This window comes from Quercus lobata, chromosome 11, assembly GCF_001633185.2.
Source record: "Quercus lobata isolate SW786 chromosome 11, ValleyOak3.0 Primary Assembly, whole genome shotgun sequence".
Classification (NCBI taxonomy): Eukaryota; Viridiplantae; Streptophyta; class Magnoliopsida; order Fagales; family Fagaceae; genus Quercus; species Quercus lobata.
In genome coordinates this window covers 51,123,237-51,195,325 of record NC_044914.1, presented here as the reverse complement: position 1 = coordinate 51,195,325, position 72,089 = coordinate 51,123,237, and the positions used below count along the sequence as shown (strand labels likewise).

General features: G+C 35.2%; 4 protein-coding genes and 1 pseudogene across 6 annotated transcripts; 3 read left to right on the top strand and 2 right to left on the bottom strand.

Annotated features, from left to right (window-relative positions):
• Nucleotides 1–3,159: 3,159 nt before the first annotated feature.
• Nucleotides 3,160–7,275, top strand: LOC115967692 (annotated as a pseudogene).
• An 18,011-nt stretch (nucleotides 7,276–25,286) lies between these two features.
• LOC115967091 lies at nucleotides 25,287–27,614 on the bottom strand. The gene is made up of 2 exons (XM_031086174.1): nucleotides 25,991–27,614; nucleotides 25,287–25,887 (listed from the first exon to the last, which is right to left on the bottom strand). The coding sequence occupies exons 1-2, from the start codon at nucleotides 27,562–27,564 to the stop codon at nucleotides 25,287–25,289; spliced, it is 2,175 nt and encodes a 724-aa protein (XP_030942034.1). The 5' UTR covers nucleotides 27,565–27,614.
• A 2,271-nt stretch (nucleotides 27,615–29,885) lies between these two features.
• LOC115968077 (monooxygenase 2-like) lies at nucleotides 29,886–35,305 on the top strand. The gene is made up of 6 exons (XM_031087279.1): nucleotides 29,886–30,029; nucleotides 30,216–30,362; nucleotides 30,890–30,958; nucleotides 32,415–32,580; nucleotides 33,619–33,841; nucleotides 34,683–35,305. The coding sequence occupies exons 1-6, from the start codon at nucleotides 29,956–29,958 to the stop codon at nucleotides 35,243–35,245; spliced, it is 1,242 nt and encodes a 413-aa protein (XP_030943139.1). The 5' UTR covers nucleotides 29,886–29,955; the 3' UTR covers nucleotides 35,246–35,305.
• Nucleotides 35,306–58,164: 22,859 nt separating this feature from the next.
• Nucleotides 58,165–62,644, top strand: LOC115968076 (monooxygenase 2-like). Of its 3 annotated transcripts, none has more exons than XM_031087277.1 (6): nucleotides 58,165–58,323; nucleotides 58,562–58,708; nucleotides 59,308–59,376; nucleotides 60,300–60,465; nucleotides 61,164–61,380; nucleotides 61,985–62,644. In XM_031087277.1, exons 1-6 carry the CDS (start codon nucleotides 58,250–58,252, stop codon nucleotides 62,542–62,544), a joined length of 1,233 nt encoding a protein of 410 aa, XP_030943137.1. In that variant the 5' UTR covers nucleotides 58,165–58,249; the 3' UTR covers nucleotides 62,545–62,644. The 3 variants fall into 3 exon arrangements, with proteins under 3 accessions (XP_030943137.1, XP_030943136.1, XP_030943138.1); XM_031087276.1 differs by having other exon boundaries at nucleotides 61,982–62,644; XM_031087278.1 differs by having other exon boundaries at nucleotides 58,278–58,354; nucleotides 61,982–62,644.
• Nucleotides 62,645–64,859: 2,215 nt separating this feature from the next.
• LOC115968075 lies at nucleotides 64,860–65,647 on the bottom strand. The gene has a single exon (XM_031087275.1). The coding sequence runs from the start codon at nucleotides 65,610–65,612 to the stop codon at nucleotides 65,001–65,003; it is 612 nt and encodes a 203-aa protein (XP_030943135.1). The 5' UTR covers nucleotides 65,613–65,647; the 3' UTR covers nucleotides 64,860–65,000.
• Nucleotides 65,648–72,089: the final 6,442 nt, after the last annotated feature.

Here is a 72,089-nt window from a genome sequence, read left to right as displayed (position 1 = left end):
GCATATTGGTATATGTGGGACACCTGTCTACGACCCATTTAAAGAAAACTCTGTTAAGTTCTTAACGTTTCTCTCTCTCTCTCTCTCTCTCTCTCCATCACACGCACGGGAAAAAATAAAATAAATCCTTCTCTCTCTTCAAAACACGCACGGGAAAAATAAAATAAATCCTTCTCTCTCTTCAAAACCCCACCAACTCTCTCTCTCCCCTTCCTCTGTTCTTCTCTCTTCTCAGATACCCAGCCACATCCTTTGTGCACAGCCCCGCCACATCCAACTCATCCCTCTCCACCGGTCCCACTCCGCCGCCAAAAACCACCGCTCCACCATGGCTGAAGCTCGTAGTTGTGGGTTGGTTTCTGGGCTTTTTCATTGAATGGGGATTTTATGGGTTTTTGGGGTTTGATTTTGGTTTATGGGTTTCTCATTGAATGGGTTTTTGAGATTTGATTTTGATGAGTGTTTGGGGTTTGATTTTGGTTTATGGGTTTCTCATTGAATAGGGCTTACTGGGTTTTTGAGATTTGATTTTGATGAGGGTTTGATCACTTTGATGGATTTTTGGGGTTTGATTCTAGTTTATGGGTTCCTCATTTTTTTTTTTTTTGGTAATGAATTTATGGGTTTCTCATTGAATGGGTTTTAATGGGTTTTTGGAATTTGACTTTGATGAGGGTTGAATTCGTGTGAAGAATTTGAGTGTGTTGGAGAAATTGATGGTTATGGGTTTGGACAATTTGTGCAATCTGTGGAGTTTGGCGGAAGTTTTGGCGGTGGTTTGGCAGAGATTTTGTGGCAGTGGCGGTGGTTTTTGTGGTGTCTCAATGTCTTGGCAAAAATGGGTTTGAGATGCGGTGATTTGGGATTTTGAGTTGCAGTGAGAAGTGAGAAGAACAGCCATCATTCTAGGTTGACATATCTCAACCTCTCTAACTAATTTTTTTTCTGGCCAGATTTCGTCAAAATTTTCAGAGCTTTCCAATTTAACATCCCTTGATCTGTCATATGATTCTATGCTACATGTCAAAAGTCTAAATGGTTTAGTTCAAAACTTAACCAGCCTGAGAGATTTACGTCTTAGTTACATTCAAATATCATTTCCAGAAATCACTAACTTTACAACTTTACAGGTAAAATAAAATAACTAACTTTACAAGTACAGGTTAATTTCACACTATATTTCATTGCATCTTCCCTGTAACAAAATAAGATGATTCCATTTTGATTCAACCTCACAAACATTAAAATTTGTCATGGGTCCACAGACCTAACTGTTTCAAGGCTCATGCAGGATTACATTTATTTTGGGCTAGAATGCGATTTCCACATGTTATTAAAAGCTTTTAAAGGAAATCATTAAAAGGGGTATATACTGATGTTTTCAAATACTACCAGAAAATTGGAACTGATGAAGAGCTATGGGTAAGAAGGAAAAAAATTATCGTAGGAAGGAAGAGAGCGTTGGTGGGGTTTTGAAGAAAGAGAGAAGGATTTGCATTTTTTTTTTCCGTGCGTGTGAGAGAGAGAAAAGTTAAGAACTTAACAGAAGTTTTCTTTAAATTGGTTATGGACAGGTGTCCTAATATCTTGACACATATATCAATATAAAGAAAGTGCTGCAAATTTGTTTGCGGTAAATCTTTGTCCTAATTAAATTTTATCATGAGGTGACAATATGTATACTATTCAATATAAAAAAAATAAAATTTGAATCTTGAAATAGAGACTCTATTTCAAGTGAACTAATCCTAGAACCTATTCTATATTAGAGGTTTTAGTCAAAAGAATGAAATGACCATTTTAAAACACACAATAAGAACATAGAGGATTTTATGGCATTTATTCGTTGATTGCAATTTCCATAAGAGCACCCACACTAGACGTGGGATATGTGCCAAATGCTAAATATTTGGCACATATCCCACATCAAACCCAATTTTAGCCCATTTAGTAGATGTGGGATATTGTTTTTTTTTTTTTGCAACATTGAACAGTACCGTGGCAAATTTGCCACGGTACGGAAGAGATTTGGTATATTGTTTGTTGTTTATTTATTGTATTGATGAATAGTAAATATTATTTTAATATATAGAATTGAATTATAAAACATCTAATAAATGGGATGTTGTAAAATGATGTGGTAAAATAATAAAATAGGTATTTGATGTGGTAAAATGTCATAATTTTTGAAATATCTGCTACGGATGCTCTTAGATGAACTGAGCAACAGAGTAGGCAACTTTGGGATCTCAATTGTTCATTTCCAACATATTTCTAGTGGTTTTGTTAAGGGGACATAAAGGAACTAATATATACACCACTTGTTACATGATTTGCGGCTACATTAAAAGGAATAAAGATATATTAACATGATAATCATTGTTAGTTCGTGGGGTCGAGACAAATTAATACTTAAAGAAATCAATATACACCACTACATAGCTACATGATTTACATCCGAGGTTGATTAATAATAGTAATAATACATACTTATTTCATTATTAGTTAGTGGGGACAAGACCAATGGATCCTTAAAGGAATCAATCTTATTATACCAAAGACTAAGACTTCTCTTTGTGTTTCTAGACTTAGTGACCTCTATTGAACCCTCCATGTCGGTAGTTAGGGATGAAAGTATGGTGATGGTTTTGAACTTTGAGCAGTCTAATATGTGGGCTAAGTCGAGATAATATAGATTATTAAATAATAATAAAAAATTTGTCTATTTCTATTATTTTATCATAATGTTACGAACAATTTGGTTTACTCATTGATGTCTTTCTCTAATTTGGAGAGAGAAAAAGATTTGTAGGCCAAATGAGATAAACTCCCTTGACCCATTTTTCTTCCCCCGTAATTTCTTCCATACCAAATAAAAAGCAAAATAACACTATCTATACTATTTTCCATCCCCTATAGTATTTTCCACCCTCCTCCACCAAACACACTTAAATTTCATTATTTTATTTGTACTGCATGGCTGCTATTTTCAAACTTTCGTATGTGCATTCATCATCAACTTCTCCTTATTGCATCATCATTTTAATCAACCAACTTGATATTGCTGCCATTATATATAGGTCCACTACTACTATCTTTAGAACCATTCTATCTTGGGGAAAAAAAAATCTCATTACCAAATCTCCTTCTCCTCAGAAAAAAAAAAAAAAAAAAAAAAATTCATGGAAGAACTGCAAGACATTGTGATTGTGGGAGCTGGAATTGCTGGTCTTACAACATCCTTAGGACTTCATAAGTACCCTTCCTCTCTCTATTTTTATTTAACTTACTTATTTATAGTTTCATGTTTGTTAGAACTTCACTTTCTAAAAATGGAGAGATCCTAATGCTTTAAGTGAATAAACAAATCCAAACCTTGACATATCTTAATACTTCCAAGTAAATAAGCAAATCCAACACTAACAACGAAAATATTGTGTAGGTTGGGTATTCGAAGCTTAGTATTGGAATCCTCAAGTAGTTTGAGGGTCACAGGATTTGCTTTAGCAATATTGACAAATGGTTGGAAGGCCTTAGATGCCGTTGGCATTGGTGACTCCCTTCGTCAACAACATAAACAGATTTATTTGTAAGTACTAATTAGTAGACTTCTTCTCTCTTAATTAGTGTCACTTTTTTTGGTAACTTAGCAATTCATTAAGAAGAAGCAAAAGCAGTCTGGGTGCAAATACTACAAAAAAAAAAAAAAAAAAAAAAACTGTAATAGTGTAATAATACAATCGGGGAAATATCTAAAACTAGAACTGTTGGGTGCTTTCCAATTTTGTTAGAGCTTCAGCATATGAGTTAGCTTAATGATCAGTCTCTGACAATAGCTATTGCCAGAGACTGATCATTTCAAGGCTAATATCATTATATGAGTTAGCTTAATGATCATTTTTTTCCTCTGACAATAGCCTTGAATGATATATACCTATGTCTAATATCATTTCAAGGCTACTCAGAGGAAAAAAAATCGTTTGAAGGCAAAACCATTTTCGAAGACTACATAAACTTCTACATGTATTTGGTTAATTTTAACTAGCCAGCTCCCATCACAAATACAGGAACATGCATACCATGTATACTGACCAGCAGCTAATTGTATGCAGGAATTTGAGTACCTCTACAATTTCAGGAGTTCAAACAGCAGCGATGTCATTTGATGCCGAAGGAAAACAGTAAGTTATAGTGCCCCTATATCGTACAAGTTATAACTCTCTCTCTCACTCTCTCTCTCTCTCTTTGGGCACATTGACAAGAGAAAATATCTTGTACATGATCTATATGCATCTTCATTCCTCACTCTATTAATACGTGGATCCCATAGGACCCACATAGTGTAGGAAATATGAACTATATATGAAATGTATTACAATACGAGTTTGAGATAATTATTGCATTGACAAAGATAGCTAAATTTCCTATCCCAAACTCTAGCCCAACCAGTCTCATCCTATTTACACACATCTTATTACTAACCTCCAAAACAATCTCTCATAATACTCTTACTGCCATGATTAACATTGTGTAATGGCCCTTGCAACCCTCTCTCAGACTCCTGGTTGTAATGAAACAATTTACTAAGCTTAGGTAACCAAAATTTATGTACAATTGTAACAATTCTAATAATTTTATTTTAATGTTTTAATTCATAATTAAGATACTTTAAGCAAGCTTGGTAATTGCTATTTGTGCAGTGGAGACTGTGAATTTCGTTGTGTGAATAGGATGCTGTTGTTGGAAGCCCTTTCAAAGGAGCTCCCAAGCGGCACCATTAGGTTCTCTTCCAAGGTAGTTTCTATAGAGATATCAGGCTTTTATAAGCTTGTGCATCTTGCTGATGGAATCATTCTCAAGACCAAGGTAAATTCACCCAAGTGTTAGTATCACTATCACCTATAGTTTATTTTTTCTTCTTGCTTTTGGGTCATTTTCTGGGGCAATATTCAAGTTGTGAATGTTGAGAGCATTTATTTGATGTAAAAAATAAAAAATAAAAGACCCATTAGATACTGTAATTATATCATATATTGGATATATGCATTTTTACTCATAATATAGGCCCAGAAAATACACATGATATTTAAAGATTTTATAGATGAGTGGACCATTTATCTTCTAGGCCCTCAATTGTCTTTAATTGGGCCCATATATGTTCAATTCATATATTATCATAAATTGTCAAAAGTGGATATTGATTTCTTCTTGGATTAGGTAAGGACAATGGAGTAGTTGAAAGATTTAAGGAAAAACTTTCCAATTCATTATGCGGGGATTGATAAAATTGCCCACATGTATTTTAAATACATTATATGATAAGTGATTATGAATTGTTTAAGTAATACTTGTGAATTGTTTTATCATCACAATAAACTCATAATTGTGTCTTCTTTTCCACAAGCTAAACTCACCAGGCCCTTTTTTTTTTGTGGGGGGGGGGGGGGGGACTCAAAAGCATCTGTGCAATTATTAATGTAATTAAATAATGTAGTACTTAAACTATCTGTTTTTTATTGTATAATTACTTGGGTCTTATTGGAGTATCAACTTTGTAAATGGAAGGTGTTGATTGGGTGTGATGGAGTGAACTCAGTGGTGGCTAAGTGGCTCGGCTTCAAGGCACCGACTTTCATAGGGTGAGCTTCCATCAGAGGTTGTGTAAATTTTAAATCCAATCATGGGTTTGAGTCTAAGTTCTTTCAATTTTTTGGGAAAGGATTCCGATCTGGTTTTCTTCCTTATAATGACACTAGTGTCTTTTGGTTTTTGGCAACAAGCGAAGGTGAGCCCCAGACCAATTCAGTACATGCTTAATTCTTTGATTTTTGGAGCATGTTAATTGGAACAAGAAATCTAGGATACACAATTTTTTCATAACTTATTTCATTTCATCGTCTCTAATTTAAATGGATTCATTTTATGATTCATAATAAATATTACAAATCCTTTTTTTAGAAGAATAAATATCAAAAAGTGTATATAGTACCATGTCATTTAAATTATTAATTGACCTAGCATTCTATACACAGTTAGATCCAAAAACTAAAATATTAAATGCGAAATAAAATTTCTACATTTTAAATAAAATGGGGAGAAAATTATTTTCCTTTCATAATTGTAATGTGAATTGAAATGATTTGAGCATAATAAAAGTAGTTTAACTGGTGAATCAATATAAAAAATGATGTTTTCGAATCACAACTTCTCATTTAAGCAAATTATGAAAATAGTTGTGGTTAGTAATAAGTGCTTAAAGCCAATTTGGTTTTTTTCTACATTATTTTATGTGCATGGATGCATAGTGTAAGACCCAATTCAAGATGATTGGTTACTTGAGTCCAATTTCCATATTAATAATTTCCAAATATAATCATAGTGCACATTTTTTTTTCAATAAAGTCTAGGAACACAATTATCAAGAAAAATAAATAAAAACTCTTGCAACACAATTTTTTTCTTAACTTTTTTGACAATTAAATTGGTTTGTAATTAAGTTGTTGTCAGTGGTAGATCCAAGTAAAAATGATGTTGCTCCCATCAGAGCAGATCGTTTCAAAAATCATAAAATTGTCACGTCTCTAACAATTTGTTCTTATTCATATCTTGCAGATAAAGAGAGAGAAGATGACCCAATTAAAATGAAGCAATTTGTGTTAAGCAAGTTAGGAAATGAATATGTACCTGATGAAATAAAGGCCATTGTTGAAAATACTGAATTGGATTCCATTATATCATCCCCATTAAGGTATAGACATCCCTGGGAGCTTCTTTGGGGAAACATCAACAAAGACAATGTATGTGTAGTTGGTGATGCACTCCACCCCATGACCCCACACCTTGGCCAAGGTGGTTGTGCTGCCTTAGAAGATAGTGTTGTTTTGGCCAGGTGTCTTGCTGGGGCTTTACTAAAAGAACAAAGTGAGGAAACAAAAGGGAAAGGTGATAGAGAAAGAGAGGAATATAAGAGGATTGAGATGGGGTTGAAGAAGTATGCCAAAGAGAGGAGATGGAGAAGCATTGATCTCATAAGTACAGCTTATTTTATTGGTTTTATAAATCAGGGTAATGGACAAGTGACAACCTTCTTAAGAGACAATATATTGCCTGCATTCCTAGCTGGGTTACTATTGAAGAGAGCCAATTTTGATTGTGGGAAGCTTAGAATTTCTTGAATGCAGTCATGCGTATGCATATGTTTAGCATATGCGTAAAGTGAGAGGATGTGCTAAATGAGATATATGTTATCGTTATTCAAAAACTTTTAGTGGTTTTTCTTACTAGTGATTGTCTACCATGAAATAAAACTTTAAATCTTAATTAAAATTGATTCATTTTATAATTCAAAATAAATATTACAAATATTTAGTATCACATCATTTAAATTATTAAATGACCTATAGCATTTTATACACAGTTACTCAGTTAGATCCAAAACTAAAATATTAAATGAGATATGAAAATTGTCCATTTAAGTAAAATGGGGAGAATTTTCTATTCCTTTCATAACTGTCAATATGAATTGAAATGATTTGGCATAATACAAGTATTTAAGTGGTGAAACAATATAAAAAATTATGTTTTCAAATCACAACTTATCATCTAAGCAAATTATGAAAATATTTGTGTTTGGTAATTAGTGCATGAGCCAAATTTGGTTTTTTGTCTACCTTTTTTTGTGCATGGTTGCATGGCGGACTAATTTGTACTCAATTTAATTCAATTTTGGCTATTATTCTTTTTATTTTCTAAATAATAATATTTATTGGAATGCATAAGTTTGGTTAGTATATTGAATATTAATGCATATTGTTTACTGGAATAAGCATGTGGCCATATCAAAAATTTTGTTCATTTTCTTTTCTTTGTAGAGAGAGAGAGAGAGCATAGCCCAACTAAACTGAAGCATTTTGTGTTAAACAAGCTTGGAGAAGTATTTGATAAAATAAAGGTTGTCATAGAAAACACAGAATTAGATAGTTTTATACCATACCCATTAAGGTACTGATATCCTTGGGAGCTTCTTTGGAGAAATGTAAGCAAAGGCAATGTTTGTGTAGCTGGTTATGCACTATACCCCATGATCCCAGACATTGGCCAAGGTGGTTGTGCTGCTCTAGAAGATAGTGTTGTTTTAGCAAGGTGTCTTGCTAAGGCATTATCTAAAAAAACAAGTTAGGAATCAAAAGAAAACGATAAAAGAGAAATGGATGAAAATAAGAGGATTGAAATTGGGTTGAAGAAGTATGCCAAAGAGAGGAAGTGGGAAAGCATTGAACTCATTAGTACAGCTTACATTGCTGGTTTTATCCAGCAAAGTAATGACAAAATTATGGCCTTCTTAAGGGATAAAATTTTGCTACATTCCTGGCTGGCTTACAGCTGAACAAGGCTGATTTTGATTGTGGGAAGCATAGGATTTCTTGAATTCAATCATATGTACAAATGCTTTGTAGTATTGTAGCTGTTATGGTACATATATAGCCAGATGTTTTTTCTTTGGATAAATTAATAAGTTATATTTGTTTTAAATCAAAATGATAAACAAGCACTTCTATTGTAGTAAAAGGTGTAGTGGCTTCTTGCCCAAATGTTATAAGGCACTGTAATGGATGTTTCAAAGACGTGCATTAATGGATCTGTTTCATGTTTCCAATTAAATATTATAAATTTAAAAATGTATTTAATGAGTAGTGTCATGTCATTTAAATTTTATTATGAGGTGACAATATGTATACTATTTAATATAAAAAAAAAAAAAAAAAATTGAATCATGAAATAGACTCTCCATTTCAAGTGAACTAACCCTAGAACCTATTCTATATTAGAGGTTTTAGTCAAAAGAATGAAATGAGCATTTGAAAACACACAATAAGAACATAGAGGATTTTATGGCATTTATTCGTTGATTGCAATTTCCATAAGAGCATTTACAGAAAAGTTGCTAAAAATTGTAATTTTTAGTAACTCAAAATACTATTTTATTTATTTTAACACCACACTTTATTATACACCCCACAATAAAGGCTCTATGTTTTTTACCATTGCATTAAAATATTACTAGCCTCTGAGCATGCGCTCATGCATGTGCTCAAAGGCTCTTCAATTTTTTAGATAAAGATTAATAATTTACATTTATTATAATTTGAGATTTCTACTTTTTCCAATCACCAAAAAAAAAAAAAACTAAGGGTGCAATGAAATTTTTTTTAAAACAAAATTGAAACAAAAGGAGTACAGAAGAAACAAATACATCGTGATGAAGTAAAAAATAATAATAATAATAATACGTGGGGTAAGTTTTGTAGATTGGAAGAGTTTTAAAGCTAACAAAAAAGTAATCTTATTTTGTAGGGAGTTAGTGAGTAGAAGTAGGAATTTAAATCAACATAAAAGTAAGAGTTTATTAGAAGTAGGAAGGTATTTCAACGTCGAAATAGGAATTTATTATTTTTATCAATTTACTATTTTAACCCCATTTTTAAGTTTTAAGTAGGACTATTTTTTACAGTTAAAAAAAAGCAATAACTAACTTTCTTTTTCCAATTTACTATTTTAACCCCATTTTTAAATTGTTGATTAATTAATTTAGGGGTATTTTTAACAGGAAAAAAAAAAAAAACAAGAACTAACTTTCTTAATCCTCTTAATATATTATGATTTCTTTATTATTTTTTAATTATTTTTTATTCTTTTGCGTCTTCCTCTCTCTTTCTTTGTTCTGTCTTCTCCCGAACAAAAACATCCTACTGCAATAACACCAGCCACCACCACCCCATTAGAAAACCCAACCACCAACCAAGCCGCCACCACCACCATCAGAAAATCAAATCCACCACCCACCATCAAAAAACCCAATCCACCACCACCACCATCAGAAAACCCAATCCACCACCCACTATTAGAAAACCTAAGCCACTACGCACCATCCACCACCATAAACCAAAATCCAGCCACCCACCAGCCACCATTGCAAACCCCAGCTCAAAATCAAACCGATAACCACCACAAAATCCCATCCTTCAAACCCAACCCAAACCTAAACCCAAATCAACCAATAACGAAGCACACAATAAGGAAGAGAGAGATTTTCGGCCATAGCAAAAGAAAATTAAAAAAAGAAAAGAAGAAGCCAAAAACCACTACTGCCCATCACTGATCTAGACCATCGGACCCCCACTGTTGCTGATTTCAACCCCCACCACCATTGTTGCTAAGTTTTTGAGTTAGATGAGGTAGGGAGAGAGCTTAGAGAGGTAAAAAAAAAAATAAATAAATAAATAAATAAATAAGAGGAACAGCTGTAGAGAGAAGAAAAAGGGTGAAGAAAGAGAGAGAAGAAAAGTTTTTTTAAAAGTAAATAGGAGAGAGAAAGAATAATATATATATATATATATATATATTTTAAGTTTATTGCTACAGTAAGCTGTTAAAGATAACAGCTTAGAGCATTCTCATCGACTCTTCTATAAAAAATGTCATTTTAACAAACTAAAAGCCTACTTTATTATTTTACCACACCATTTTACAATATCACATTCATCAGATATTTTATTCTTCAATTCTATACATTAAAATAAAATTTCCAACACATTTAAATAATATATTAAACTCTCCCATCTTCATCATCATCAACAACAACAAACAACAACACAACTAGCACTGCCACCAACAACAATTGCCGCAACAACACCGACAACCACCACCAGCACAAACCCACATCCTCGAACACCACCTTATAAAAAATATATATATATATATAAATAAATAAAACAAAAAAAAAAACCACCAAAATCAACCCATAACAGCCACCACCCACCAACATCAGCCCATCACAACCCATGAAAATCAACCCACAACCACTTGAGTCACAACCACCAAAACAGAAAAACAAAAACAAAAACAAAACCAACCACTGAACCACCGCATCCCACACACTCGCACACTGCCGCCACCAACCCATCCTTCGGAATCCATCCATAGGCCGGTCCTCTCACCCCCGAATTCGTACATTAGAACCCACCACCACCGATTCGCCGATCACTAGCCGACCCACCCACCACTGAATCTACCCATCGCAACCCACCACCACTAATCCGCCCATCACCATCTCAACCCACCCCCTGCCGAACCGGGTATCAAATCACTACCAAAAAAAACAGCAACAGAGATCGGCATCAGGTCGAGGAGGTGGCACGATGATAGCATTTTTGTCCATACGCTCTCATATTTGAGAGCATATTGTTCACTCATGCCAAATATTTTGGCATCTACAACACTTGATGAGAGTGGTTTTTTGATGTTTGGTGTGTCAAATGCCAAATATTTGGCATTTGACACTCCTGATGAGAATGCTCTTGTTGTACCTTAGTTGTTATTTTGTTTAAGTATGGTAGCTTTACTGTGGACCATATTTTAGAGTTTTAGGCTCGTTTGGTACACCCACTCAAACACATATTTTCAGTTTTTAAACAATATTATACGTATTTCTACACAGTTTTTTACCCACACGTATTTTCACACATATTTTCAATCATGTGTTTTCAATTTTAAGTGCATGTACCAAACACTCCCTTAGATGTTAAAATGACATTATAGCAATTATACCTCTATTGTTGTGAATGCTCTAAGCATGAACTGAGCAACAGAAAGGCAACTTTGGGGTATCAATGGTTCATTTCCAACATATTTCTAGTGGTTTTTCTAAGGGGACATAAAGCAACAAATTTATACACCACTTGTTACATGATTTGTGGCTACATTAAATGGAATAGTAATTTATTAACATGATAATCATTGTTAGTTCGTGGGGTCGAGACAAATTAACACTTAAAGAAATCAATATACACCACTACATAGCTACATGATTTACATCCGAGGTTGATTAATAATAATAATAATACATACTTAAGTTCATTATTAGTTAGTGGGGAAAAGACCAATGGATCCTTAAAGGAATCAACCTTATTATACCAAAGACTCAAACACTTCTCTTTGTGTTTCTTGACTTAGTGACCTCTATTGAACCCTCCATGTCGGTAGTTAGGGATGTAAGTATGGTGATGGTTTTGAACTTTGAGCAAGTCTAATATGTGGGCTAAGTCGAGATAATATAGATTATTAAATAAACAAAAATATTTGTCTATTTCTATTATTTTATCAATAATGTTATGAACATAACAAATTCCTCAATATTTAAAATGGCTGATTGTGATTAGTGTAATATTATTTTTATATGTATACTTTTATTATGTAATGCATGATACATGCATGAAACTTTCATATTGCCTGTCATCATCTTGTCCTTGTTGTTAGCATCATTGTCATAGAAAAATAAACTTCTTGTTGCTCCCATTATTTATAGGTCCACTACTAGTATCTTTAGATCCATACTACCTCTTTGTATTCTTGTACTATTTTTTCCCATCTTGGGGTAAAAAACTTTATGAGTAGGGTTTCAAAAAAAAAAAAAAAAAAAACCTTTATGAGTAGGAGCCCTCATGAATAATGATATAACGTGGCCTCTTGTACTTGATTACAAGTATAGATTGAAATAATGTTTCTACATTTTATCCAAAATAATAATAATAAAAACTTTTCCGTTTCTCTCCAATTATAATTTGTTTGGTTTTCTTATTTTTAGGTGAATTTCTTTAATGTATTTTTTTTTTTTTTTTATTGATGTATTAATTTTTCTATGATGAAGATAAGGTTTAAACAAAATGGGAAAAAAGAATTGTTAGGTTCTAAAAGAATAATTGGCAAACTATGAGCACAAACTTGGCTATATATAGATCTTAGAGTCTATAGAGTTTATTAATTAGACAATGCTCAAGATGTTATAAGTCAGAACACAAGATAATACAAGCTACAAAAAAAAAAAAAAAAAAGAATTCAAATTCAGTGAAATTCGACTGATTGAAAATCGCAGACATGAAATTTCTACAAAATTTTATTTCAGCCTAAACTCTGCTTAAATGTTTTGGGTTTCAAGTGAAACACTTCTAGTATATAAAGGAAAACCTAACTATGTTTTCAAAGCTTTTGAGAGACTTTGGAGGTGTTTTTGTGATATGTAAAAGGTTTTTATAGAGAAAAGAGTGCATCTTGTGCCTCCAATTGTAGATCTAGAGTTTTTGTACCCAAAACACTCTAAAGTCTTTTATCGGCAATATTCATTGAAGAATCTCAAGATCCGATGTTGTAGAAGTTGCTACTACAAGATCAACAAGTGAAGGTGATCTGAAACCTTTGAGTGAGATCTCAAAGTCACAAGCAAGGGTGCTTGTGTTGGTATAAATCCAAGAAGAAAAGGAGTCCGTGAATTTGGAGCTTGCATTTTGTCGTGTGAGTAAGTTACTGCATGAGGTAGCAAATGATTTAGGGTTAAATTTGATTGTAAAAACTTCAATTCTCTTATAATGGATTTACTTTACCTTAAGGATAGTTAGGTCAAATTCTTTCCAGGTTTTTACCTTGAAATAGTTAGTTTCATTGGTTTTTCTAGGTCATCATATCGTGGTGTTATTTATTTTCCGCTGCTTTGCATGATATGATTTATTATTTTTTAACCTAGATTTGAATAATTAATTTAAGTAATCACATGGTTAATATATTAGGTTAAACAATCTGGTTTAAGGGGTCTAAACGAACAAATAAGAACATTATTATTACTATTATCTTTCAAAACTAATATAAAAAAATTTAATAAACCTTAAAATTTTTGAATTCATAAAATTTGTGCATGGGGTCTATCTAACTATAAAAGATCTTCTTGTTCACAAGTGAAATTTTGTCATTAAAAAAAAAAAAAAAATCAATTACACACTTATTCATACAAAAAAAAAAAAAAAAAAAAAAAAATCCTTGAAAGGTAAACAAAATATAATGAATCTAAGATTATATTGTTGATTTTCTTACATTAAATATCACTTAATATATACTTGGATTGCTTCTTGTATTAAGAATGTTACAAACTCATGGGTAGAACTTGCCCTTAAAAATTGGTTTGCTAGGGGATGGTGCCAAGAGCTTATAAACACTTGGTTAAATTTATTCTTAATCCATGTGGAACATTAGGATCATAACATACCACCATACTCTTTAGCCAACATCCACGATGGCTCACTCTAGCGACACTGACACGATGGTAACCCTTTCTCTTTTTGGCAGTTCCACTCATCCATCAGTTATTTTAATCTATTCTCTAGGTTGCCCCCTTCAAGGTCCTACCACAAAACCACAACTCATTTGATCCCAAACTCAATGAGTTACATACAATTACTCGAGGTGGTGGTTGGCTCTGATGCCAAAATTACAAACTCATGTGTAGAACTCACCCTTGAAAACCAACTTGCAAGGGAAAGAGTGACCAAGAGCTTATAAACACATGGTCAAGCTTATACTTAATCCATGTGGGACATTAGGATTATAACAAAGTACTATGTGTGTGTGCGTGTGCTTGTGTGTTTATAAAAAATTTGCCCCATCTGGAGTCAAATATGGATGCACTTACAATATACCAATAAAATTAATTTATTTTGAATGGAGTAAAAAGTATATAACAACTATCCAGATGTTTTTCATTCCAATTGCTAGATGGAGTGAATTCAGTGGTGGCAAGGTGGCTAGGCTTCACGAAACCAGCTTCCATAGAGAGATTGTCCATAAGGGTCTATGTGGATTTCAATTAGAGTCATGGGTTTAAGCCCAAGTCCATGTAGTTCTTTGGGAAAGGTGTTCGATTTGGTTTTGTTCTTTGTGATGATAACTCTATTTATTGCTTTTTCACTTGATTCCATCCAGCCAGGGTGAGCTCTTCACCCAAACTTCAGAGTTGTTTGTTACTTTGTTTCATCACTAAAATAAAATGAAGTTCAGAGGCACATTGATGCGAGATGCAGAAGCGACAAGTAGCGGAACACGTCAACTACAAGAAAATAGAAACAAAACATGTTTGCTTTTGAAAAATAACCTTGAATCCACAAGCAGAAAGGGTTGCTTGGAGGCTTATTTAAGCCTCCATAAAACTTGACAAACAAGAAAATATATTTTAAAATAAATCTTAATTAATACCGAACCATAATAGGAACCATGTTTGACCTAAAAAGCAATAAAAGCACCCAAAAATAAGGAAATAATAACCCTAAACCTAAAAACAAAACAAAATTATAGATTAAATACCAAAATTAATAAATTACAAGAATTAAATAGTAACTTCTATCTTACATCACACATAGCAACCATGCAAAAAACAAACAATGCAAAAAGTTACATGGAACATGGGTTTTGGACAGATGGACCTAAGCTTGAACTTTGGGGGCAACCCCCCCCCCCCCCCTAAAAGTATATATATTTTAAAAATAGTATAAATTATAAAATCGGCCCCTATCTTTTACTCATTATTTTAATTTGATCCATAATTTTTTAATTGTATCAATTTAGTCCTTAATCTATTCAGTATCGTGTCAATTTAACCCCTGCTGTTATGCTTAGATGGAAAAAGCTGATGTGTCAAAAAAATGATAAAAAATTATTTTTCATGCCACATCAACAACCAATTATACTCAAATTAAATAAATAAATAAATAAATAAAAAACACCCAAATTAAGATGGTCGATGGTCACAGGTAAGATCAAGTTTGGGAAAATTATAAAATCTTTAACTTCCTTCTCCCTTACCCTCGCTCTCAACCACACGCTAGTCAAGATCAAGTTGCAGACGGCGCTGAGGATTCTGACAGCAAGGACAATGGGGAGGATTCCGTGCCTCCAATTGAAATGACATCGTCGACCTTCAACATCGTTATAGCTGTCTTTACTAGGTATGGAATCATGCGAGGTATCGAACATGATTTCATAATTTATGAATACTTTAAAGTTGAGGCCGGAGAAGGAGAAAGGGAATGGGAAAGAGGGTCGGAGTATAGAATTGGTGCCATTGAGTGTAGAGCTTATGGTGGTGATGCAAGAGATGATTAAGAAGGAGGTGAGAAGCTATAAGATCAGGTTATGAAAGCAAAATGGAGCTGGGTCTGGGATTTGTATGGGTATGGATATAAGTATGGATATGGGTAGGAGAGGTGAGGATGGTTTTAGGAACGTGGCTGTGAAGAGAATCATAATTAGTAGGATTGATTAGTTGTGACTTTTGAAGGGGATGAAAAAAACTGGGGCTTTGGTTTTTCTTGTGGTAGTTAGTGGATAAGTAAATGCATAGAGATAGAGAGAAGTTGAGGATGAATCCAAACAAAGAGGATTTAGAACTTAGAGGGACTTTGATGGAGCTGAGTTTGAAAAGACCGAACTTTTTATTTTTGTTTGGCTTCTGGCCTTGTTCAGAGCTAGTATAGGAAATAAAACATGTTGCAGCAAAGGAGAGTAAACAAAATTCAATATATATAATTTTTTTTTTTTTTTAAAATTTGATGCGGCAATACAATTGATGGTTGATGTGGCATAAAAATTTTTTTTTTATTATTCGGCTCGACATATTAACTTTTTCCATCCAATTAATAATATCTGGGACTAAATTGACACGATACTGAAAAGGTTAGGAACCAAATTGACATAATTAAAATATTAGAGACTAAATTGAAATATAGTGTAAAAGATAAGGACCAACCATATAATTTACCCTAAAAAATATTAGTGTATATATATATATATATATATAAATTTTATTATATAAAATTACACTTTGCCCCCTAAATAATATTATTGATTCTCTTAAGAGTTATACTATAGATACAAACTTTTTTGTAATATTTTTATAAATTGTTGAGATAGCAAATTTTTATTGGTTTGTATCTAGAACCAACACTTATATAATTTTTTACTTATCAATAACCACTCACTACATCATTAATTTATTATAAAAAAAATTTCTTTAACATTTTTTTCTTTTTAAAGGCCATAATTTTTTTTTTTTTATAGGTCTAAAATCTATAACAAAATATACAAACCCAAAATAATTAGCGCAATAACAAAAATTTCCAATAGCAAAATTAAAACAAATTAAGCCCAATCAACCAATTTTACCTAAAACAAACAACCCGACACTTTAAAACATTCTAAACAAAATAATTTTGTGCTTACCTAAGAGCAAACAACAACAACAACAACAACAACAACAAAAAAAAAAAAAGGTAAAAATCCAAAACTGGCCCTCTAATTTTCAGCATTTTTTTTTTTTCATTTTAGTTTTCTAACTTTCAATTTTGTCATTTCTATCTTCTAAATTTCAATATTTGTCAATGCAGAATTCTGTTAAACCCCAATTATGTCATGCCATTAATTGAGCCAAAACAACGTTGCTTTTGGTTTTTTTTTTTTTTTTTTTTTTAAATAAATTCAGAACTAAAGAGAATACTGAAAAAAAAAAAAAAAAAAAAAACCCTCCGTAACGTGAAGTTGGCGAATCTCGTCCACGCCTCCGGCGTATCTATCGCCAATGAAAACCCTCGGTAACATCAACTTTCTTTGACCGAGGATCTGCTGTAACTCGCTTAGGAACTCGGAATCCATGGATAGATCTCGTTCGTCGATCAACACGCGAAACCCTCGGAGAATAGATCAGACGGCTTTGCAATCCTCAAATGTGCGCTGCACCACGCAAAGGCTGGTGAAGTACAATACGATTCGTTTCTTTGCGCTAGGGAATGAAATCGACGGCTCGGATTGGCCATTGAAAAGGGACTCAGGGGAGTTGACCAGGAGTGAAGGAGCGAGTTGGCGAGATCGACTCGGTGGAAAATGGAAGGTAAAGGTTTTTTAGAGGTGGAGAATTGAGAGGAAGAGGAGTCAAACTCCTCGTCGTCTAAGCAGAGGTCAGGTAAGTCTTTGAAGGAAGAGCATGCGAAGTGGATAGACGGAGATGATGACGTGTCGTGAATCTTAACCGTTGATCGAATTGTGGATTAAATTTTTTTTTTTAATATCATTTTTTTAAATTTTATTTTAATTCTGAAATTTATTAAAAAAGAAAAAAAGAAAAAGAAGAGCCAAAACGATGTTGTTTTGGCTCAATTAACGGTAGGATATAATTAGGGTTTAATGGAATCCTACATTGACAAAAATTGAAAGTTAAAAAATTAAAATGACAAAATTGAAAGTTAGAGGACTGAAATGAAAAAAGCTGAAAGTTAGAGGGTTAGTTTTGGATTTTTGCCAAAAAAAAAAAAAAACCCTTAGTGTTTAAGCAGTAAAGCTGGAGGCTGGAGTTGCTGCACGCAGCCAACAACAAAGCTGTCTCCTCTAACTCTAAGTCCTAACTCCGTCCCTAGTTTTGAAAACATTTTTCTAAAATTTCTCTGCAATCAGCCTGTATAAGTTGTGACAGAGTAGGCAGAGTGGGGCATTTTTTAATCACTAATGAAAATATAGAGGACTTCTATGACATTTATTCATTGTTTGCAATTTCCATATGTACTAACAGAGTAGGCGACGTGGGGTATTAATTGTTCATTTCCAACATATTTCTAGTGGTTTTTCTTCTACTATAATTGTTCAAGTGGTATTTATTGGTAAAAAATACGTTCAGGATTTGAATCCAACCTTCTCACTTAAAATGAAAAACAAAAACAAAACAAAAAATGGTATTGAGATAAGGCCATATGGGAGTTTTGTTTTGTTTTTTTAAGGGGACATAAGGGAACTAATTTACACACCACTTGTTACATGATTTGTGGGTAAATTAATAAAAATAAAGATTTATTAACATCCTAATCATTGTTAGTTGGTAGTCTCGAGACAAATTAACCCTTAAAGAAATCAATTTACAGCACTAGCTACATGAATTTGCATCTGAGGTAGAATAATAATAATATTAGTTAATGGAATTCTTCAAGGAATCAATCTGATTATACTAAAGATTCAGAATTCTCTTTGTGTTTCTTGACCTAGTGATCTCTATTGAGGCCACAATGTCGGTGGTTTGGGTTAAAAGTACGGTGATGGTTTTGAATTTTGAGCAACTCTAATATGTGGGCTAAGTCGAGAAAATATACACTGTTAAATAAACAAAAAAATTTGTGTATTTTGTCAATAATATTACAAACACAATAAATTTCACAATATTTGAAACAATTGATTGTGATTAGTGTAATATTATTTTTATACGTAGACTTTAATTAAATCATGCATGAAACTTTCATATTGCCTGTCATCATCAACTTGTCCTTGTTAGCATCATTAATTGTCATGGTTATAATAAACTTGATGTTGTTCCCATTATTTATAGATCCACTACTACTACCTTTAGATCCATTCTACTTCTTTCAGTTCTTTGTATTCTAGTACTATTTTCCCATCCTGTGGGAGACAGAGAATTTAAATAAAAAAAAAATCATTAACTTTGCTAGGGCTTTACTCACGAAATAATAAAGTGGGGAATTAAAAGAGAAAATTGATAGTGAAAGCGAGCAATATAAGAAAATTGAGATGGGGTTGAAGAACTATATCAAAGAGAGGAGATGATCATGTGCTCATAACTACAGCTTATGTGGTTGGTTTTTTTCCAACAGGGTAATGGAAAATTAACTACCTTCTTAAGAGACAAATTATTGGTTGCATTCCTGTCTGGGTTTGATTGTGGGAAGCTTAGCAATTCTTAAATGCAGTCATATGAATATGCTTTGTAGTATTTGTTAAGTTATGGTTTTTCACATAACATTTATTTTGGCTTTATTCCATGATAAAAAGTGTTATAATTGCATTAATGTATTCCCTTATAATTTGTGGGATTTATTTGTAATGGATTTAGTATTAAGTTGATGAAGATTTCTCAAGACAATTGATCTTGCGACTTTCTTGCGACTAACTTGTGAATGGACAACCCGCAAAAGGTCATGTGAGAAGCACATACTTTAAGCTAAATAGTTTTTAGTCAAGTTGTATTTCGCGAGTCATTTCGCGACTTGGCCAAGTCGCTAGTGATCCACGAAACTCTTCGCCAGGATGATTTTAAGTGTGATTCTTATACCCTTCACTCATACTATATATACTCTCATTACCCACAAAATTGCAGGAAGGCTATTCAGAAGAAAACCCTAAAGAGAGGTTTCTACAACAGCCACCTTGTTAGAGAGAGTTACTCATCCTTAAGAGAGAAATCCTTGTAGTCTCTTCTCCTTCCCCTCTCCCATTGTTATATCTTGATAGGAGAGATTTGTACCCAAATACAACCCACAAATATTCAGAGTGTAGAAAGTGTTTTGGAGCATGGGAAGCATTGGGTATTTGCTAAGATAAACCGGTAAGACTTGGCGGTGCACTCGGGCAGTATTTCTGGATTTGGATAACTAGTGAAGACAAGACTCCGAGAAGTCCGTTGGTAGCTGAAGCTTGGAGGTCTCAAGTACTTTGAGTAGATTAGACTTGGAGAGTCTTTTTGGTATCTTTGTACTCTAGCTTATTCACTAGTGGATTATTTTGACTTGGAGGGTCGTGGAGAGGTTTTTTGCTGAGTTCTTCAATTTCCTCTTCGATAACATACCGCCATATTTTCTTAGGTTTGCTATTCTTTTACCCATTGCCTTGTCCATTTTAGCATTGCACTTATTTGTTCATCCATGTAATTGTTGAATGCTTTGATTGATAAATTTGCTAATCACATATATTCTACATTAAGTGTGTTAACCATAAATTAATCAAGCCATAATTAAGAACTGGAAGTCTAAATAAGTAATAGTGTTTTACACTATTTGAGTTTTCAAATTGTTGGTATTTTTCACTTTAACAATTGTCAGTTAGTATAAACTGAGAAACCTTCGTAGTGTTCATGCTTGTTTGGTAGTCATTTAAAAAAAAGAAAAAGATTTTATGTATTTAAGTACTAAAGTTGTTGTCAAATTATGTGTTATAATTGAATGATGAACAAAAGCATAAAAGAGAGAGTGCACACAAAAATTTACATTGTTTGACCTAACAGCCTACATCCACAATGAGAAAACCATTGATGGTTACATATTATATTAAGCATTTGTATTTCAATGAATTCAATGTAGGATTTATATACAAGAAAATATTTGATTAACTTTTGGCTAACTATAGACGAAACTAAGGTTAATATGCTTATTCTACAGGTACATAAGCTTACAATTGGTTTGGGCCACTTAAGCCATAATATGTTTAACACCCTCCCTCAAATATAAGGTGAAAGCTTAAACTTTTGGGAGAATTGGTATGTTCTCATGGTATTAGAGCAAGAGGTCCCAAGTTCAATCCCCTATGTCCATCTTACCTCCCATTTAAATTTCTACGTGTTGGCCCCTACTCAAGGGCAGCTCAAGCAGCCCACACGTGAAGGGGTTGTATTAGATTAAATGATTAAATTTATCATTTCTTAATAATTTAAGTTTTTGAAAAAATCAGTAATTTAACACTAAGAAAAGAAAATAGTGAATCCCACTATTTGGTTTATAATTTGGTACATGTTTTCACAAAATAATTTTTAGAAAACAATTCTAAAAATTATTGTGCAAAACAGTTTTATTATAATGATCTCTCTCTCTCTCTCTCTCTCTCTCTCTCTCTCTCTCTCTCTCTCTCTCTCTCTCTCTCTCTCTCTCTCTCTCTCTCTCTCTCTCTCTCTCTCTCTCATTGTGGCTTAAGAGTTAAGACCAAATGTAGTTGGAAGGCTAATTGGCCAGCCTATTTGTGATAAGCTCATGAGTATGAAGTTCAATTTATGTATATATAATATTATATGTTTATAATTATACATGTACAAAAAATATACTTATGTAAACTTGATATTGCATTGTCCATGGTTGTAAACATTTTATAAGACATCAACTTATTATTTTTATTATTATTTATAATTTTCTAATAAATAGTCCATTTCTTAGTTATTAACTCAAATAATAAGTTCATGAACAAAAAATATTATATTAATTAACTCAAATAATATTATTTCAGCAATAATTTAGTTATTAACTATTAATATGGATTTGAGAAGGGCTAACAAATTTTAATTGTGGTGTTTACTATACATGAAAAAAAAAATTAAATAACTCGTAAATAAGCTCGAACTTATTAAAAAAATTAAAGATGAGCTAGTGTTCAAAATAAAAATAAATGAACAATTTTTTAATTTTAATATTTGACTCAGCTAAATTTATTCACAACCTTACTTTATTTGGTTGAGAGAATTAAAAAAAAAAAAAAAAAAAAAAAAAAAAAAAAAAAAAACTTGTATTTTCTATTATTGTATATCTAGTAAAGAAGATTGAAAAGTAAGGAAGATAAAGAGTTTTTTTTTTTTTTTTTGAGAAAAAGAAGATAAAGAATTAATTATTATTATTATTATTAGGTGAAAATGCTATTTTGGTTCCTACATTTTGGCATCATAGTCAATTTGGTCCCAACATTTTGGTAGTAGTCAATTTGGTCCCTGTTATTTTTAACTTGCAGTCAATTTGATCCCTACCATTAACTCACTAACAAAAAATACTAACATGGCAAACAATTTGATTAGCTGGCACATTAAAGATGACATGGCTAATAAAATAATATTTAAAAAAACATTAGCATTTGAATGAAAAATCTAAATAACAAAAATAAATAATATGAATAACAAAAAAACTCCAAAAAAAAAATAATTCGTATCCATGGTTTTAAAAACCGAACCGAATTGGTTAGTCTGATCGGTTCAACTAGAAACCAACTACCAGTCTAGTTTAGTAAAATGCCTAAATCTAGTCAAAACTTATCAAAAATTAAAAATCGGAGGCAAGTACAATTTTGCTCTTAGTTTGGTTTTTAAAACCATACTCGTGTCAATAAAGCCTAGATGTGAAAAGAGTAAGGTCAATGACCTAAAGCAAGTCTAGTCCCGACAACAACATATTGATTATGACATGTTTTTTGAGAGAGTTTTTAACTTATGACGTTCGCTTTTAATTATAACTCTTTATCATCAGACCAAAACATCAATTAGTTTTTGGTATAGGCAGGGATTGAATCTTGTAAGGACGCGATTCGTGGCGGACCTTAATGGTGTCGGGTTCGCACGTGAAAAGGCCCTAACAATATCATTTGTAGAGCGTGGGTTTGGAAGGCTAGGCCTTGATTGACAGGCGGTGGGTTTTTCGCGGTGTTCATACAAGGTTAAGTTTTCCTTCACCCCTGGAGTCTTTCTCTTGGAGGTGGGCTGGGAGGCTCTGGTTTTTGGCCATTTTTCCCAACTCATTCTCTAGGTTCCTTATCTTTCCTTTTATACTCGCCTGCGTCCACTATCCTTCATCCACATATAGGGTCAACCTTTCCAAGGCTGATATTTGTCCCGTCAGTCCATACCCAAAGTCGTTGGGGATGGTTGTAAAAGCCAAAGAATGCGGCTCTGTCAGGTTCAGAGCATTAAATGGCAGTAACAGCAGCTTTCCCTGGATATTTTAGATCTTTCTTCCAAGTTTTAGTCCTATACCGTTTTTACCCTTCTTTCTGGGGGTACTTTGGGTCTGCCGAGGACTGAACTGCCCTCGGCGGTATCCAAAGGCTATCTTGTCGAGTTTGGGCCATAGCCCTCCTCGGCTTGGGCCTTTGGATTCTCCCCGGGTAGATGGGCCTGGCCCATAAATCATTTGGGCCCCACAAATCTCATATCTCTTATACAACCATCAGAGACTTTACCAGTTGAGTTAACTAGAACCCACGTGCCTTTAAGATATTGATTAACAATCCATTTTAGAAAAGTTTTGATATTATTTTTATGAGAAATGAAAAAACTATCAAAATATTAATTTTTTTCTTTTCCCATAATTTTTTTTAAAAATAAATTATTAACCAATAACCTATAAGTATTTGTTAGTCTTTCTCTATTATAAAATATGATGAAGTGTGAATTCGTCAGTCGAAATGGGCAGATGGAACTCTCCGTCAGCACCAATGTATCTTTTAAAAGGGTCACCGGTGTGGTGCCTGTCACAACGCCTCCGATGCTAAAGTTAAAACAGAAAAGTAATTCGCCAAATGGGAATGAATGAACTAGAAAAATAATAGGTATTTTCTTAGAATGTCAGTATATCTTGTGCTGCCAATGCAAGGACTTTATATATGTGATTTAAGTTGCTAACCATTGGAGTGTTAATACCTTTCTTAGTAACGCCTCCAGCCCAATAATGAGGCTTTTAATAGGCTCCCAACAGTCTGTTTTGCTGGTTTCGTAACTGCTTAGGTTACTGACTGACATCATTGAATGACTTTCCTTCCTTCGTCAGTGATGGCTGATTTCCTCGTCGGTAGGGATGACCTCGTTATTAGTGTTGACTTCGTCAAGGTAATGTATTCTCGTTACTCCCATCAAAATATATTATAAAATTGCCAACTTTGCTCTATAAAGTACTGTAAACTTTATTCGGCAAAAAAATAAATAAAGAAAGAAAAGAAAAGTACTGTGAACTTTTGAGGAACATTCTGTAACTTCTGTTGTAATGTGCACGGTGTTCCATCTTGTACTGTTGTGCACGCGCAGCCTAGCGTCTGGGCTTGGCACTTATGGAATGTATTTGGTCCTACGGAGTTTTTTTCAATATTTTTATAACACTTTTACACTAAATATTAAATAATTAATTGTTATTGATTTTAATTTGTACTCATTTTTTAAGTTATATTTTTGACAAAAATGTTATTTTGGTCTCTATATTTTGATATCACAATTAATTTGATCCTTGTATTTTGATAGTAATCAATTGGATCTCTATTATTTTTAACTTATAATCAATTTGATCCTTACCATTAACTGACTAACAAAAAATGTCAACATGACAAAGAATTTGATCAGCCGGCACATTAAAGATGACATAGCAAATAAAATAATATTTAAAAAAAATCTAAATAACAAGAATAAATAATATGAATAACAAAAAAGCTAAGTTGCACGGACACGGACACGGACACGGACACGACACGGACACGAACACGGGGATACGGCAATTTTTGAAAAATAAGGACACGACACGGCGGCGACACGGCGGCGACACGGCGGTTAAATAATTAATTAAATTTTATATTTAGACACATTTTTTAATATTTTTAGACATAAAATACATTTATATCTAGAATTCAAATTATGTAGAACTACAAATAAGTAAACTAACACCCAAAGTAGTACAATAATACACATAAAATGTTTAAAGTACAAACCATAAAAGGATAACAAGTTTAACATCAAACTAAAAACATAAAAGGATAATAAGTTCAACATCAAACTAAAAACATAAAAGGATAACAAGTTCAACATCAAACTAAAAACATAAAAAGATAACAAGTTTTAAACTACAAGATTATCAAAGAACAACAACATCATCATCATCAACATAATCATTATTCTCAACAATACTTGTCTCCATCTCTGGCTCATCTAGTGTGAGATAAGCAACCTCAAGCAACCCAGGTCCTCCAAATGGCTCATCCCAATTATCTCCACCAATGTCCCACTTCTTAGATTCTCCACTATTGTACTCGGGCCTCCTCCTTGAAAGAAGTCGAAGATTAGAATGAACAAACACTAAATCTTCAGCACGTTTAGGAGTAATTCTATTCCTCCTCATAGAATGGATGAAGCCATAGGTACTCCAATTCCTCTCAGCACATGATGATGAGCAAGGCTGTTGAAGAAGTTTTAGAGCTAAAGTTTGAAGTATTGGTAAAGTAGACCCATAAGTTGACCACCAAAGCATTGGATTGTAGTTCCACCTATTCTCCATGTTATCCTCATCATAAACCTGTAATGAGTTAAACAAACCAAACTCCACATTAACTTTTTGCCTATCATCAGGATCAGGAAAGATCCTTTTGAGACACTTGTTTCTCTCCACTGAAATTTCAGCATCCTTATGTGGTGCAACACGGCCTCTAACTTCCTCAATCCATTTAATAGTATAATACCTAGTTAAAAACAAATAAACTAGTACAACTAATGAGTTTAGTTTATTTATTTGGAAATACCTAAAGAATATAAACGAAAAGATTAAAGAGATAGAAAAATTACTTTGGATTCAAGGAGTGGGCTAGGCAATGAAGTGGTGTGCAATTTTTAGTCCACCGTTCAATAAGTATATTGTGTACCACATCATAGAATGGAGACTCCTCATAGTCTTCCTTGCCTTCATGTTGGTATATTTCTTTCTTCACATTTTCTATCATGGAATCCCACATTTCATACACCTTATGGAGAATAGGTGCATCCGTGTCAGCCACTCGAAGCATCTCATAAATAGGTTCTGTGAATCTTAGAATGTATTCAACCTTGTCCCACCACAAATCATTCAAAATATAATCCCTCACAGTTTGAGCTTTTCCTACATCATCTTCTCTATATGACATCCATTCCTCACTAACAACCATATTTCGAAGATTTTGTTTTACTTGAAACAATCTTTTAAGCATGATAATTATTGAAGCAAATCGTGTTTCAGCAACAGCAAGTAACTTCAAAGGAGAATATGAATTAAAAATTGCTAATCTCATAGAATGATTTGTGATGAAAATACGAATGAAAGTTGCCTCATCTGAAACTTGTGCAATCCAGTTACATTCATTATATGCATTCTCATTCTGCAAAGAGTACTTAGGTGCACAAATATTCTTCAAAGCCAAATTGAGAGTATGCACAACACAAGGTGACCAAAATATATGAGGATATTCAGCTTCAACAATAGATCCTGCAGCCTTCATAACAGACGCATTATCAGTAATAATTTGGACAACATGTTGAGGCCCAACCTCACCAACAACCTTTAAAAACAAGTCAGCAATGAAGTGCTTGTCTTTGTACTCTTTGGTACCATCAATGGATTTGATAAAAATTGGCCCTTTCTGTGATGTAGCCATAAAATTGATAAGTGGCCTTTTTTGTACATCTGTCCACCCATCACTTACAATGCTTAAACCCTTTTCTTTCCAAGTGTCTTTAATTGCCCTCAACAACTTCTCAATATGTGCCTTCTCTTTTTGCAACAAAGTTGTTCTTAATTTATTGTAACCCGGAGGAACATAGCCCGCTAAATTATTATTAGCTGCAAACTTGATCATCTCAATCCAATACGGGTTCTTAGCAAAGTGAAAGGGTAAGCCAGCAGAGTAAAATGTCCTAGCAATAAGACAATCTAATTGCTCTCGACATTGATTGTTAAAAGCCCTCTCCAAAGGAGAATTCCCAATCCCAACCCCTTTTTTTTTTGGGAAAAATGGATGACTTGTAGCTGTACTACTCTCCCTACTATCCCAATTAGGACTAGTAGGAGAATCAGTTGGTAAAGACACTAACTTAGGCTTCTTCAATCTACGCGAAGATTCCTCAAATGCATCTTCTAATTTCTGCATTTCATTTTGATACTCATCTCCAACCTTGGCACATGCTTGTATTCCAAACTTAGGCAATTTTAACAAGTGTGCCTTCACCCTTGAATAAGACCCCTTAAAATTTTTTTCACAATAATTACATCTAAAAGAAACATTCCCACCACCAACACTTGCTTTTTCTAATCTAGTAACATATTTCCATAGAGGAGCAGCATTCTCAGAAGATGATTTCTCATTCTCACTTTCTTTTTCAGGATTCATTTTAATAATTCACCTACAATATTTAACTTCAATAAATAAATAAAACTATAGCAAGGCACAAAAACAAATTTATAAATGATAAGTTATAACTAAAAAAAAAAAGAAAAAAAGAAAAAAAAAGACAGAGGTCACGGCACCACAGCAGCAGTAAAAAAAAAAAAAAAAAAAAAAAAAAAAATCAGACAAAACACGTTATATATATAAAAGTGCTTTAACAGTAAACATTACACCCACCCACACTAAAATTAACACTTGAAAGAAAGAATGAAAAAAAAAAAAAAAGCAGAGAGAACAGAGAAGAGGTGAATCGGACCTGTTGTCCGCGCCGAGAGAGATGGAGATCGGAAGGGACGGATGGAACGCCGTCGACGTCAGAGCTCGCCGATCGGCACGAGCTAACTCCGGCGAAGAACAGACAGCAGCGGCAGCGAAGTGGGTTTCAGCAACAGAGAAGAAGTGAAGAACTTGAGTTTTGTGGTTTGAACTTCCAATTTTCAGATTCTAAAAATGTTTTATGGTTTTAGGGTTGTCACAGATCAACGGTAATGGTAAGTCCATCTGTCAAAATCTGTGCTTTTTTCCTTTTTTTTTTTTTTTTTTTACTGCTGGCGTGTCGGACGCGTCGGAACCGCGTCCGCGCCGTGTCGGCGCCGCGTCGGAGCCGTGTCGGAGAAGCGAAAAAAAAAAAAAAAAAAGGGACACCGCCGGACACCGGAAACTGGCGCGTCGTCCCCGTTCCGGTGTCCGACACGTGTCGGACGCGGACACGACGCCAAAAATGGCGTGTCCGTGCAACCTAGCAAAAAAGCTCCAAAATCAAGCCCTCTTTGCCTCTGAATCAAATAACTCAAATCCCACAAATCACCCTCACTTCCTCTAGGACATTGACAAATGACAACTACTCTACTGTACCATTCTTGTATTGATGAGTGATCCGAAATAATGAGTTTATCTTCATCCCTGTCAGAGTATTCAAGCGCTGTAATGTTTCCTTCTTCAATTTCTTTTTACAGAGATTATAAGCCATGATTTTGGTACCAATGTCAGGCTCGCCAATACATATTCTTCAATAACGTAAATTGAAGATCTTGGAGTTGTTTTTTGATGAGCAAAATCCCACCACCATCGTATCAAGCAACCCAAAGCCCAGAAATTTCCCAAACCCAGACGATCTAAAGTTGTTCTTTAACGAGTGATATCGATAGATTGTTGGTGGTGGTGGGGTGCAATTGAGATTTGTGGTATCAGATGGGTTTTCTTGTGGCTTGGGTTCTGGGGTTGATGATACATTATGTTTGTGTCTAATTCTTTCGAACTGTTTCAATAATTTCGAGATTTCTACAGTGTGGGTTGGTTCTGATGCTCTGTTTGTTGGTTGAGAAAACCTGGGAAATCGGTTTTCTCTCAAGCTTGGTGTTTTTTTTTTTTTTTTTTTTTTTTTTTTTTAAATAAAGAAAGGAAGGATCGATTGGTGGTGGTGCTTGATTGTGGCTTTGGGAAGGGAACTTTAGATGTGTTTGGTAGCTGAGAAGAAAAAAAAAAAAAAGAGGGATGAGACTTTTTTTTTTAAATTATTTTTTCTCCTTTTTTACAATTAGGAATTAATAATTTTTTAAAATTTTTGCTGTAAAAAAATAATTTTCGGTTATGGATTTTTTTTATGATATTGAGGTGGCTTTTTTAAATATCAATTAAAATTTTTTTAATATTATTTTATCATCCACTTCAGTTTTAATTGTGCGTACAAATAGTTTGTCACATATATATATTTTTTTGTTAGTGAGTTAATAGTAATGACTAAATTGACTACAAGTTAAAAATAATAGGAACCAAATTGACTATTACCAAAATATAAGAACCAAATTAACTCTAATCCTAAAATGTAAGGACCAAAATAATATTTCTACCTTATAATTATTAGGACCAAAATAATTAAAAGGATTGAAAAGTGGGAGTAATTTTGATATTTTATTTCCTTAAGTTTTCTCTCCATATTCTTTTTCTAATTTGGAGAGAGAAAAATATTTGTAAGCCCCGTCAGATAAACTCCCTTGACCCATTTTTCTTCCCCCTTAATTTCTCCTATACCAAATAAAAAAAACGAAATAACACTCTCTCTACTATTTTCCATCCCCTCTTTTCCACTCTCCTCTACCAAACAAACTTAAATTTCATTATTTTATTTGTCCTGCGTGGCTGTTATTTTCAAACTTTCGTATGTGCTTTCATCATCAACTTCTCCTTGTCGCAGCATCATTGTCATCAATCATCTTGATGTTGCTGCCATTATATATAGGTCCACTACCACTATCTTTAGAACCATTCTATCTTGGGGAAAAAAATATCTCATTACCAAATCTCCTTCTCCAGAGAAAAAAAAGCCAAAATATCATGGAAGAAGTGCAAGACATTGTAATTGTGGGAGCTGGAATTGCTGGTCTTACAACATCCTTAGGACTTCATAAGTACCATTCCTCTCTCTATTTTTATATCAATGTACATTTTGGTTGTCTTTTTTTTTTTTTTTTAAGTTTATTTAACTTATTTATTTATAGTTTCATGTTTGTACTTTCTCAAATAGGAGAGATCCTAATGCTTTAAAAGTAAATAAGCAAATCCAAACCAACACTAACAACGAAAATATTGTGTAGGTTGGGTATTCGAAGCTTAGTATTGGAATCCTCAAGTAGTTTGAGGATCACAGGATTTGCCATTGGAACATGGACAAATGCTTGGAAGGCCTTAGATGCTGTTGGCATTGGTGACTCCCTTCGACAACAACATAAACAGATTTATTGGTAAGTACTATTTAGTTGACTTCTCCTCTCTTGATGAGTGTCACTTTTTTTTGGTAACTTAGCAATTCATTAAGAAGAAAACAAAAACAGTCTGGGTGCAAATACTATAAAAAGAAGAAGGTAATATTGTAATAATACAGTCGGGGGACTATTTAAAACTAGAAACTGTTGGTTGCTTTCCAATTTTGTTAGAGCTCTAGCGTATGTGTTAGCTTAATGATCAGTCTATGACAATAGCTAACCACCTGCACTTATTCACTCTAGTTGAGTGATACCTATGTCTAATATCATTTCAAGGCTACTCAGAGCGGGAAAAAAAGAAGGTCGTTTGAAGGCAAAACTTTTTGCGAAGACTACATAACTCAGAACAAATGAATTAAAATTAATTTCCCATAGTAATTGCAAAACTTGGAAAATAAATAAACTTCTACATGTATTTGGTTAATTTCAACTAGCCAGCTCCCATCACTAATACAAGAACATGCATACCATACCATGTATACTGACCAGCTGCTAATTGTATGCAGGAATTTGAGTACCTCTACAATTTCAGGAGTTCAAATAGCAGCGATGTCATTTGTTGCCAAAGGAAAATAGTAAGTTAAAGTACTTGCAGATAGCAATGATTATAGTGCCCCTATATCATACAAGTTATAATCCTCTCTCTCTCTCTCTCTCTCTCTCTCTCTCTCATATCTTGTACATGATCTATACGCATCTTCATTCCTCGCTCTAATAATACATGGATCTCATAGGGCCCACATGTTGGAAGTATAGTTTGAAAAATTGTCCAAATTGATTGAAAAAGTTACAAAACAATATCAATAATATATAAGTAAAACAAGATATGCTCAAATTAACTTATAAGCAAAATAGACAAGTGCAAAAGCGTATAAAATTAAAGGTTAAGTAAAACTTATCGCCGAGGCATGGAAATAAATCCACTGTCCTTAAGAAGCGATTTCGCCTCTACTGGAATGAATCTATTGGTGCAAATGGCTCAGGCGGTTGCTCTTCAGATACAACGGCAACTCTATTAATCTGTACTTACAAATAGAGTTTCAAACTCGTCACAAATGCCCAAGAGAAAATTTTCAACAAAAACAGAGGAGCAAAAGTATCAAAGTAATATATGTTTTTATTGTTTTCAACTAATCTCATATATGCAGAATTTGATAGTCTTAGAGCCCTTTAAAAGGAAGTAGCTAAAGATGACTAGAGTGAAAAGAGGAAGGCAAAAACAAAGGAATTTTTCTTTCCCATTGATGCCGCAAGCTGCTGTGTATTTTCTGCAGAAGGTGCGGTTGACTAGTTTTCTAAGGAAATATGAGATTATTGAGGGTTTTGTTTGCAGCCAAAAATTCCCATGCCAGCCAAGGAAAATTCTAAGGCATGGGCATGGGCTTTACAACAAAACATTATGGTCTTAAGCTTGAACATACCCAACACCACATAGTGTGAGAAATATGATATATATGAAATGTATTACAGTATGAGATTGAGATAATTATTGCATTGACAAAGATAGCTAAATTTCCAATACCAAACCTCAGCCCAACCAGTCTCATCCTATTTACACACATCTTATTACTAACCTCCAAAACATTCTCTCTTAATACTCTTACTGCCAAGATTCTTGTCTCTCACCAGTGTCAAGTACTTAATTAGGGATAGCAAAACAAAATGCCTTCATCTTGTCTCACCTTAACTTGCCCCACTTTTGTCCCAAACAAGAGACAAAGGTGGGAATGGAGCATTCATGACTTTGACACGTTCTCACCCTGTTTGCTATCCCTATTCACTATCTGGTGCAGTGGTAAAAGTTCTTGGGCTGTCAAGTGCAATCCTTCCCAGAACCTCACTTAAGTGGGATTAACATTGGGTAATAGCCCTTGCAACCCTTTCTCATACTCCTGGTTGTAATGAAACAACTTACTAAACTTAGGTTACCAAAATTTATGTACAGTTGTAACAATTCTAATAATTTTATTTTAATGTTATAATTCATAATTAAGATACATAAAGCAAGCCTGGTAATTGCTATTTGTGCAGTGGAGACCACGAATTTCGTTGTGTGAATAGGAAGCTATTGTTGGAAGCCCTTGCAAAGGGGCTCCCAAGTGGCACCATTAGGTTCTCTTCCAAGGTGGTTTCTATAGAGATATCAGGCTTTTATAAGCTTGTGCATCTTGCTGATGGAACCATTCTCAAGACTAAGGTAAATTCACCCAAATGTTAGAATCACTATCACCTATAGTTTTTGTTTAGTTTTTTTTTTTTTTTTTTTTTTTTTTTTTTTTTTTTTTTTTTTTTTTTTTTTTTTTTTGTTGTTGTTGTTGTTTTTGTTTTCTTGTTTTTGGGTCATTATCTAGGGTAATATTCAAGTTGTGAATGTTGAGAGCATTTATTTGATGTAAAAAAAATAAAAGACCCATTAGATACCATAATTATCTCATACATTGGATATATGCATCTTCATACATAAGATAGTCCCAAAAAATACACATGATTTTAAAAGATTTTGTAAATGAATGGACCATTTATCTTATGGCCCCAATTAGTTTGAATTGGGCCCACATATGTTCAATTCATATAATATCATAAATTGTTAAAAGTGGATATTGATTTTTACTTGGATTAGGTAAGGACTATGGAGTAGTTGAAAGATTTAAGGAAAAAATTTCCAATTCATCATGCAGGGACTAATAAAATCACCCACGTATATTTTGAAATATATTATATAATAAGTGACCACGAATTGTTTAAGTAATATTTGTGAATAGTTCTATCAATCTCCATATAATATTAGGTGGAAGGAAATTCTTCCAAATTGATTTGGATCAGATTATTGTCCAAGATTTTATAGCTGTGAATCCCAAATCAAACTCAAAATGAATACTTGCTCAATTAGTCACACATATTCTTACTCTTTAGTAATTAGTGATGCAGGAATCTAGAATCCAAAGCCAATCTCAAAAATAGTATTCTAACTTTTACAAATAATATCAAGAGAATTGTGAATTAGTAGCATATATATTTCAAATCTTCCCAATAGGAGAATTTAGATTCGAATTTCTCCACAAGCTAAACTCACCAGACCCTTTTTTTTGGGGGGTGGGGGGGTGCTTAACAGAATTAACTAGAAAGCCTCTATGCAATTTTTAATATAATTAAATAATGTAGTATTTAAACTATCTATGTGTTTTATTGTATAATTACTTGGGCCTTATTGGAGTATCAACTTTGTAAATGGAAGGTGTTGATTGGGTGTGATGGAGTGAACTCAGTGGTGGCAAAGTGGTTGGGCTTCAAGGCACCGACTTTCACAGGGAGAGCTGCCATCAGGGGTTGTGTAAATTTCAAGTCCAATCATGGGTTTGAGCCTAAGTTCTTTCAGTTCTTCGGGAAAGCATTCCGATTTGGTTTTCTTCCTTATGATGACAATGGCGTCTATTGGTTTTTATTGACATCCAGCGAAGGTGAGCCCCTAGGACCAATTCAGTACTTGCTTGATTCATTGCTATTTGGAGCATGTTAATTGGAACAAAAAATTTAGGATACACAATTTTTTCATAACTTATTTCATTTCATCTCTAATTTAAATGGATTCATTTTTTATTCATAATAAATATTACAAATCTTTTTTTAGAAGAATAAATATTTGAAAGTGTATCTAGTACCATGTCATTTAAATTATTAAATGGCCTAAAGCATTCTATACACAGTTAGATCCAAAACTGCTGAAATATTAAACGTGAAATGAAATTTCTCCATTTTAAGTAAAATGGGGAGAAAAATCCTATTCCTTTCATAACTGTAATGTAAATTGAAATGATTTGTGCATAATACAAGTAGTTTAAGTGATGAATCAATATCAAAAATGATATTTTTGAATCACAATTTCTCATCTAAGCAAATTATGAAAATAATTGTGTTTAGTAATTTGTGCATACAGCCAATTTTGGTTCTTTGTTTACCTCATTTTTTTGCATGGATGCATAGTGTAAGACCCATTTCAAGATTATTGGTTACTTGAATCAGATTTCCATATTAATAATTTCCCAATATAATCTTAGTTTACATTATTTAATAAAGTCTAGGAACACAATTATTAAAATAAATAAATAAATCTAGCAACACAATTTTGTTCCTAAATTTTTTAACAATTGTTGATGTAATCTTTTGTAATTGGTGCATAGTTAAAGTATTCTCAATGATGGATCTAAGTAAAAATGATATTGCTTCAATCAAAACAGATTATTTAAGCAATTGTAAAAAATATCATATCCTTAACAATTTGTTCTTATTCATATTTTGCAGATAAAGAGAGAGAAGACAGCCCAATTAAAATGAAGCAATTTGTGTTAAGCAAGTTAGGAAATGAATATGTACCTGATGAAATAAAGGCCGTTGTTGAAAATACTGAATTGGATTCCATTATATCGTCCCCATTAAGGTACAGACATCCCTGGGAGCTTCTTTGGGGAAACATCAACAAAGACAATGTATGTGTAGCCGGTGATGCACTCCACCCCATGACCCCAGACATTGGCCAAGGTGGTTGTGCTGCCTTAGAAGATGGTGTTGTTTTGGCCAGGTGCCTTGCTGGGGCTTTGCTTAAAGAACAAAGTGAGGAAACAAGAGGGGAAGGTGATAGAGAAAAAGAGGAATATAAGAGGATTGAGATGGGGTTGAAGAAGTATGCCAAAGAGAGGAGATGGAGAAGCATTGAGCTCATAAATACATCTTATTTTGTTGGTTTTTTACAGCAGGGTAATGGACAAGTGACATCCTTCTTAAGAGACAATATATTGCCTACATTCCTAGCTGGGTTACCGTTGAAGAGAGCTGATTTTGATTGTGGGAAGCTCAGCATTTCTTGAATGCAGTCATGCATATACATATGTTTTGCATTGTTATTGCTATTTTTTTTTTCAACCATTAGATTGAGATTTTTTTTCATCTGCCAGCATGATATGAGTGTGACAAGCATTCCCTCACGTGGCTAACATTGGAATGATGAAATGTTTTAATTTTTTAATAAAAGCAAAAAAAATTTAGCCATTGATTCAGATTTTTTTTTTTTTTTTTTCAGCTTCCTAGCATGATGTGACATGCAAATTAAATATTTGAAGTATTTTTAAGAGGATTAATGCTCTTGGCACAAATTATTTTACAACATTTTTACAAAATGTTGATGTAGTCAACCTTTTATTGGTTTTTATCTAGGTCCACCATTAATATTACATTTTTATTTACCAATAATCACTCACAACATTAGTAGTTTGTAAAATTTTTTGTAAAATAATTTGTATCTCTAGTATTATTCTTTTAAGAGTAATGTAGTATCACAATATTTTACACAATTTTTTGCTATAATTTGACACATGGCAAAGTGTGAATAATGAAAAAAAATTATAGGTCTACATCTCTACCACTCATATCTAGTCACGTGGCAAATTGTGGCAAAATTTGTATAAAATATTTTGGTACTATTATTGCTCTAATTTTAATTAATATTTACAGTTAAGTATATAATAATTATTAAATAATTATTTCAGTTGAAAATTATTAAATAATTTATTTTATTTTATTTTATTTGAGTGTCTTTCTAATTCTTATATAATAATAATAATAATAATTGTAAGGACAAGATTCCTCTGCGGCCCAATAATGTCGTTGGGCTCGCACGCGAAAGATCCTTCACAATATGATTTGTAGAGAGTGGGCTTGAAAAGCTGGGCTTTGGTCACGGGGCGATGTTCCGGGCTCGAGTTTAGAGGGATTCCAGTAAAAGAAAAGAATTGGGTTTGACCCTTTAAGCCGTGAAGCGTGGCATCCACTGTGATTGGGCTCCTCGGACTTGGTCCGAGGACCATTAAGACCTTCCCAGGTTACCCGACGACGGGTCCTTTTATGGTTTGCACATGTTATTAGGATGTTTCCCCCTATGGAGTCTTTCTTTCCGGAGATCGGATCCCCTCCCAGATTCACTTGCTTCTCCTTTTATACTAGCCTGCATTCGCTGTCCTTCGTCCACGTGTAGGGTCAATCTTTACAAAACTGACATTTGTCCCATCAGTCCAATCCCGGAATTGTTGGGGATGGTTGATAAAACTGGAGAGTATGGCTCTGTCAGGGGCAGCGCATTGAATGGCAATGAGAGCAGCTGTCCCGGATATTCTTAGATTCTCTTTTAAGTTTGGCCCTATACCAGTTTTACCCTTCTTCTTCTGGTGGGGTTTTGGATCTGCCGAGGACTGAGTTGTCCTCGGCTACATCACAAAAATGTTAGGTGCTCTGTATTGTAGAGCTTGGGCCGTAGTTCTCCTTGGCTTGGGCCTTCGGACTTTCTAAGGGCGAATGGGCCTGGCCCATAAATTATTGGGCCCCACAATAGCCCCTCAAAACCCTGCTATCTGACTTCTGGGTTGGAAAGGAGGGTTTTGGTAAACCCGGGCCTTTAGTATGGCTTATTTAGTTCAGCCCCGCATTAATGTGGGCGGTTTTCCACCTGTCCAGGAAGTTAGCCGGTTTTCAAGGAATTCCCTTTAATCTGCTCGTGATCTATTCCTGCCGCTTGGCTATCCCAGACGCGCCCTTGATGACTCCCCTTTACGAGGCTTATTTATGTCCGACGGCTCGTCTGATAAGGTGGGGAAGTGGAACGGACGCCTCTTTTTTCTTCAGATTCTTTTGGAAATTTGAATGCATTTAATACCCTTCATTTTGCCCTTCCTATAAGAAGGCAAGCAGGAGGCCATCATTTTCATGCGGATTCCCTTCCATCCTTCTAAGATCTGAAACCCCTAGCCTCCCTTAGCGTTCACTTGACCCTATTGTGATACACCCAATCAGAATACGTTTACCAATAAGAGTGATGAAGGAATCATACCCCTCCTTAAAGCACCCTGTTCTAATAAAGCTCGAAATGGCTCGGTCAGGGCAAGGGTGGCGGAGACTTAAGATTCGCCTCACCTTCCCTTCAGCCAAAATCCAAAGCAGGGACTCATCACGTCCAACTTTCGGCGTGATTGAGTCGAGAACTCCCGTCATCATAACCAACCGCTCTCTTATGAGCTCACCTAGTATGGCCCCAGCGTGTTAGGAGTCAGGACCGAGGCAGGGACTAAGTGTCTTTACTTCTTCCTTTCTTCGATCACTGGTGGCCCTCTCTGCCTTCTTCTCCTAGTCTTCCCAGCACCAGATCCGTTCTGGTGCTTTCTCTTTTCCCTCTTTTGCTCCTTTTCTTTTCATCTCTTCTCTCTTCTTCTCCTCCTTCTTTACTCATGTCCTCCATCTTCCTCATTCATCTCCTCCATCTTCTTCATTGATTTCTTCCTTACTATTTCCTTCTCCTTCACTTTTTTTTTTTTTTTTTTTGAAGTGGGTTCTTCTCTTAATATGAGCAACAATGAGGCAGAGATTGGAGAGACTTTGAAGACGAGTTTAAAAGGCTCCTGACCGTTTACTTATCTGTACTGCGGATGTTAGTGCTGCCCCGGCAGCCCTTCTTTTGTATAGGCTTGTTGAGGCCCCTTTTTGTATATTGTAATAATTTTTCGTATTAATAAAAGTTGTTTCTATTTCATTTTGCATATTTTGTCTTTATGTTTTATAAATTTGCAAGCGCTGCTCGGCACAATAATATAGCATCTATATCAATGTCAACTAAGACCAAAATACTTGATAATAAAAAGATGTCGTCATAACTTTAATAGAATTGTTTGACATAGCAATTCGTACCTGTAAATAGCGATACTTGCCCGAAACAAAACCGAGATTAGAACTGGGTGTTCTACGTGGTGTAGGAAGTAACTATTTGAAGGCATATCACCCGCAAAAATGAACAGCCCCTTCAGGCAGCCGAATAGCGGAGCGTCCCGCCATCATCCTAACACTCTTATTAGCCTCAACACTTTACAGTATTTGAGCCGAGGACTTTCCCTATCCGAGCAGTTGGTTTCCACATAGGCTTGAGTCCGAGGACCACGCAAGGCCTTGGTACTGTCCAGCACTTGTAATTTTTATTTTTTGTACTTGGTTTCCCCATAGGCTTGAGTCCGAGGACCATGCAAGGCCTAGGTTCTGTCCAACACTTGTAATTTTTATTTTTTGTACTTGGTTTCCCCATAAGCTTGAGTCCGAGGACCATGCAAGGCCTAGGTTCTGTCCAACACTTGTAATTTTTATTTTTTGTACTTGGTTTCCCCATAGGCTTGAGTCCGAGGACCATGCAAGGCCTAAGTTCTGTCCAACACTTGTAATTTTTATTTTTTGTACTTGGTTTCTCCATAGGCTTGAGTCCGAGGACCATGCAAGGCCTTGGTTCTGTCCAGAACTCATAATAATAAATATTTTTTGTACTTGGTTTCCCCATAGGCTTGAGTCCGAGGACCATACAAGGCCTAGGTTCTGTCCAACACTTGTAATTTTTATTTTTTGTACTTGGTTTCCCCATAGGCTTGAGTCCGAGGACCATGCAAGGCCTTGGTTCTGTCCAGAACTCGTAATAATAAATATTTTTTGTACTTGGTTTCCCCATAGGCTTGAGTCCGAGGACCATACAAGGCCTTGGTTCTGCCCAGAACTTTATGCTCTCCTTTTTTTTTTTTTTTTTTTTTTTTTTTTTTTTTTTTTTTATATATATATATTTTTATGCACTTGGTCTTTCCTCAGGTGTCTCATAAGCTGCCGAGCAGGAAGTTGTCCTTGGCAACGGTTATTCCTTGGTGTGGGCCATAGTCCGTGGGCTTCCATGCAGAACGGGTTTGGGCCGCGAATTTACCAGGCCCCCCCCCCCAAATTAAGAGGCATTTCCGTAGTCTTTGGTCACACGGTACTTTTTGGCGTCCCAGTGTTCGAGGTGCGCCTTCTCGAGGATCTTCAAATCCTACGGCTGAGGATGAAGTTGGAAATTGAGGCAAGTCTGCTTCGTCCGTAGCGTTCCTTGGAAACTTGCACGAATCAAATGCCACCTGTTCCCTTCTGGGTATAAATAGGATAGGGGATCACTTCACTTGCACATGAATTCTCCTGTTCTCCTTAGAACCATATTTCTTCCATATCCGCGATCTCTCTTTCTAGTGCCACTGCCTTAAAGCAAGATGTTTGAGGCGTGGATGGGGGTGAAAGGTCTCCGCGCTTCAGAGGCACCGAATCCTCAAGGTGATACGGTATGGACAAGGATGGCACAGATTCGAGCCAATCCTCCGTTTTGACAGGAGGAAGATGGGGTTCCTCCCTCTTTTAGTCAAAATCCAAAGCAGGTTCTGGTCATGCCAGATTTTTGGTATGTCCGAAGAAGGAATTTCCGCCATCAGCGCCGTCTGCCTTGTAGCAGGCAAATTTTTGCGGGTACTTCCCAACTTCCGGCTCCCTGCACCTTTTCCGTAGATGGTGTTAGTCTGAGGTCAGGTTCTTTGGCTGCCTGAGTTATGGGCATGTAGAAGCGTCGAAGAATAGTTTCCTTAGACGACATCTTGGAACAGTAGCCAATCTCTCCTCTGAGCTATCTCCTCGGCATCATCTTCACTCTTTTGTACTTTTCTTTTGCAGTTTTACTTACGCAGTTAACTCTAATGTAAGCTTGTTTCAGCTTTTTATTGTACACTGTATTGTTCTTTTGTCTTAATAAAAGAGGTGTTTATTTCTTTATACATACTTTTTTTTGCAACAACTACTTTGGGCCTGAATATTAAGTCTAAGCCTGCCTTTAACAACATTCTGGGCAGAAGAATACTTTAACACAAATCCCTATTAGTTTAAACTCGCAAATATTATCAAGTATAACAATGGTAATCCTCAATAGATTAAATTCATGGAACTAACCGGGATAGCTGTTGAGTGCCGCGCGATGCACGCTAGACCAATTCCCGAGAACGATAAACTCTGAACAATTCATCCGAGATGATAGTCGAGTAGCGAAGGACTTTGTGCCTTCGGGTAATATGCTGTACCGTATCGCATCGTTCCCTTTGGCACGGGGGATCCAAGGGTAGGCCGGGGAACCCGTGCAATTAAGGGATTGACCCAACTGTTAACGAGGAGTTCTCTTCGGATGGATCTTGAAGTTTATGTGCCATAGTACTTGGTTTCCCCATAGGCATGAGTCCGAGGACCGTGCAAGGCCTTGGTTCTGTCCAAAACTTATGATCTTTTTATGTACTTGGTTTCCCCATAGGCTTGAGTCCGAGGACCGTGCAAGGCCTTGGTTCTGTCCAAAACTGAGTATGAGGCCTTGGTTCTGTCCAAAACTTATGATTTTATGTACTTGGTTTCCCCATAGGCTTGAGTCCGAGGACCATGCAAGGCCTTGGTTCTGTCCAAAACTTATGATCTTTTTATGTACTTGGTTTCCCCATAGGCTTGAGTCCGAGGACCATGCAAGGCCTTGGTTCTGTCCAAAACTTATGATCTTTTTATGTACTTGGTTTCCCCATAGGCTTGAGTCCGAGGACCATGCAAGGCCTTGGTTCTGTCCAAAACTTATGATCTTTTTTGTACTTGGTTTCCCCATAGGCTTGAGTCCGAGGACCATGCAAGGCCTTGGTTCTGTCCAAAACTTATGATCTTTTTATGTACTTGGTTTCCCCATAGGCTTGAGTCCGAGGACCATGCAAGGCCTTGGTTCTGTCCAAAACTTATGATCTTTTATGTACTTGGTTTCCCCATAGGCTTGAGTCCGAGGACCATGCAAGGCCTTGGTTCTGTCCAACACTTGTAACTTTCATTTTTTTTTTTTTATATTTGGTTTCCCCATAGGCTTGGATCCGAGGACCCTGCAAGGCCTTGGTTCTGTCCAACACTTGTAGTTTTTATTTTTTGTACTTGGTTTCCCCATAGGCTTGAGTCCGAGGACCATGCAAGGCCTTGGTTCTGTCCAATACTTGTAATTTTTATTTTTTTGTACTTGGTTTCCCCATAGGCTCGAGTCCAAGGACCATGCAAGGCCTTGGTTCTGTCCAATACTTGTAATTTTTATTTTTTGTACTTGGTTTCCCCATAGGCTTGAGTCCGAGGACCATGCAAGGCCTTGGTTCTGTCCCTGGGCCCCTGTGCTGAATTGGGCCTGGGCCGCGAATTCACTGGGCCCGAAAATTAGGGGGTATTTTCGTAGTCTTAGGTCACGCGGTACTTTCTGGCGTCCCAGTGTTCGAGGTGCGCCTTCTCGAGGGTCTTCAAATCCTACGGTTGAGGATGAAGTCGGAAATTGAGCCAAGTCTGCTTCGTCCGTAGCGTTCCTTGGAAACTTGCACGAATCAAATGCCACCTGTTCCCCTCTGGGTATAAATGGGATAGGGGATCACTTCACTTGCACATGAATTCCCCTGTTCTCCTCAGAACCATATTTCTTCCATATTCGCGATCTCTCTTTCTAGTGCCACTGCCTTAAAGCAAGATGTTTGAGGCGTGGATGGGGGTAAAAGGTCTCCGCGCGCTTCAGAGGCACCGAACCCTTGAGGTGTTACGGTATGGACAAGGATGGCACAGATTCGAGCCAGTCCTCTGTTTTGACAGGAGGAAGATGGGGCTCCTCCCTCTTTTAGTCAAAATCCGAAACAGGTTCTGTTCACGCCAGAATTTTGGTGTGTCAGAAGAAAGATTTTTCGCCATCAGCACCGTCTGTCCTGTAGCAGGCAAATTTCTGCGGGGGCTTCCTGATTTCCGGCTCCCTGCACCTTCTCCGTAGATGGTGTTAGCCTGAGGTCAGGTTCTTTGGCTGCCTGAGTTATGGGCATGTAGAAGCGTCGATGAATAGTTTCTTTAGACGACACCTTGGAACAGTAGCCAACCTCTCCTCTGAGATACCTCATCGGCATCATCTTCATTCTTTTGTACTTTTCTTTTGCTTACGCAGTTAACTCTAATGTAAGCTTGTTTCAGCTTCAATTGTACAATGTGCTGTTCTTTTGTCTTAATAAATGATGTGTTTATTTCTTTATACATACTTTTCTTGCAACAACCACTTTGGGTCTGAATATTAAATCTAAGCCTGCCTTTAACAATATTTTGGGCGGAAGAACACTTTAACACGACCCTTATTAGTTCAAACTCGCAAATGTTATCAAGTATGACAATGGTAATCCTAAATAGATTAAATTCATGGAACTAACCGGGATAGCTGTTGAGTGATGTGCGATGCACGCTAGACCAACTCCGTATCGCACCATTCCCTTCGGCACAGGGGGATCCGAGGGTAGACCAGGGAACCCGTGCAATTAAGGGATTGACTCCACTGTTAACGAGGAGTTCCCTTCGGATGGATCTTGAGGTTTATATGCCATAGTACTTGGTTTTCCCATAGGTTTGAGTCCGAGGACCATGCAAGGCCTTGGTTCTGTCCAAAACTTGTAAGATTTTTTTATGTACTTGGTTTCCCCATAGGCTTGAGTCCGAGGACCATGCAAGGCCTAGGTTCTGTCCAAAACTTAGGATCTTTTAATGTACTTGGTTTCCCCATAGGCTTGAGTCCGAGGACCATGCAAGGCCTAGGTTCTGTCCAAAACTTGTAAGATTTTTTTATGTACTTGGTTTCCCCATAGGCTTGAGTCCGAAGACCATGCAAGGCCTAGGTTCTGTCCAAAACTTGTAAGATTTTTTTATGTACTTGGTTTCCCTATAGGCTTGAGTCCAAGGACCATGCAAGGCCTTGGTTCTGTCCAAAACTTGTAAGATTTTTTTATGTACTTGGTTTCCCCATAGGCTTGAGTTCGAGGACCATGCAAGGCCTTGGTTCTGTCCAAAACTTGTAAGATTTTTTTTATGTACTTGGTTTCCCCATAGGCTTGAGTCCGAGGACCATGCAAGGCCTAGGTTCTGTCCAAAATTTAGGATCTTTTAATGTACTTGGTTTCCCCATAGGCTTGAGTCCGTGGACCATGCAAGGCCTTGGTTCTATCCAAAACTTAGGATCTTTTAATGTACTTGGTTTCCCCATAGGCTTGAGTCCGTGGACCATGCAAGGCCTAGGTTCTGTCCAAAACTTGTAAGATTTTTCATGTACTTGGTTTCCCCATAGGCTTGAGTCCGAGGACCATGCAAGGCCTAGGTTCTGTCCAAAACTTAGGATCTTTTAATGTACTTGGTTTCCCCATAGGCTTGAGTCGGTGGACCATGCAAGGCCTTGGTTCTGTCCAAAACTTTGTAAGATTTTTCATGTACTTGGTTTCCTCATAGGCTTGAGTCCGAGGACCATGCAAGGCCTAGGTTCTGTCCAAAACTTGTAAGATTTTTTTTTTATGTACTTGGTTTCCCCATAGGCTTGAGTCCGAGGACCATGCAAGGCCTAGGTTCTGTCCAAAACTTAGGATCTTTTAATGTACTTGGTTTCCCCATAGGCTTGAGTCCGTGGACCATGCAAGGCCTTGGTTCTGTCCAAAACTTGTAAGATTTTTCATGTACTTGGTTTCCCCATAGGCTTGAGTCCGAGGACCATGCAAGGCCTTGGTTCTGTCCAAAACTTAGGATCTTCCTTTTATTTTTCGACCACAAGCCCCTACACCAGGACGGGGAAAGTTGGTCTGAGGCTGGAAGCCCCTAGAGACACCCACGCCCTCAGCACTGCGAGACGTAGCCCCTAGCAGAAGCTTACGTCGGAGCAACAACTATATGTCGCCGGAGACGGAGGAGATCCCAGAAACTTCTGCTTGCCCATGAGTCGATTCCACTGCCACCCGCGCCAGCGCGCAAGCTTTCCCACAGACGGCGCCAATTGTAGTTGCACGATTTTCCTGGCCCAAATTTGATTGATCAGGCCCAGGCCCAAAGCGCAACCCACAATAAATATTCGTAGAGGATGGGTCAAAGAACTTAGCCTCAGTGAATCTATTCGGTCTGATACATGGATAGCGTTGTTGCAGAAGAAGCAAAACACCAGAATGAACTTCTCACGTATATTTCTATTTCTTTAGTTCCTCATACAATATTTTTTCGTCCCATTCTCTGAGGGACTTCATTACATTATATAGCTCCCCTTCTCTCATCTCAGCCTTACACTTGTTGATCATCTAAACATCTACTTGAGTGCCTGTCCCATCAGACGCCTTCATCTCTCCCCTTGTGAGTTGCAGAGGCCAAGGCGGTACTGTTCAGGGGTCATTTCCTCATTAATGCGGCCAAGAGGGTGGTTGGGGCGCAATTAATGTGGTGGCAGTTCTCCACGGGATATTTTGGATTTTATTCATTTTATATGTGGGGAGGATGCAATGGGGTGGCTGGGGAGAGTTCCTCATCTGGAATTCGTGATGTCCGAGGAGGAGTTGCTCCTCGGACAGGTTTCTTTGGCGTTTATTGGGATGGAGTAATGCTTCATACGTGTTTTCTCTTTGGACATGACGCTCCTCGGATGGGCCCGAATTTGGAAATAGCCCAATTGTTTCTGGGCCGGGCCCCACAGTAAACAAAATATAATGAATCTAATATTATATTGTTGGTTTTCTTACATTCAAATATCACTTAATATACACTTGGATTGCCTTCATGTGTATATATGTTTATAAAAAAATTTCCCCATTTAGAGTCAAATTCTGGCTCCACCACTAGTTAGTTCTACCTAAAATCTATATATATAATAATAGATGAAGTTGAAAAAAACTCAAATTAGAATTCCAAATTAGAGTTTTCAATTTTGTGCCATGTGTCTAGATTTATGTGGGGGCCACACTATAATTAATTTTCCACTATGTCCACTTAAGCTTTTTAATCTTTGTGCCAAGTGAGTTAATAAATGTAAAATATTAAGAATCTAATATTAATGAACTATAAAATTAAAAAAAAAAAAAACTAATCACATATATATACTCAATAAAAATCATTACACATTTTATCTTATTAAGAATTAGAAAAAAAAATTTTATCATAAGTAGTATTAAATTTGGGTAAGAATTATAATATGTGACTAATTATGTTTACTTTTTTTAAAAATATATACATATAATTTGACTAATTATTTATATTTTTTATGATAAAAATTGTGTTTAATTTAGATGTATCCATACATATGCATGTTACATGCTATTTTTTTTAAAATAATTTGACTAACTATTTATATTTTTATAATAGAAATTGTGTATAAATTTATGTGAGGATCACCCTATAATTATCCACTTAAGTTTGTGTCATTTGTCCACCTAAGTTTTTTGATCTTTATGCCTTGTGAGTTAATGAGTGCAAAATATTAAGAATCTAATATTAATGAGCTATGAAATAAAAAAAATATAAAAAAAAAATCACATATACTCAATAAAAATCACCATGCAACAAAAATTACCACACGTTCTATCTTATTAAAAACTAGAAAAAAAAATGATCATAAGTATTATTAAATTTAGGTAAGAATTTTAATATGTGACTAACTACGTTTACATAAAAAAAAAAAAAAAATTTTTTTGACTAATTATCTATATTTTTATGATAAAAATTATGTTTAATTTTAAATTTAACTATATATATATATGTATTAATGCATGTGTTACAAGCTATTTTTTTAAAATAATAATTTGACTAATTATTTATATTTTTATAATAAAAATTGTGTTTAATTTTAAAAGCATTCATGCGTTTGCATGGTGATAGTTTTTAGACCCCTTAAAACAATTTATTTAACCTAGATAATTAGCCAAGTTGTTACTTAGTCCAATTTAACAAGTCTAGGTTATCACAATAACAAAGATCAAATCATGCAAAGCAGCGGAAAATAAATAACATAAGATATGATCACCTAGGAAACCAAATTGGTAAAAACCTGGGGAGGATTTGACCTAGCTATCCTCAAGGTAAACTTGAATCCACTATCTTGAAAGAATCGAAGTTCATACAATAAGACTTACAAGCTCCCACGCTTGACTTCTTATTGCTACCAACCAGTAGAACTTACTGACACGACCACGTGCAAACTCCGAATCCACGGACTTCTTCTTTCTTGGATTCACCACCAGATACAAGCACACCCGCTTGTGTTTTCTTTAAACTTCAATGGCAGCAACTGAGTTGATCATCAAGGTGTAGATAAATCTTCTCCTTGAAAACCCTAAGTTTGTGTAAAGGAAAGCTCCTCTATATCTCATAAAAGATTTACACAAACCGCAATATGAGTAACTCTAAAATGTGGCTAGGGTTTGCCTTTTATACTTAGGACAAATTTGAAACCCTAAAAACGTTTTAAAACAACTAGGGCTGAGTTGGAAAATTCTGTAGAAAAACATTCTGCACGAGCTTCGAACGATCGAGCCTAAGCTTCGATCGATCGAGCCAGGCTGAAATGCATTAATCTTTTCTGCATTAAGCTCGATTCCAACTTTACATAAACACACAACTTTGAGCAAGACTAAAACACTTCTAAACACATTTTTTTGATCATGGTTTGCCAACAATACAAATTAGAGTTCTAAATACATAAAATCCTAAGTCTTTAGAACCTAACAAACTCCCCCTTTGGCAATCAGTGACAAAACACAACTAGAAGCTCAAAGTTTACAAAATAAAAGCCCTTTACAAAAATAATGCTCATAAAACAAATTCAATCTTAACTACTATCCATCAGTTGCAAGTATAAACAGCAGCTTAATTGAATCAACCTGTATATTTCCTGAAACACTAAACAAAATGCATAACCGCATGTGTGGAAACAATACAAGTAAACAAATTAAATTCTTGATTTCAAACAACACACAATAAAGACATATATTAATGAATAACTCATAAATATAAATCAATAAACAATTTGAAACAAGAAACATATAAAGTACCAACAAAAAAAGTACTCCCCCTAACATGAATATCCCATCAAAAACATAACAAGAGCTAAAAAAAGTAAAATACAATGTGAAGCACCTAGATACAATCTAAACTCCACAAGCTCCAACCAAAGAAAAACTCTCTCCCTGAAAACAAAAACTCTACAAAGTACACCCCCTTTTTGTGACGGAATGCCAAAGGGAAAACAAAATCCGTCATCAAAAGGGAGGTGGTCTAAACTGTGCCAACTCCGCATGCAAGGCACGGATCTCATCGACCACATCCACCAAAATCTATCCATGAGCCGCCTGAATGGTCAAGACATGATCCAATGTACATCGAATGTCTGAGTCATCCGAAGCAGTCGGTGGAGGAACATCAGCATCAGCAGCAGCACTTGATGTCTCAGCAGCATCAGCACTTGTAGAAGAGGGAGAAGGGGGAACAGCACTAGATGACGCACCCCTAGGACGCGAAGGAGCAACTCTCAAGTGAGCAGCCCTCTCTCTAAGAAAGGTGGCACCTATGGGAGCAACAACATGCACATGCTCACCAGACGGGAAACCATCTAGACCTAAAAAGAGCAAAATCCTATGAATGAAAATAGGATGAATAAGCGCATGCCCTATGACACAACTCCTATGAACCTCGTTCAAAGAACAAAGGAACAAATGAAGAAAACTGATAGACGCTCCAGAAACGAACGCATACAAAAACACACATCGCTCTAGAAGGGTGGTGTGGAAATGAGAAATAGGCCACAACGAATGACATGCTATCCTAAAGAAAAGATAGGCAGTCTCAGTAAGCTCAGCGGATGTGATCCGAGGATTAGAACCCCACTGGATAGATGACCTAGTGATGTAAGACATGACAACATCTAATGAGGGTGACTCATCATTGGGATAGTCAGGCTCCCGAACAACCGGAACCCCAAGAGCCTCAGCTACTACCCGAGGGGTAATGGTGAACTCAACATCTCGTATCCAACTCCTAACAAGGGTGTTGGAATCATAGACGTGGCAAGAGAGGTTCGAGAAAAACTCTCTAATCAAGGCGGTCGGGGGTGGATGATCTATCTCTAAGAGAGGCAACCAACCTCTAGACTCAAAATTAGCCCTAATAAACATATCAATCTCATCTAAAACTACAGCTCGCTCAGCCCATATCTTACGCTTACTGTTCAAAGTATCAAAGGCCTCTCTGCACTTATCATTCCTAAACACCTCACTACTAGAGGGAGACTCAAAGAAAGTGGAAAGGGTCCTATGGGCTCTAGTTTTCCTAGGCATTATGTTAGGATAAGGACCGAAACACAGAGCAAAGGAAAAAAAACACAAAAGACAAAACCAAGGGTAGACTACAAGTTAGCACAAAAAAATATAGAATAAAAATCTATATGATGCATGAAAAAATTAAATGGTATGATGCATGTCCTAATGCAGTGCAATTAAGTCCAAAAAGTTCAAATTCACAAAATTGGCTTGAACATAGAGGTATTAACACAAAAACCCCAAAATTTGGAAAACCACTTGATCAATTTGAAAGATATTGACGAATTGATCATCATACATGATAGAGTTCAAAAATTAATGACCAAATACATCAATAGAACAAGCCAATTTCATCAATTTAACCCAATTTGACAAAATCCCCAATTCGGATCAATTTCAAACCCTAGAATTTCCTATTTTTCAAAAACCATAAAATTGATCAAATTAACCAACAAGGATCATTAATATAACAATATAAAGACATAACCCAATGATCAATTTCAAAAAACATGGCTTGAAACATCAAAAACCCCAATCATGAATAGTTCCGAAAATGCCCAATGCAATGCATGAAAAATGCATGAAAACATGAAATAAAATGCAAAAGGAAGGGCAAAAAGGACTTACTGGCCTTGGAAGACAAAAACATTGCAAAAATTTCGGAAGAAAACGACAAAAAATCCTTGGTGGAGCCTTAGCCAAGTCGGAGAGAGAGGAAAGTTTGAAAAACTTTTGAAAAAGTGCCTTTGAAAAAGTCCAATCTGATTTTTTAAAAACATGATTCACGAGTTTCGATTGATCGAAAAACAGCCTCGATCGATCGAAACAGATAGAGGCTCTCTCTAACAAATTTAAAAATTTTCGATTGATCGAAAAATAGAATGGATTGATTGAAATGGGCAGAGGCTCACTAAATTTGAGGAAAAACACAGTTTTTTGAAAAAAATTCAGAATCAACTCAAAGCATTGAAATTTAAGTACAAAATGCATGAGTATGTGATGATGTGATTTTCAAAAACAAGAATTTTAATCCCAAAATCCCAAAAATAAAATTTCTTGCATTCTCCATAAAATTTTCAAGCAACAAATTAATTTTGCACAAAATTCAAAGTATTTGCAAAAACTTGGTTGGTCAGACCATAAACACACACAATAATATATACAAAGTTTAGCAAAGAGTAACTCGTGTAGTGTGTGCAACTAGCAAAAGCTTGAGATACATGTGAGGTGATATGTGAATAGCAATCAATCACAAAGTCTACAAAATTCATCACAAAGAATTTAAAAGAGACTATTACCTAAAAAGTTACATCATATAACTCCTACATCTCCTAGATCATAAGCTTGCAATTATATAAGTTTTTTGAATTTATACCTCATAATATACATACCAATTTTAAGTCATGTGAGTTTGGCATCAAGCCTAATAGTACACACCAATTTTAAGTATTAAGCAATTTAAACCGAGGGTTCACCTTATATTCTTTTTGTACATGTGCTACACTTTCTCGAACACAAAATCTTATGATATGCACTAAGGTGTTCATGATTGGCTAGTGAACAGTGATGAGATGGTTATTTATGCCTTTCTCTAAAAGTTAAAGTCCAACATTCAAAAACATGTGACTTCAAGATTAAGACAAAGTAATCAAAAACCATAAACATCTTTTCCACACAACATGCACTACAAAGCTTCAACTAGTAAAGTGCAATAAGTTAGCTCATCAAAGCTAAACAAGGTACAAATGACATGTTATGTGAAAATAAATTGACCAACCTTGTTCTCAAAAACCAAGAAGAATAGTACAAAACAAAATTTGCTTCCTTTTTCTTCCCTTTTTTTTAATTAAAAAAAAAACGCCTAGAATGAAGTGCATGAATGTTATGCAATGCAAATCCTAGAAAACAAAAACAAAAAAAAAACAAAAAACAAAACAAAAGAACAATGGTCACAAAGAGTAGAGCAATAAAGCACAAGGACCAAAAAGACCAAGACAGATCAGGGACATAGAATCACGCCAATTACTTGACGAAGAGTCTCAAACTTACTTCTATTAAGAGGTTTGGTGAAAATGCTGGCATTCTGATGTTCAGTAGGAATATACTCAAGACACACAATCTTTCTTTCAACAAGATCCCTAATGAAGTGAAACCTAATCTCTATGTGCTTAGTCTTAGAATGTTGAACAGGGTTCTTAGATATGTTAATAGCACTAGAGTTATCACAGTAAACCACCATGGTATCTTGGGATATCCCATAATCAGCTAAAATATTTTTCATCCAAAGAAGTTGTGAGCAACAACTTCCAGCAGCAATATATTCTACCTCGACAGTAGACAAGAACACATAATTTTGCTTTTTACTCATCTAAGCAACAAAATTAGCTCCAACATAAAAACACCCACCAGTGGTGCTTTTTCTATTATCAGCATTACCAGCCTAATCAGAATCAGAGAAACCAGCAAGAGACAGATTAGACTCTTTACTATAAAATAATCCATAATCACAAGTTCCAGCAACATATTTAATTATTCTTTTGACAACATTTAAGTGTGAAACTTTAGGATTAGATTGAAATCTAGAACAAACACCAACACTAAAAGCAATATCAGGCCGACTAGCAGTTAAATATAAAAGACATCCAATCATACTTCTGTATAATGTAACATCAATAAACTCACCTGACGAATCATTTGTTAATTTTGCATTGGCGGCCATTGGTGTTCTGGCATGGGCAGCATTGTCCAGTCCAAATCTCTTGACTAGATTCTTTGCATATTTTGCTTGGTTGATGTAGATCCTTGAGTCCGTTTGCTTCACCTGTAATCCCAAGAAATAAGTTAGTTCACCAACTATACTCATTTCAAATATCGCCTTCATTTCATCTGCAAAAGAATGAGCAAGAGAGTCATTAGTAGCACCAAAAACAATATCATCAACATAAATTTGAGCTATAACAAAACTGTTTTTATCCTTTCTTATGAAGAGAGTAGTGTCTGCAAATCCCCTTTTGAAGCCATGCTCAGTGAGATATGCAGTCAATCTATCATACCAAGCCCGTGGAGCTTGTTTCAAACCATACAGAGCTCTTTTCAACCTATACACATCATCTGGTCTGTGAGGGTCAACAAAGCTTTTAGGTTGTTCAACATATACTTCTTCTTGCAGCATTCCATTCAAGAAAGCACTTTTGACATCCATTTGATATAGCTTGAAGTTCAGATGACTAGCTATAGCCAACAGTATCCTAATGGATTCCAATCTTACTACCGGAGCAAAGGTCTCATCAAAGTCAATCCCTTCCACTTGTGTGTAGCCTTGAGCAACAAGTCTTGATTTATTTCTGATAACAGTGCCATGTTCATCTGACTTGTTCTTAAAGATCCATTTAGTTCCAATTACATTTACACCTTTTGGTCTAGGAACTAATTCCCACACATCATTCCAAACAAATTAATGATGTTCTTCATGCATAGAGTTTACCCAATCAGCATCTTGAAATGCCTCATCTACTTTTTTCGGTTCAAATTGGGACATATAGCATGAGTGTGTAATTACACTTAAGGCTTTTGACCTTAATCTCATGTTATCATTCAGACTTCTCAATATATTTGAGGAGGGATGATTAAGCCTTACTCTAGAGGAAGGACCTTTAATTAAAGATGTGGATATACTTTTCTGTTCTGATGAAGGACTAAACTCATGTTGAACCTGTTAAGTCTCATGAATCGGAGTGGATGGTTCAAGACTTGATGGCACAGAAATTGCATCATTCAACACTATTAGCTCCTCATCACTATGTTTCCCAACATAATCAACAGGAAGTGAGTCATTAACCTCCATAGGCTTATCTTGAACCGGAGTAGTACTTTTTGAATGTGGTTCTGGACATACTTCATCATTGATCATAACATTTAACGATTCCATGACAGTTTTGGTTCTCAGATTATACATTCTATATGCTCTACTAGTAGAGAAGTACCCTAGAAAATATCCTTTGTCACTCTTTGCATCAAATTTCTCTAGGTTCTCTCTATCATGTAGAATATAACAATCACTACCAAATATCCTGAAATACTTAACGACAGGCTTCTTTCCTTTCCAGAGTTCATAAGGAGTCTTGGAATCAGGTCTGAAATACACCCGGTTGAGTGTATGACAAGCAGTGTTAACTGCTTCTCCCTAGAAAGATTTTGACAATTTTTTATTGTGCAACATGACACGTGCCATCTCTTAAACGACCCTATTTTTCCGTTCAACTATTCCATTTTGTTGTGGTGTCTTGGGTGAAGAGAACTCTTGATGTGTGCCCTGTTCATTGCAGAAGGTAGCTAGCTTGGTATTCTCAAATTCTCTTCCATGGTCACTTCTGATTCTGGCTATTACAGTATCTTTTTCAACCTGCAATTTCTTACACAGATGTATCATCTTCTCAGGAGCCTCGGCTTTATCTTTCAAAAGCATAACCCAAGTATATCTGGTAAAGTCATCCACAACCACTAGAATATACTTCTTTCCTCCTAAACTCTGAACTCGAGAAGGACCCATAAGATCAATGTGCAGTAACTCCAGAGGTCTTGAAGTTTGAACACTAGCCACAGATGGATGTTTAGATTTTATCTGTTTACCTATCTGATATGGTCCACATATGCACTTATCTATCTTCTCAAACTTAGGTAAACCAACAACAGCATCACATTTGGAAATCTTTTCTAATTGCTTATGACTTGCATGCCCCAACTGTTGATGCCACAAACCAACTTGATCAATCTTTGCACTAAAACACTTGTTGCTTATGCTTGGTGTCAATCCATAACAGTTGTTCGTTGTCCTTACACCAACACACATACAGTCACCTCCTCCATCAAGTATCTCACATTCATACTTAATGAAGAGAACATTTAGTCCATTGTCGCAAATCTGACTGATGCTGAGTAAATTTGCCTTCAGTCCATCAACATACCAAACATCTTCAAAGACCGGTAACCCTGGAATGTCCACAGTTCCAATGCCTTTGATGACAGATTTGCTTTCATCTTCAAAAGTGACTGTCCCAATCTTTCCTTCAAAGAAGGTCTTGAATAATCCTTTGTTTCCTGTCATATGCCTGGAACAACCACTATCCAAATACTAAAGACAAGAATCACGTGTCTTTAAGGCGGTTAAGGCAGTATAACACAAATTATTATTACCACATATGATAAGACCAAGACGTCCAAGGAAAGATTTAACAAACTCAACAAGTGACAAATACACAAAGTAAGCAAGTTGATGAATCAGCAAAAAGAATTTCCAAGAATCCATAACAAATGGGTCAAGGATCAGCTCAGTGATCAAAGGATTAACAACAAAAGAGCAACCTGCTTTGATACCACTTGATAGTTTTTAGACCCCTTAAAACAATTTATTTAACCTAGGTAATTAGCCTAGTTGTTACTTAGTCCAATTTAACAAGTTTAGGTTATCACAATAACAAAGATCAAATCATGCAAGGCAGCGAAAAATAAATAACACAAGATATGATCACCCAGGAAACCAAACCGGTAAAAACCTGAGGAGGATTTGACCTAGCTATCCTCAAGGTAAACTTGAATCCACTATCTTGAAAGAATCAAAGTTCATACAATAAGACTTACAAGCCTCCACGCTCGACTTCTTATTGCTACCAACCAGTAGAACTTACTGATACGACCACGTGCAAACTTTGAATCCACGGACTCTTTCTTTCTTAGATTCACCACCAGATACAAGCACACTCGCTTGTTTTTTCTTTAAGCTTCAATGGCAGCAACTGAGTTGATCATCAAGGTGTAGATAAATCTTCTCTTTGAAAACCCTAAGTTTGTGTAAAGGAAAGCTCCTCTAGATCTCACAAGAGATTTACACAAACCGCAATATGAGCAACTCTAAAACGTGGCTAAGGTTTGCCTTTTATACTTAGGACAAATTTGAAACCCTAAAAATGTTTTAAAACAACTAGGACTGAGTTGGAAAATTCTGTAGAAAAACATTCTGCCTGAGCTTCGATCGATCGAGCCTAAGCTTCGATCGATCGAGCCAAGCCGAAATGCATTAATCTTTTCTGCATTAAGCTCAATTCCAACTTTACATAAACGCACAACTTTGAGCAAGACTAAAACACTTCTAAACACATTGTTTTGATCATGGTTTGCTAACAATACAAATTAGAGTTCTAAATACATAAAATCCTAAGTCTTTAGAACCTAACACATGGGTTAAATGCTAGTATAAAATGGAAGATGAGGTCAGAGGTTCATGATTGACTAGATCCATTTATAATGTACCAATAAAATTAATTTCTTTTGAATAGAGTAAAGAGTAGATAACACCTATCCAAATGTTTTTCATTCCAATTGCTAGATGGACTGAACTTAGTGGTGGCAAGGTGGTTGGGCTTCAAGAAACCAGCTTCCATAGGGAAATTATCCATAAGGGGCTCTGTGGATTTCAATTATAGTCATGGGTTTAAGCCCAAGTCCATACAGTTCATTGGAAATGATGTTCGATTTGGTTTTGTTCCTTGTGATGATAACTCTATTTATTAGTTTTTCACTTGGACTCTATTTAGCCAAGGTGAGCTCTTCACCTAAACTTCAGAGTTGTTTGTTACTTTGTTTCCTTACTAAAATAAAATAAAGTTCGAAGGCACATTGATGTGAGATGCGAAAGCGACAAGCAGCGAAACACGTCTTCTTTAAGAAAATAGAAGCAAAACATGTTTGCTTTTGAAAAACAACCACGAATCCATGAGGGATTCTTAAATCCACAAGGACTCCTTGAATCCACAGGAGAAAGAGTTACTTGGAAGCCTATTTAAGGGCTCCATAAAACTTTTTTTTGATACAAGATAGAATTTCTACTATAACCTAATCTAAGTGTATATGTGTGTGAAGCTCCTTCCTGAAGACTTGAACCCCAGCCCTTACCCCCCACACCCTACAAGCACTTATATTTGTGAAATGACCATCTCACCAAGGGTGTGCGGTGGTGGGCTCCATAAAACTTGATAGATAATAAAATATATTTTAAAATAAATCTTAATTAATACCTAAACATAATAGGAACTAAAATTGACCTAAAAAGCAATAAAAGCACCTAAAAATAAGAAAACAATAACCCTAAACCTAAAATAACGAAAATTATATTTTAAATACTAAAATTAATAAATTACAAAATTAAATAGTAATTCTATCCTACATCACACATAGCAATAATGCAAAAAACGAACAATGCCGAAAGTTACTTGGAACATGGGTTTTAGATAGATGGACCTAAGCTTGGATTTTGGGGGTAATCCCCATCCCCCCCCCCCCCCCCCCCACAACAAATATATATTTTTTAAATAGTATTTGTGTGTGTGTGTTTGTATATATATATATATATATATATTTTTTTTTTTTTTTAACAATTTTGTTCTATAAAATTACATTTTGCCCCCCTAACAATATTATTGATCCTTTTAAGAGTAATACTATAGCCACAACATTTTCTATAATATTTTTACAAACTGTTGAGGTAACAAATTCATATTGGTTTGTATTTAGGCCCACCACTTATGTCAATTTTTTACTTACCAATAACCATTCACCACATCATTAATTTATAAAAATAATAAAAAGTTTTATCTTTAACATTTTTCTCCTTTTAAATGCCAATTATTATTATTATTATTATTTTTTTTTTTTTATAGATCAAAAATCTAAAATATATATATATATATATATATATATATACAAGCCCAAAAAAATTAGCGCAACAACAAAAACTACCGTGGGTGCCCGAGGACCGAGGAAGAAATTGAAGAGTTGCAGTACTGATGTGGGGGTATCATGTGCCCGAAGAGGAAATTCGCCCAAGGAGAGGAGGGGATGAGACAAAGGGCTCTGAGGCATTCCAGGTGGGAAGAATGGTTTGAAGAGAGAGAATCAGTGAGAATAGGGGAAATTTCCAGTTTGGAGTAGCCTGTTGTCCCCACATTAAATGGTGGGCAATAACTTTATCAACTGCATTGATGAGGAAGTGACCTGAACAGTGTAAGTTAGAGCTAAACAAACTCCTTCTACAACCTTCTTCAAATGTAAAAAGAGACAAGTGTCATGATGAGAGATTTGTTAGGTAAAGATGGGAGGTCAAGATGTGAAGGAGGGAGGAGTAGATAAGAAAAATAGGGTTTTCAGAGAAAGGGATCCAGACACAAGTCTCAAGAAATAGAAAAGAAACAAGAAGAACATTGTGAGAAAAGAGTGAACAGTACCATTTTTTGTATAACATTGGCCTTCTTGGGCTAGCTTGTATTGAGAGATTAGCTCATCTATTCAATAATATTAGCCCTTTCTTCCTTATTTTCATCATCGGGCAAAGCCCCCTCTTATTGTTTGTTTCCCTCTCTCACAAATTTATTGATTTGGGCCAAGGTTGAATTGTACAAATCCACTGTTCTAAGTGGACTTGTGCTGTCTAATTCTGTGGTCCTTACAACTACCAATAGCAAAACTAAAAAAATATTAAGCTCAATCAACCAATTTTACCCAAAACAAACAACCCGGTCCTTTAAAAAAAATTAAATTTTTTTATTTTATTTTGTCCTTACCTAGGAGCAAACACACACATCAAAAAATAATAATAATAATAATAAATAAATAAATAAAAAACCTAGTGTTTAAATAGTAAAGCTGAAGGCCAGACTCACTGCACGCAACTAGTAACAAAGCCGCCCCTCTAATTCTAAGTCCTGGTCTGTCCCTGATTTTGGAAGCTTTTTTCTGAAATTTCTCTGCAATCAGCCCGTATAAGTTGTGACAGAGTAGGCAGAGTGTGACATTTTTTAATCACTAATGAGAATATAGAGGACTTCTATGACATTTATTTGTTGTTTGCAATTTCCATAAGCATGTACTGAGTAACAGAATAATAACAGAGTAGGCGACGTGGGGTAATTGTTCATTTCCAACATATTTCTAGTGGTTTTTCTTCTGCTATAATTGTTCAAGAGGTTCTTATTGGTATTTCCTTTTCTAAAATACCTTCAGGATTCGAATCCAACCTTCCCACTTAAAATGAAAAAAAAAAAAAAAAAAAAAGTATTGAGATAAGGTCATATGGGAGTTTTGTTTTGTTCTTTTTAAACGGGACATAAGGGAACTAATTTATACACCACTTGTTACATGATTTGCGGGTAGATTAATAACAATAAAGATTTATTAACATCCTAATCATTATTAGTTGAAGGTGTCGTGACAAATTAACCCTAAAAGAAATCAATTTACAGCACTAGCTACATGAATTTGCATACGAGATAGATTAATAATAATATTAGTTAAAGAAATCCTTAAAGGAATCAATCTGATTATACCAAAAGACTCAGAATTCTGTGTGTTTCTTGACCTAGTGACCTCTATTGAGCCCTCCATGAGGGTGGCATGGGTTGAAGGTAAGGTGATGGTTTTGAATTTTGAGCAAGTCTAATCTGTGGGCTAAGTCAAGACAATATACACCGTTAAATAAACAAAAAGATTTGTCTATTTATCAATAATGTTACGAATACAACAAATTTCACAATATTTAAAATGATTGATTGTTATTAGTGTAATATTATTTTTATATGTAAACTTTAATTATGTCATGCATGATACATGCATGAAACTTCCATATGGCCTGTCATCATCAACTTGTCCTTGTTAAAATAAACTTGGTGGCTGCCATTATTTATAGGTCCACTACTAGTACCTTTAGATCCATTCTACTTCTTTCAGTTCTTTGTATTCTAGTACTACCTTCCCATCTTGTGGAAAAAATAAAATAAAGTAAAACTAAAATTCCCCTTCTTCCTCTTAAGAAAAAGGGCCAAAAATATCATGGAAAAAGTAGAAGACATTGTGATTGTGGGAGGTGGAATTGCTGGCCTTACAGCATCCTTAGGACTTCATAAGTACCCTTCATCTCTTTCTTTTTATATGCATGTAAATTTTTTTAAACTTCGATTTGATTTTTTTTTTAATATTTATTCAGCTTATGTACAATTTTTAAAGTCCCTTTTTTTCCCTAAGTCCAACAGTATTATTATTATTAATTTTTTTTTTCACTTTAAGCAAAGAAGCTAATCCTAAATAAAACGTTACAGGGATTAAATTCTTGTTAAGACTCCTAACAATGCAAATATTTTGTAGGTTGGGTATTCGAAGCTTAGTATTGGAATCCTGGCATAGTCTAAGAATCACTGGATTTGCCTTTTCAGCATGGACAAATGCTTGGAGGGCACTAGATGCTATTGGCCTTGGTGACTCCCTTCGACAACAACATAGACAGTTTCTTTGGTAAGTACTAAAAGTAGACTTCTCTCTTTCATTAAGAAGAAGCAAAAACAGGCAGAGTACAAATACTGTGAAATTTTTTTACTGTAAAAGTGCAATAATACAATCATGTGAATTGTGGACTATCAAAATCTAGAAACTGTTGGGTGCTTTCCAATTTTGTTAGAGCTTTAGCATATGAGTTTGTTTAATGATCAATCTAAGACAGTAGCCACCAACGCTTATTCACATACTCATGGGTCTATATATTGTGAGGACTTCATAATTATACACCAGTAAAAATACTTTGCATTTAATTTTATACTTCACCAATTGCAACTTGTCACAGCTTTTTTTTTTTTTTAATTTTTAATTTTATTAAGTAACCAAAGTTGTAAATAGAAAAAATTACACTGCATATTACAGTTAAGTGGAACACTACCAATGAGATAGAAGAAGATTTATATTCAAATAACACTTCCACCACTTCTTAGTTCCTATAGTTGAGTGAGTGATACCTATATCCATCGCCATTTGAAGGCTACGCAGAAGGAACTAACCTCCCAGCACAAATACAAGAAAACACAAACCATGTTAACTGACCAGCAGATAATTGTATGCAGGAATGTGGCCACCTCTACAATTACAGGAGATCAAACCACAGCCATGTCATTTAAAGCAAAAGGAAAACTGTAAGTCAAAGCTCTACTTATGGTTGTAGTGCTCATATATCATACAAGTTATAACCTATTAGCTCTCTCTCTCTCTCTCTCTCTCTCTCTCATATTGATAGGGATGGCAAACTTTGCCTAACCTACTCCCTACCTAACTCGGGGTTTCTCCTGCCACATCCTAAATGAGTTTATATATAAAAAATTTTAATTTTTAATTTAAATATGTTTGGGGATAAGGCACCCATTATCCAACCCCATCTTATCTCAATGACATCCTTATCCATTGAACATTCACATCAACTCATTAAATTATCTATTTTACCCTGTTAGATTATCTATTTTACATTACATTTTATTAAAATACTATCCATTTATTAATTTTTTTATTACTCTCTCAAGTTATTCATATTTACCTTTCTCTTTTCTATATGAGTAAAGAAATATTAAAAAATGGATTTGCATGTCAATAATAACCATGTATATTTACACGATTATTATAGTAACAATGTAAATTTACACATTTTAAAATTAAATGATGTAGGTGATTTTTGATACAAAATTAACACCTAATGCTATTTTACACATTTGCTATAAAAAATAAAAATTAAAAAAAAAAAAAACAATTTTACACGCACTTATGTGAGTGCTATATAAAGTGCAATGATAAAAGTTTCTTGGTTGTCAAGTACAATCCCTCTCAGAACATCTCTTAAATAATATTAATTAACCTTGGGTAATGACCCTTGTGACTCTTTCTCAAACTCCAGCTGGTTGAAACGACAATGTTATTCTGCTATTTTTCATGTAAAGTTTGATCATAATTCATAATTGAGACTTTTCTACCAAAATTAATATACAATGCTGATAATTTTCTTTTGAAATTATAGTTCATAATTGATTCTTATTAAGCAAAGCCCGAATAATTACTGTATGATGTGCAGTGGAGACCATGAACTTCGTTGTGTGAATAGAAAGTTGTTGTTGGAAGCCCTTGCAAATGAGCTCCCAAGTGGCACCATTAGGTTCTCTTCCAAGGTAGTTTCTATAGAGGAATCAAGCTTCTATAAGCTCGTGCATCTTGCTGATGGAACAATTATCAAGACTAAGGTAAAATCACCTGAAGTATTATTATTAACTATTTTATTTTTATTCTACTAGGACCATAATTTGGTGCAATAAAAATAAAGAATATTGAGAGTTGAAGGATTCATAAGAGCATTATCTTTAGGCTCATGCATCAGGTTATCCAATTGCAATTTAGAGAATACTGTAGGAAAAAAGCACTAAAAAATAAAAATAAACCTCCAACCCATTATGCACCACTGTCATTATGCACCACTGTAAAAAACTTTACATGCTGCTACAATATTTTCAAAAAATAAAGGATTTTATATGTAGCTCACATGCATTTCTTTTTAAGCATTTTTTTTTTCTATCGATTTTGTCACTATCCTCTGGTCTCTAGGCTCTTGCGGAGGAAAGTTCTCCCTTTCTTATCTTTTATCTCCAAAAATATAGATTATTTTATTAGTCTGCATTTTTTGGTACTTTGCACCTTGTTGGATGTATCTGTAGCCCAAATAGGTAGACCTAGAGAAGGTATGACTATGAAACCCCAATTAGATTTAAGGCACAATTGTTGAGTGGATCATTTAAACATCTTTTTCACACTCAATTAAAAAGATGAGTTAGATTTTTGTTTTTTTTCCTCTAGTATTTAAAAAGCATACATATATGTGTTTTTTAGTGTAATTAAATAATATGGTACTTGGGACTTATTGGAGTATCATGTTTTTTAATGTAAGGCATTGATTGGTTGTGATGGAGTGAACTCAGTGGTGGCAAAGTGGCTGGGATTCAAGGCACCGGCTTTCACAAGGAGAGCTGCTATCAGGGGTTGGATAAATTTCAAGTCCAACCATGGGTTTGAGCCCAAGCTCTTGCAATTCATGGGGATAGGCTTTCGATCTGGTTTTCTTCCTAATGACGATACTAGCATCTATTGGTTTTTCACATCCAACGGTGAGCCCAAATTCCAAGTGTGTTTGGATGCATTTTATTAAATTATATTGTTGTTGAAAAGCACTGCAAGAAAAGATAAAGACAGTTGTGAAAAATATTATGTATATAACATGGTTACATGGCTCTTAAAGCATGTTTATTGGAAAATGTGTTTTCTGGTAATTTTGAGCAAACATGGAGGATAGAGCTATGCATCCCTTAGAGTAGGACCGGATTGTGATAGAGTGTCATAAGGATTATTGCATGAGATTGAAAGTTAATATATATATATATATATATATATATTTATATAAATATATATCATTTTTATTCTCGATTTTTGGATCATAATTTTTTTAAAACTTTTAACTTATTATTTTTTTCTATTCATTTTTCTCACTTTTCTCTTCCCATCAAAGGCAATTGCATGGCAGATCTCAATCCGTATTGGATCCAATTCAAGACGATATTTCCATAAAAATAATTCTTCCATTGTGATCATATTCTATTGTTGTAGCAATCTATTTATCAAAAAAAGCAAATTTATCATGTAAAATAATTGTGAAATGTTTTGTATTTCTAAGGTATAGCATTATAAAAGTTTTGTTCTTATTATATCTAGCAGAGAAAGACATGGAAGATGACCCAGCTAAACTGAAGCAATTTGCGTTAAGCAAGTTAGCAAATGTACCAGGTGAAATAAAGGCTATTGTTGAAAACACTGAACTAGAATATATTATGTTATCCCCATTAAGGTATAGACATCCCTGGGACCTTATTTGGGGAAACATCAGTAAAGGCAATGTTTGTGTGCTTGGTGATGCATTCCACCCCATGACCCCAGACATTGGCCAAGGTGCTTGTTCAGCCTTAGAAGATGGTATTGTTTTAGCAAGGTGCCTTGCTGGGGCTTTACTCACGAAAGAACAAAGTGGAGAATCAACAGAGAAAGTTGATAGCGAAAGTGAGCAATATAAGAAAATTGAGATGGGGTTGAAGAACTATGCCAAAGAGAGGAGATGGAGAAGCATTGTCCTCATAAGTACAGCTTATGTGGTTGGTTTTTTCCAGCAGGGTGATGGGAAATTAACCACCTTCTTAAGAGACAAATTATTGGCTGCATTCCTGTCGTCGTTGCTATTGAAGAGGGCTGATTATGATTGTGGGAAGCTCAACATTTCTTGAATGCAGTCATATGCATTTGCTTTGTATTATTGTTGGTATTTTTCACTTTGACAATGTCAATTAGTATAAATTGAGAAACCCTCGCAATGTTCATTCATGTTTAGTAGTGATCATTAAAAAAAAAACGTTTTCTGTATTAAAGTCAAATAATATTATTTCAACAATAATTTAGTTATTAACTATTAGTATGGATTTGAGAATGGTTAACAATTTTTAATTGTGGTGTTTGTAGATGAAAAAATAAAAATAAAAGGTTAATTAAGTAGTTCGTAAATAAGCTCGAACTTATTAAATAAAATTAAAAATGAGCTTGTGTTCAAAATAAAATAAATGAATAACTTTTAAATTTCAATACTTGACTCAGCTAAACCTATTCACAACCTTACTTTGTTTGGTTGAGAGAATGAAAAATATTAAGAGAATAAAAAATATTAATTTGTATTTTCTATTATTATATATCTAGTAGAGAAGATGGAAAAATAAAAAGATCTTCATTCATTGAAAGTAAAATGATCAAAATGTGGGAGTAATTTTGACATTTCATTTCCTTAAGTTTTCTCTCCATATTTTTTTCTCTAATTTGGAGAGAGAAAAAGATTGTTAGGCCCAAAGAGATAAACTCCTGGGGCCCATTTTTCTTCCACCTTAATTTTGCCCTTACCAAATAAAAGAAAATAACACTCTTCTATTTTCCTTCTCCTATTTGCCATCCTCCTCTACCAAAGACGCTTTAATTCCTATTATTTTATTTATCCTGCATGGCTGCTATTCAAACTTAAATCATTCTCGGTTGGCTTCCAAGTCCAAACAAGCAAGTTACGGTGGTTATGGGTGGATTTGGGTTGTGAAATAAATTTTTACTAGAGAGAGATACAGTAAAATAAATTTTTGATGGGATGGTTTTATTATTTTAATGTCATGAAATTTTCAAATAAAAAGATGTGATGTAAGATGTATTATAAAGTGGTGTAGTAAAATAAATAAAGTAGGTTTTGGTATGTTAAAATGACATTTGGCATGGCACAACTAATTAATAATAGTGCTCTAATAGTGAATTAATAATACAATTAGGGGACTATCTAATAATAAAAACTACTGGGTGTTTTCCGATTTTGTTAGAACTTCAGCATATGAGTTAGCTTAATGATCAATATATCAACAATAGCTAGCCAGCACCACTTATTCACTCTAGTTGAGTGATGCCTATGTCCAATATCATTTTACTCCTACACCACTTAATTCCCCATAGTAATTGCAAAACTTGGAAAATATATAGACTTTTACATGTATTTGGGTTTTTTGTTTTGTTTTTTTTTTTTTTTTTTTACTGAAATATGGTAGAAGTATATTAATCTGTGAAGAGAATTACATATATAGTCACTGAACCAGAGGTTTTCAGGAAAAACAGTCAAATACAGTGCTAACAACGAAACAAAAGAAGGAAAATGTGTAAGGTATAGCTGATAAGTGAGGGGCGAGTGCATATATTCTGACATTCATCTAGCAAGGATATTGCCCCTCGAAGTATCACCGTGGGGTGGGTCCTCTGACGCTGTTCAAAATGGAACCGGTTTCGAGCATTCCACAAAGACCAGGCAGTCATGACCCAAGTCTCGAGTTCTTAGCCAGTGAGACGGTCAAGCATATGCCAGGCCAGGAGGTAGAAGCTTGGAGCCACTATGCTACTGTTTTGCAGTTTATCACGTATCAACGCCTAAACATTTCGTGCGAAGGGGCATTCCCAATACTTAGCCAAAACAGAGTTTAATTTCATCACATATGGTTTTAGTCTTTTAGAGATTTTGAAGATCCTCATGGAGTGGGTTGAAAAAAAAATAAAAAAAATAAAAAATAAATAAAAACAGCCAACCTTCACTCTCAAAGCTCAGCCTCCGCTCCTCCTCCTCCTCCTCCCCTCACAACCTCTCCAGCTCCGTCGCACCGCCGTCAACATCCTCTCCCTGACGTCCTCGTTGTCTAGTTCCCAGGCATGCAATACTCTTCTTTTAGGACTAGGGCTCTGCTTTGAAATCTTAGATCTCAAAAATGAACCAAACCAAATCAAAAACCTGTTTGATTTGTTATGAATTTCATGTAGTGAGACTGAGTCTTTCATAAATGGGTTTCCCTTTTACAGAAATGTTCTCTTCCACCTTTAGTATCAGAGAAGCTTCCATAGCATCTGTCCCCCCACTCTCTCTCTCTCTCTCTCATAGGTATAATTGTATAAATTAAACGCATCCAAATAAGGAATAGATTTGAAATCTAAGGTATTTCTAATTCTTAATTTGAAACCAAAACTCAAGTATCCTAATGCAACTTCATTGATAGTTCGTACAAAGAACCAAAAACAGCTACAAACACTAAAACAGCAGAAACCATCACAGCAGAAAAGAAAATCTAGGGTACTTACAAACAAGCCATTAAGGTACTCACAAACTTAGCCTGAAGACTTTCTAGCCATCTAAGGCTTCATTCGAAATAATTTCTGCCAGAGCAGTGACCAACCCACTCGTCACTCCCCCTACAACTCCCCTAACAATTGGGTGACCGTTGCTGTTACGCCTTTGCGGAATCTGGGCCACCGGATTTCCATTATCAGGTTGAGGAAGAGCTGTAGGTGGACGATCGAGAGTTCTTCCGAACTTGTACGAAAAAGTTAGTCTCCCTTGGGCCTGCCTCTTCTTGTTTAGAACACTTCGTGTGACTAATTTCTTGTCATCAGCATCTCCAAAATCATTAAGCAGTTCTTCAAGGCCAACACGAACTTCACCAATAAATTTGCTGCTAAGACAGGCAACATTGCGGTGAGATTCGAGCCTAACAATCAAATAAAGCCGCCTCCGCTGGGCCTCAACAATGTTTATGTCGAAATCAAAGAGGGCTCCCCACTCAGGGTTTGAACGACCGGTGAGGTCAACAGGTTTTTTTTTCTCTGATTCATAGTAGGAATTACCTTCGTCATCGCAAATGCAAACGACCGGGTAAGGCTTCAGGCTTTGAAACAAATGTACACTCTCTAGTTCCTTAGCATGCTCAATGACTATCTCTAGATTTCTCCAAGCCATTAGGTGCTTTGAAGAAAACGCAATATAGGATGTAAAGCCAGTGGTGTAATGGGGGAGGAGGGTGAGAGCTGTCAGCCCTTAATTTTTATCATTTCCCTTTTAAACTTTACATTTCTCTTTCCCATACTCATATGGTTAATTTTATGGTAAAGTAATGCTATGGACACATAAAAACACATAATTTTGGTGCCACAACTTGTCATGTGGCAAGTTTTGATTGATAAATGTGTGATAGTGGGCCATATAAAAACATACTTCCACCATTCACAACTTACCACGTGCCAAGTTATAGCACAAAATCATACATTTTTATGTGTCCTTAACATTACCCTGCATGTTATTACAACTGACTTCAATCCAGACCACACGTGGTCCAGCCCACCCCTTGTCTTGCAAGCTTAGAGAAATTCAGCCTTCATTGGAGGAGAAAAGAAAGAAAGGCTATTCAGCCTAGGAGTTCTATATATATATATAAAATCATTTCCATGTATAAAAAAAATACTTTTTTCTATTTTAATACATTATTTTATAACACACCCTTTTGTTTTATTCTTTTACCATTTTATTTAAATATTTTTTTATACTCTTTTTTATTATTATTTTTTCTTTATTATTTGTTCCTAGGGTGAGGGAGATAGAGGGAGAAAAAAAATGGTGACAGAGATGGTGATAAAAAGAAGAAACTGGGTGAGAAAAAGAAAAAAATGAGTGATGCTAAAATTTGTGTGATAAAAATGGTAGAGAAGATTGAGAGTGTTGGCTTACAAAAGTGGAAGAGGAGAACACTGTTTTCTTGTAAAAAGAAAACTCCCTACATTTTTGCAAAATCAAAATTTTACTTTCTTGAAAATAATTTATCCTCCTATATATTATATTTTGGAGTAAGGAAAGTATTATTTTAAGAGCTTCTAATTCTACAAGCTATGTAGGCTTAAGATAATTCGCAAGGTGGCTGGATTGTTGTATCTCAAGGGCGGCATGCATAATGTTCTTAGTCTAGTGCACCGAAAATTTTGTTGACGGCATATATCGTCTCAACTCCGCCATCTTAAAAACATTCATGAATTGACATTTGAATATTATTTATTTATCAATTATTGATCTTAGGAACATCATATTGTTCATCAATGCTAAAAATTTTAGCATTAAGAACATTTGATGTGAGAGCTTAAGTGAGAACTGAAGAAGAAACGTTTTCTCTCTCCCTAGTAGGAGTCTTTCTTCCTCTCGTTTTTGAATACGAGCTGTTCCATCCCAAATCTTTCTATTTTGGGTTGTATAGTTTTCTGTTTGTTCTCTTTAGGCAAGAGTAAATAATATTTAGTCATGGACCCAAGCATTCTTTCTAGCTTATAGAACCTGCAACTCACAAAAGAAGAAGAAGAAGCTATTCCTATCTCAGTCTCAAATTGCCCTGGCCTTTTGGAAGAATGTTCCCTCAGTCTCTTTGAGTGGCTCCTCTCTGATCGGCAACAGAACCAACGTGCTCTGAAGAACACCCTCAGATCAGCATGGAAAATGGGTTCAGACATGAGGATTGTGGAAGTTGGAAACAATATACTCCAATTCAAGTTTAGCTCAAAATTTCAAATGGAGTGGGTTGAGAGGTGTGGGCCTTGGTGCTTTGACAACAACCTCCTATTGCTTTGCAGATGGAAAAAAGGACTGACTTCCACAAATATTTCCTTTACCCATTCTCCTTTTTGGGTCCAAATTTGGGGTCTCTCCTTTGAACATATGTCACTGGACGTTGGTAAAGAAATCGGTAGCAATTTAGGTACATTTATGGAAGTCGATAGGCGTTCATGGCAATCTGACCAAGCAAAGTTCATGAGAGTTCGTGTGGAGCTGGAGATTGATAAGCCACTAAGAAGAGGAGCTTATATTGTAAGATCTGAGGAGGAATGGCTATGGCTCACGTTCAAATACGAAAGGCTTCCTACTGTTTGCTTCATTTATGGGAAGCTTGGGCATAATAAAAAACATTGCCCAGCAGCAAGGGACTGGCAAACTACTTGCCATCAATATGGGGACTGGCTAAGGGCGGGGTGGAATGTAAAAACGGCAGCCAAGGAAAAGAACCCGAGCAAGGAGATAGTCCGAGTGATCTTCGGTGAGGTTGCTGCACAGCAGTTGACCGGACAGGTGACTGGTTCTACCTCAACATACCTTTAAGCTTCTGGTCTTGTGGGCGGGAAAAGTAATCTAGAGAGGTGTGATTCCTGGGGAAAAGATGACTCCACATGTGTGGATGGAAATCTTGCTAGAGAAGTACAAGCCATCAGGGGACCAACTGAGCTGCTAAAGACTGCTGTGACAGGACAGATGACACATGCGGAATCAGGATAGGATTTGGGTGCTTTGGGTTCCCTTGAGACATCACGTGATCAACTAAGGCAGGTGTTCTCAACCGATGACTCTTTCTCCCATGGGCCAAAACGCCTTGCTTCATAAAGCCCAAAAGGCTCTTTCTAGCAAGGAAGCCCGAGTTCAAAAGATCCATCAGAAACAAATGAGAAAGATAAATCTGAGTTGATGAATGCGGCCAAGGCTGTTCATGTTGGTGTTATTTTTCAGGCCAAAGCTCAAGGAAAAGGAAAACAAATTTTGGGCAAAGGCAACCTGAAAAAAGTAGCCCATGCAAAAGGAAAAGTCAGTAAAGACCAAACTCTCTCGCAAATGCTGAAGTCTGGAGCAAAGCGTTGGAGAGTGACTGAAGCTTCAGAGGAAGAGAACATCCGGGCTCCTAAGTGCCTATGTGAACCGGTCAATTTGGGTCCTGCTAATGATGTTTGATCTTGTTTGCACTTTGGTGCTTGTTGGGACCTTGGGCTTTTCTTATGTTTGTTTGTTTTGTCTTCTTGAAAAGGGAGTTCAACAGGATAGTTTTCTTGTTAAGTTCTTAGCTAGATGGTATATTTAAGTTGCGTTTTATGTTGCTTAGGTTTGTTGATCTTGCGCTAGCAAGTTAGATCCTATGGGTTTGTTTCCCTTTTGTCTTTCCTGTTGTATTCCAATTTCTTGAAGCAATGAAATCTTTGTTCCCTATCAAAAAAAAGTGAGAACTAAAGAAAAAGAGAGACACACACACAGACAAAGAGCTTGAGAGCTTCCAATGAGTGAGTCTGAAGCTATGAGAGAAACATAATGAGAGAGGTGTAGTTTGAAATTGAGAGAGATACACAGCGAGAGCGTGAGAGAGTGAAAAATAAAAAGGAGACATCTTTCTTTGCTCAAGCTACACATAAAAAAGATAAATTGGAGGAGTTCTCTTGGAGATCTGAATGCTACAACCAAAGAGTGTTGGAGTGTTCAAAGGAAGATCCTGCTTCTAGGTTTTGTGAAGAAATTATATTTACTCCTAAAGATTTATTTGTTGTCTCTTCAATTTATTGTGGACTCAAATTTAGCATAAATTTGAGACTTTAATCTCTATTTTTATAGTGGATATTTTTTGGAGTTACCTCGTGATTTTTTCCTCTACATCAAAAAGTTTTTCAAATAAGATTTGGTGTTATGTATTGTTGTGTTTTTATTGTTATTTACTGAAAATTTTGTTTTCAGATATATTTTTATTGCTTGGTAGTCATTTATTTCAATTCACCCTGAGGGGCTTTAGGATTTTTTCCCAATAGCCCCATGTGCAGACCAGCAGGGTATAAGGTTCGTGAACCTTAATAAAAAAACCAAGTGAGTTGGTTTTTTTTTATATAATTGTTCACGAACAATTATATCAGCTTGCTGGTGGAGAGTTGGTTCAAAAAGGTTCGAAGATTAAAAATATAAAAGTGGTCTCCCCCAGTTCAACAGATACCAAGGACTGTCCAAGTACAGTTCATAATGCGCAATATATCTATGACTATGAGTCAATGATGTTGGGAACTTTTTTAATAGAAATTGGGAATCTTGGAAGAGTCACGCCCTTATTAAAAAGTAGAAGGATGGGTAAGTAAGGGGTAATCTTGACATTTCCTTAAGTTTTCTCACATTATTTTTTTCCCTAATTGAGAGAGAAAAGATTTGTAGGCCTGGAGATAAACTCCCTTGACCCCATTTTTCTTCCACCTTAATTTCACCCTTATCAAATAAAAGAAGATGACACCCTCTCTTCTATTTTCCTTCACCTTTTTTCACCAGCCTTTACCCAACACATTTTAACTCCTATTATTATATGGATTTACTAATGAATGTCTTTACGGCATATATTAATAAACTATTTTTGAAAAATTTGTATCAGGAATTAAAAAAACTATCAAACTTTTTGATAACTTTTTCAATTCCTGATAAAAATTATCTAAAAACGGATTGTTAAACATTAACTGAACCCTTGATATATTTATTCTGCATGGTTGCTGTTCAAACTTAAATCAAAGTCTATGTCATAGATCAAACTTTCATATGTGCTTTCATCATACAGCATCATTGTCATCAATCAACTTGATGTTGCTGCCACTATATATAGGTCCACTACTACTATCTTGTGGGAAAAAATCTCATTACCAATTCTCCTTCTCCTAAGAAAAATAGTCAAAAAAATCATGGAAGAAGTGCAAGACATCGTGATTGTGGGAGCTGGAATTGCTGGCCTTACAACATCCTTAGGACTTCAAAAGTACCCTTCCTCTGTCTATTTTTAGTCTTTTTTTATATGTACGTAGTTTATTTATTAACATATTTATTTATAGTTTCATACCCAGTTTGTTAAAACTTTCACTTTCTCAAAATGGAGAGATCCTAGTGCTTTAAGTAAATAAACAAATCCAAACCTTGACATATTCTAATATTTTAAGTAAATAAGCAAATCCAAACCAACACTCTAACAACGCAATTAAATATTTGTGTAGGTTGGGTATTTGAAGCCTTAGTATTAGAATCCTCAGATAGTTTGAGGGTCACAGGATTTGCCTTTACAACATGAACAAATGCTTGAAAGGCCTTAGACGCTGTTGGCATTGGATAATGGCCCTTACTACCCTTTCTTAGATTCCTGGTTGTAGTTAAAACAACTTACCAAACTTAGGATATTGTAGCTCACATGTATTTCTTTTTATGCAATTTTACTATTCGATTTTGTCAATATCCTCATGGTCTCGAGGTTCTAGCCGAGGAAAGTTCTCCCTCTCTTATCTCTATCTCTAAATTATAGATTATTTTATTATGTAGTGTAAAATAAAGTAGGGTATATTGTTAGAGTGGTAATATAAAATAAATATCGTGGATTTTTTTTAAAATTTTTTTTACATATGCTAAAAGATACTGTCTAAATTACTTAATCTCACGGTCCATTTAAATAGTCTGGTGCTGACTAAAGTGACTAGTGACCCATATTTCATATTTGAATTTTTGTTTTGTAAGTATAAAGAAAAAAGAGCAGTCTGCTTTTAATGTACTTTGCACCTTGTTGGATGTATCTGTAGCCCAAATAGGTAGACCTAGAGAAGGAATGACTATGAAACCCCAATTAGATTTAAGGGACAATTGTTGAGCGGATCATTTTATCTGCTGACCCTCATGTGTCAAAAACATCTTTTTCATAACTCATTAAGGTGGTGAGTTAAGTCCGCGGGATACTTGGATGGCAGACTTTTTGATTTAGACATGACGTAAATCTGAAAGTTTTAGATTTAATTTGTTACACATTAAATCTATGGAGGCTTTTGTTACACATTAATCCTAGATTCACGTGCAAGTATTGTAGATGAAAAATCTGACTAAAAGTTGGAATACTAATTCCTTATCTAAATAAAATAAATAAATAAAAAGAGTAAAGGTACTAAGTTGTAATTACATCAACATCATTTTCACATTTACATACTATCGGCAACATTTTCATTGTACACTAATCACAACATGTCACATTAACTGTTGTAAGATATTATTTGTCTCTAGATTTATTATTATCTTGAATAAGCAAAATCAGATAGGAGTAGGCTTTTTATTTTTATTTTTATTTTAAGTGTATATATATAAAAGGGAAAAGAAAAAAAAAAGTTCTTTATAGTATAGAAATAAAATATTTTATTAAAAAAAAGCTCTTAATCCCAAGTCAGTGCCAACAAATATTTTCACTCTTTAGTGGCGTATCCCCATCCAACCTAAAAAATTGTAGTCAAACTTCCAAAGGTAATAAGGTAATAATGAACACTTATTAATTTACACTCTTTCTCACTCGTTTGTGATTGTCTAAGCTCTTTGGAAAAAAAACAAGTTTGGTTTCAAATATGTTCGAAACTATTTTTCCCAATTCATTACATGAAGATTTATAAGACAATTCATGAGTGTTATTTAAACAAATCACATGACTCATTAAAAAGTCATGTGACTAAAACTACACCTAAATAATCTCTTTAATCACGCCATATATATATATAGTATGTTTGAGAAAGATAACTTCAAACATATTTTGATTCAAACTTTATTCAACAGGGAAATGTTAAATTTTTTTTCCCACAAGCAGTTAAAAAGCATACACGTGTT

Excerpts from the sequence above, each read along its gene's own strand:
- LOC115967091 (XM_031086174.1), bottom strand. The coding sequence starts at position 27,564 with ATGAATCCTGAAAAAGAAAGTGAGAATGAGAAATCATCTTCTGAGAAT. Across the intron at positions 25,888-25,990 it reads GCCCACTCCTTGAATCCAAA|GTATTATACTATTAAATGGA; the intron begins GTAATTTTTCTA and ends GTTTTTAACTAG.
- LOC115968077 (XM_031087279.1), top strand. The coding sequence starts at position 29,956 with ATGGAAGAAGTGCAAGACATTGTAATTGTGGGAGCTGGAATTGCTGGT. Across the intron at positions 32,581-33,618 it reads GAACCATTCTCAAGACTAAG|GTGTTGATTGGGTGTGATGG; the intron begins GTAAATTCACCC and ends TGTAAATGGAAG. Across the intron at positions 33,842-34,682 it reads TTTATTGACATCCAGCGAAG|ATAAAGAGAGAGAAGACAGC; the intron begins GTGAGCCCCTAG and ends CATATTTTGCAG.
- LOC115968076 (XM_031087276.1), top strand. The coding sequence starts at position 58,250 with ATGGAAAAAGTAGAAGACATTGTGATTGTGGGAGGTGGAATTGCTGGC. Across the intron at positions 58,324-58,561 it reads GCATCCTTAGGACTTCATAA|GTTGGGTATTCGAAGCTTAG; the intron begins GTACCCTTCATC and ends AATATTTTGTAG. Across the intron at positions 61,381-61,981 it reads TTGGTTTTTCACATCCAACG|CAGAGAAAGACATGGAAGAT; the intron begins GTGAGCCCAAAT and ends TATTATATCTAG.
- LOC115968075 (XM_031087275.1), bottom strand. The coding sequence starts at position 65,612 with ATGGCTTGGAGAAATCTAGAGATAGTCATTGAGCATGCTAAGGAACTA.